Source organism: Bidens hawaiensis, unplaced genomic scaffold (assembly GCF_021521415.1).
Source record: "Bidens hawaiensis isolate Kalapana, Puna unplaced genomic scaffold, B.hawaiensis_p1.1 tig00029653_1, whole genome shotgun sequence".
Classification (NCBI taxonomy): Eukaryota; Viridiplantae; Streptophyta; class Magnoliopsida; order Asterales; family Asteraceae; genus Bidens; species Bidens hawaiensis.
In genome coordinates this window covers 67,535-139,623 of record NW_027494919.1, presented here as the reverse complement: position 1 = coordinate 139,623, position 72,089 = coordinate 67,535, and the positions used below count along the sequence as shown (strand labels likewise).

The following is a 72,089-nucleotide window of genomic DNA, read 5'->3' as shown; positions in this document are numbered from 1 at the left end:
GTGAGACCCCCGGCTCGATAGTAGTTTTGAATCAAGCCTTGGACATAAGACACATAACACTCAATCCTCGGGACACCGGCTGATTGGTGCATGTGCCCTTGTCTATCGGCTATCAACGCCACCACATGATGCCTGATTAACCTTCCGCCACTTTTAACGTTATTTTCACGTGATTAGTAAAATAACGTCAAAATTAGTGCAATTTTACTTTTGCCCACCCAAGGGTTCACACATATATACATTATATGTGCGCACCGCAAGCAGGGCGTGTGAAGTTTATCATGTGTGTGGGGTATTTGGTGTTTGCAATGAGCAGATGTTGACATCCTGTAATTGCATGACTGATTTCGAGCCGAGATCACAGAGTGATTGGAATCTGGGCGATTTCTCAGGTGGGTGTGTGAGAAAAACTATATTGAAGTGTAATGATAAGTCACAAAAATCCTTGTTCGTCTTAAGTTACTTCACAAAATACTCTGGTTCTGCAATTCCAGAAAGTGAAGAGCAATTAGATGAATCAGAATGCAGAAGTTCTTGCTCGAATTACTGCCTTTGTGTCGCATATACTTTTATCTCCAATATGTGTCAGCATTGGAAAAAAGAAACTTTGAATAACATATCACTGTTTCTTTACTCAAACGAAGAGTATCGAGACAGGATCTACATCAAAGTTTCTTCATCTGATCATCGCAAAAACAATACAAAAGTACTAGTTGCAGGGATCATTTCAGGATGTTTGGGTCTTGTATTTTTTTGCAGCATTGGTGTTATATTCAACAGAAGGATGAAAAATCGAGGTAAATGCCACAATTTTATACCTTTTAACTACATTTGTTCAGCATATATGATTCCCAGTGAGCACTTGCTATTAAAATCATATTCTCGATATTGTAGGCCGCGGGGTACTCAGTGAAGAAGATAGAAAAGGCCTTGATGTACCTTTCTTTGAATTCAAAAGAATATTATCTGCGACTGACAATTTCTCACTAGCAAATAAACTTGGACAGGGGGGATTCGGCCCTGTTTACAAGGTAATATAGCTCTAGACTTTGTGAGTGAGTTGCTTATTACAAACTGACCTGTACCCAAAACTATGTTACCTAACCCGCCCATTTCCCTCCCTTGATGTGGTGCTTTACTAATTGCATATGTTTTGAGAAGGGAACTTTCCCTGGTGGAGCAGAAATGGCAGTAAAGAGGTTGTCGAGTCAATCTAGACAAGGCTTGAAGGAATTCAAAAATGAGGTATTATTAATTGCCAAACTCCAACATCGTAATCTTGTTAGGCTCTTGGGATGCAGCATGAAGGATCGTGAAATGATACTACTCTATGAATACATGCCTAATAAAAGCTTGTACCATTTTATATTTGGTTAGCCTCTCAGTCTTTTACTTTAATTTGCACTTACTTTTATGTTAATAATCTGAAATCTGGCATCATGGTTCGTAGATAGGAAGCTTTGTATACGTCTTGATTGGGCGTTACACTTTGATATTACTATTGGAATTGCTAGAGGGCTTTTATATCTTCACCAAGATTCACGGTTGAGGATTATTCACAGAGATTTGAAAGCAAGCAATGTGTTATTAGACGAAGAAATGAATCCCAAGATCTCAGACTTCGGTTTGGCTAAGATAGTTAAAGGCCGAGATACAGAAGCTAGCACCACTAGAGTGATTGGAACCTAGTAACTACATTTCACAACTATATATATTGTTCAAATCTAGTTCTGGTTATTAGAAATTGTTTTAACAAGTTATGTGCTCTTAATCATGTAGTGGCTATATGGCTCCAGAATATGCACTAAATGGGTTCTTCTCAGTAAAATAAGATGTTTTTAGCTTTGGGGTAATCTTACTCGAGATTATTAGTGGAAAAAGAAACACAGGCTATTATCATCATCAACAAGCCTTTAGCCTTGTACCATATGTGAGTTCAAAAGAATTTAGAAACCCAAATCCTTTTTAGCTTTTCATTTAATCTTGCTTTGTTTTAGGCTTGGGGCTTGTGGAAAGATAAAAAGCCATTAGATTTACTTGATCCAGTATTAGTTGAATCTTGCAATTCGATTGAACTGTTGCGATGTATGATTATCGGGCTACTGTGCGTACAAGAAGACCCTCAAGATCGGCCTACCATGACAAATGTGCTTCTTATGTTGTGGATGGACATTGAGAGCCTTCCAGATCCTAAAGAACCTGCTTTTATTTCTAAAGCACGAACTCATAGTTCTCCATCACATATGACTGAACCAGAGATCAATCAGTTGACTATTACCGACGAAGAAGGACGATAGAAGACAAAGGTAAGCTAGGTCATATCCAAGACGCGCATATATTTTCTGGATGAAATCTCCGTATATTATTCGTTCATCTTAGCGTTTATGTCAACCTTTGAGATCGTTGTTAAACCCTTTATGTAGTACTACTAATAACCTTCAATTACAAGTAAGTTATTCACTTGTATGTTTGTGATAATCGTTAACTTAAAAGAAAGAATAATTGTTTTAATTAAGTGGAAAGTTGGACGAAGTTGTAAGCATGAAGTCTTGAGGGGCTTATTGTGATAAGTTATAAAAGATGATCATATGATTTTGAAATAATTAATGACATTTATACATTCAAATGGCATTTACCACAACATGTACGGCGTTGCTAAATATACCCTCTTTCCGTCGTTAAATGACATTTACTCAATCATACAAGTGTGTACTTAGTAAACGTACCCCACTTCCCCTCATTAAATGACTTTTACGGTAATTGTACAAGGGTTTTGCTAAAACACTTTTTAAAGGTTTTTTTTTGTTTATCACAAGATGTAACTCCAATAAATCTCTAACCGAGAAGGCATAAACCGGAGGCGCCTTACACCAATGGCCCATAAAGTCCCAAACCCTCAACGCCACAAGGAACCCTGAGAAAATATGCTCAACCGACTCGACTTCCGAATCACAAAGACCACAAAGTCGAAAAGGAACTTGAATATTCCTTTTTCTTAGGGCTTCCTGAGTGGGGATTCTATCCATCCCCGCCCTCCAAACATGGACATTACACTTAATTGGCACCCAATTACACCATTCCAAAACAAAGTTATTTGAATTATCTCTACTTTGAACAAAAAGGTTTTTAACCGATGTAACCGAGAAAGATCCAGACGGGTCGGGTCACCGAGCCACTCCCACGAGTCCTTACCTGAATTCCACTTAGCTGAAATTAAGTCTTTAAAACAACTTTCCCATTCAATTCTTTGTACCACAGAACTTGGATTTTGGGTCAAGTCCCACCTCCAAACTATGAGGCTCCCATTCCAATTGATACGATCTCTAACTTTGCAATTTTTGTGTTTTTCCAATCTATAAATGTTGGGAAATAACGACCTTAGGCTAGAATTCTGGGTCCAAATGTCTGACCATAAGTTAATTTCCTTGCCATCTCTGAGATTCCCTTTAATCAACTCTTGGTTATTCCTTCCAGCCAAGTTCAGTTTGTTAACAACATTGGCAATATTTTGCCAGACCCGTGTAACTTTTATTGACTGGAATCGACTTCCATTCCGATCGCTGCCGATGAATAGCTTCAATCACTTGCTTCCAAAGACCCTCTGTTTCTGTCTTAAATCTCCAAGCCCATTTAGCTAACAGAATTTGCAAAACCCAAGCCCGCCCCTATCTTTTAGTAAGGCCACCCAAAACCAAGCTGTTAAAATGCATTGCCCACGTGACAATTTGAAGACCAAGTATGCAGTGCATGAAGTTTCCTATTATTATTATTATTTATTTGAATAAGTCTTTAGATAGTGGGGTATTGGTTGTTACTTAGTTTCCTGGTCATACTCCTTTATTTTAGTAGTCATTGTGAACGTTGAGGTTTGTTCACGTTCATCTTTATATATTTCCAGTTTATAGTTGCAGAAATATTATTCAGAAAAGCTCCAAGCCTTTTATGAGCATACCTCTTTGTTTTCTCTACATTATTCTTTCACTTTTGTATTGTATCTGTTTTGATTTCCACTTAACAAGTGGTATCAGAGCGAGGTTCTCAATTGCAGATCTTCAAGTAGTCGGTGGTGTAAAGAAACTCAATAACCAGAATTACAACTCTTGGTCAACATGCATAAGTTCGTACTTGCAAGGCCAAGATCTTTGGGAAGTTGAAAATGGGTCGGAGACAATACAACCAGCAAATGAATACACCAACGGGAGTATGTGAAAGTGGAAAATCAAGGCAGGCAAGGCCATGTTCGTTCTAAAAACCACGGTGGAAGATGAGTTGTTAGATCACATAAGCGAGTTCATAACTCCAAAAGAAGCGTGGGATGCTTTGGCAAATTTGTTCTCGAAAAAGAATGATGCCAAACTCCAACTTTTGGAAAATGAATTGTTGTGTGTGAATCAAAGAGAAATGACAATTTCTCAATACTTCCACAAGGTGAAGTCTCTGTGTAGAGAAATTGGAGAACTTGACCCAGAATCAAAAATTGGTGAACCGCGGTTGAAACGCATCATCATTCATGGGTTGAAGGCGGAGTTTAGAAGCTTTGTGGCTGCGGTTCAAGGTTGGCCAACGCAACCGTCACTCGGTGAGTTCGAGAATCTATTGGCTAGCCAAGAATCTCTAGCCAAACAAATGGGTAGTTTATCTACCGGGTTGTCTTCAAAGTCAGAGGTTGAAGCCTTGTATGCCGGTAAAGGAAAGGGACGGTTTCGATCGAGCTCTCAAGGCCAAGGTTCCAGCCGGTTTAATGACCGAACCAAGGTTCAAAATCAACATGAGAGAAAGAACCGAGAATCTGAAAAGAAAGAGAATAGTAATGATCGGAAACCTCGATCGTTTAAGAAGAAATTCCCATTTAAATGCTATAAATGCGGAATGCGTGGCCACATGGCAAAGTATTGTGATACCGAACCGGTTGAGGAAGGTAATGTAGCTACTGTACATAACGAAGAAGGCTGGGATGCCGAGGCCTTAGTCGCTCAAACAGAAGAAGTGTTTGCATTTACGGCCACCAACGAACATCGAGACAATCGTTTGGATGATTGTATCGTTGATTCGGGCTGTTCAAATCATATGACGGGAGACAGAGGAAAATTAAGTAATCCCAAAATATACGGAGGCAGCCGGGTTGTGGTTCTAGCTGATAATTCCAAACATTCTATCGACTCCATGTAAGCTTTCCTCCGGGAGATCGGAGACGGGGCCTGACTTTAAAGAACGTGTACCATGTTGATGTGATGAAGAAGAACCTGCTTTCTTTTCTGTACCTCAAATAACAGAATCAGGTCACTATGTTCTTTTCGGACCTAAAAGTGTGAAGATTTATAAGGAATTTGAGACCTCCTCTACGCCAATACTTGAGGGGCACAAGAATGATACAGTCTATGTTTTATCAGCATCGTCAGCGTATGTTGGCAGGGCAAAAGGAAATCATGGTGCAGATATGTGGCATCAACGTTTGGGCCATGTGGGCATTGACAAATTGGGCTTAATGTCTGACCGAAACCTAGTAGCTGGTTACCCAAATTGCAAGTTAATAAAGAAATTGTATGTCCAGGTTGTCAGTTCGGTAAGGCAAAGGAGCAACCGTTTCCAAAAGAATCGAAGTTTAAGGTGAATGAGGTTCTCGATTTGATTCATTCCAATGTCTTTGGCCATGTCAAACAACCTTCGATTCAAGGTATGAAGTATATGGTAACATTCATTGATGACTTTTCTCGATATGTGTGGGTTTATTTTTTAAAGGAAAAGTCAGAGGTATTTGCAAAATTCAAAGAGTTTGAAGCTGATGCAGAAACCCTAACGGGTAAGAAGGTTCAGTGTCTGAGGTCTGATAATGGGGTGAATACCTCGCCACTAATTTCAGTAATTACCTTAAAGAGAAACGAATCTTGCGACAGTTAACATGCTCAAATACTCCTCAACAGAACGGAGTGTCTGAGTACAAGAATCGACATCTGGGAGAAGTCACAAGAAGTCTAATTCATGGTAAAAATATGCCTGGAACGTTCTGGGCAGAGGCAATGCGAACGGCCGCATTTATCATAAATAGACTACCATCTGAAGGTATGAATTATACTTCGCCATATGAAAAGTTAACAGGTACAAAGCCAAATGTCAGCTATGTTAGGGTGTTCGGTTCTGCATGTTACGTGTTTGTACCAAGTCATCTCCGCCATAAGTTAGATAAAAAGGCGGTACGGTGTGTGTTCGTTGGGTATGATGCTGAAAGAAAAGGATGGCGTTGTAGCGATCCTAACACGGGAAGGATATACGTGTCTAGACATGTAATCTTTGATGAAAATTCTTCCTAGTGGTCTGACAATTGCCAAGTATTACCTGATACACTACAATTAAAAGAAGACCTAGAAGTGTCAAAAGTGCAGTTGAGGTTTGATGAAGCTGAGGAATCAGAATCTGAGTTGGTTGAGATCAATGATACATCAAACGACAACCAGAATGATGAAGAGCGTTGTCAATAAGATTTGCAGCCAAGACAGTCACAACGTGTAAGAAAACCTAACCCTCGATATGCAAATGCTAATGTTGCTATTATTGAAGACAGGTTACTTGAACCCGAAACCTTTGAAGAAGCCTTTAACAAAGAAGAATGGAAGCAAGCAATGAAAGAAGAAATGTCTGCACTTGTAAAGAATCAAACTTGGGAATTGGTGTCCAAACCCAAGGATGTAACACTGGTTTCTTGCAAGTGGGTGTACAAATTGAAGAGAAAAGCTGACGGATCTGTAGAGAGGTTTAAAGCACGCTTGGTTGCTCGGAGGTTTACTCAGCAATATGGGTTGGATTATGAAGATACGTTCAGTCTAATGGCAAAGTTAACTACTATTCGAGTATTACTAGCAATTGCAATGAGTAAGAGGTGGCGTTTGTGGCAAATGGACGTAAACAATGCGTTTTTATACGGGGATCTCGATCACGTTATTTATATGAATCAACCATTGGGGTTTGAAAGCAAAGATCACCCAACATATGTTTGTAAACTAAAGAAGGCCATTTACGGATTAAAGCAATCACCGCGGGCTTGGTTCAGTAAAATTGGTGAGTTCCTTAAGCAAAACGGCTTTAAGTTAACTAATTCGGATGCTAGTTTATTTGTCAAGCAGGTGAACGAGAAGGTTGTAGTTGTTCTCGTGTACGTGGATGATTTGATCATCATAGGTGATATTGAAGAAGAGATTGATCTGCTAAAGACAAACTTAAGCGTTCGCTTCAAGATGAAGGACCTTGGTCGGTTAAATCATTTCTTGGGGCTGCAGTTAAAATATGCAGATGATCAAATAAATCTGCATCAGACCAAGTATGCCAGTGAGTTATTGCACCGGTTCGAAATGGTTGAAAATAAGCCATCACCAACGCCGATAGATCCTAATGTCAAGATTTATGCAAAAGAGGGCAAAGAATTGGAGGATCCTTCGGTTTATAGGAAGATGGTAGGCAGTTTGATTTATCTCACATTGACTCGTCCCGATATTTCGTTCGCGGTTGGCGTGATGAGCAGGTATACGCAAAGTCCAAGAAAACCTCACCTTATGGCAGTAAGAAGAATACTAAAATATGTAAAGGGTACTGTGAATTTTGGAATAGCCTTCAAGAGGGAGGTTGATCCAAAATTGGTCGGGTATTGTGATGCGGACTATGCCGGTGACCTCAATGTTAGACACTCAACAACGGGGTATTTATTTATGTACGGTTCGGGTCCTATTTCTTGGTGTAGTAAACGACAACCCACTGTTTCGCTTTCTACAACAGAGGCGGAATATAGAGCAGCAGCCACAGCAGCTCAAGAATGTACCTGACTTGTCAGATTGTTGAAAGAACTTAATCAGAATGTGAATTACCAAGTGAAACTGAAGTGTGACAGTATTTCTACTATAAAGCTTGCTAAGAACCCGGTCTTTCATGCGAGGACCAAGCACATTGAAGTGCACTATCACTTCATTCGTGAGAAGGTATTGACAGGTGAAATCAAGATGGAGGCGGTTGATACGACTAAGCAAACAGCAGATATGCTTACAAAAGGGTTGTCTAGTCCCAAGTTGGTTCAGTTCTGTAAAGATGTTGGAATGATGCAAGTAGGCAATGAGAGGGAGTGTTAAAATGCATTGCCCACGTGACAATTTGAAGACCAAGTATGCAGTGCATGAAGTTTCCTATTATTATTATTATTATTATTATTATTATTTATTTGAATAAGTCTTTAGATAGTGGGGTATTGGTTGTTAGTTAGTTTCCTGGTCTTACTCCTTTATTTTAGTAGTCATTGTGAACGTTGAGGTTTGTTCACGTTCATCTTTATATATTTCCAGTTTATAGTTGCAGAAATATTATTCAGAAAAGCTCCAAGCCTTTTATGAGCATACCTCTTTGTTTTCTCTACATTATTCTTTCACTTTTGTATTGTATCTGTTTTGATTTCCACTTAACACAAGCAACCCAATGAACCTTCAATTGTTTGACCCTCCCCACAAAAACCTCTTCATAATACCTTCAAGCTTCTCCACAACCTTGAACGGAACTTTAAAAATGAATAAAAAGCAAATGGGGAGACTTTCAAGAACCTACTTGATCAAAGTGACCCACCCCCAATAGATAAAGAATGTGCTTTCCACAAAGACAGTCTCTTTTCAAACACTTCAACGACATTGTTCCAGTTATTGACTTTGTTCATATTAGCTCCGACCGGTATAACAAGATGAGCGAACGGCGTCGATCCAGGTTTGCAACGTACCACCTCAGCCATAACACTAACTTCCGACCCTTCAACCCCGCATCCGAAGAGGGAAGATTTATGCATGTTGATTTTAAGCCCAAAGAAAAGGTGAAAACATCTGAAGAGCCTAGCTACATTTTTTATGTTGGAAAGGGACAGATCTCCAATCAACATGGCGTCTTCCGCGTACAAAAGATGAGAAATGAGTGTCCCCCATTTTGAAGTTGCACCCGTTTTAGAATACCCGACTCACATGCTTTATTACTCATACTTGAAAAGGCTTCCATAACAATTAAAAAAATAAACGGAGAGAGGGGATCTCCTTGTCTCACCCCTTTTGAGCACTGGAACTCAAAATTCGGAGACCCATTAACCAAAACTGAAGACCGAACAGAGGCTAAAATACGACAAACCCATTTGAAACCACAAGGCCGGTAACCTCATCTGGAAAAGGATGGAGAGTAAAACTCCCCGTTAATGTTATCAAAAGCTTTTTCAAAATCAATCTTGAAGAAGAACGACTTGTAGATATTTTTGTTATCCCAAGCCATTATTTCGTTGACAATCAGAGGCCCGTCTAAAATGTTCCTCCCTTTGAGAAAAGCTGATTGGGTTTCAGAATTCACGGAATTTAACACCCTTTTCAATCGATTAGCTAAAACTTTTGAAATCACCTTACTAATAACCCCGACTAAAGTGATCGATCGGTACTCATTCAGGCTAACTAGATCCACCAACTTAGGAATGAGAGTGATAAAAGAGAAACCGCGGCTGCGGTTGATAACACCTTCTTCATAAAAAAGGCTAAGAGAGCTAAAAATCCGCTTCGAAAAGATCCCAAAAATGTTTTATGAATTGGAAATTGAAACCGTCCAGGCCCGGAGCACGGTCTCCCCCACATCCGAAAACAGCCTCCTTAATCTCCGCTCTAGAAAACTCAGAAATTAACAATTTGGCGTCTGCATCAGATAACACCTTCAAATTGGAACAATTTAGCTTCGGCCTACCCTCTAAATCTTCCTTGAACCGGTTTCTGGAAAAGCCAAAAACTTCCTTTTTAATGAGTTTAGGATTGTCGCACCAGTTACCTCCAATATACAAGTGATGGATTAGTGTTGACCGAATCTTCAGGAGATAAACGTTACAACTGATGACCAAGTAAACAGCGAGGAACGGCTCGATTTGTGAACGTTATCTGCTTTGACCTACAATAAAGGAGGACCTGATTTGCAGGAATTCTAGTTGATTTCTTTTTTTATTTAAACGCTTGAGTTGTTAGTTTATTTTATCACTTTTCAATTAACAATCAGTCGAAATTGCATCTGTAATCATTCGATTAAGTTCTGTAAGCTTTTGGCTATTGAAATAATACGATTACATTCGACTGAATTCCTTGTTTTTCTTTGATTAATTGCTGTTTGCCTGATCCAAAACCAACATTTGGTATCAGAGCTCCAAGTTTTGATCCAATTACATGCCCAGATACCTTCAATTCGAAACCATGTCTGTTGTTTCAAACCCTAATTCCCCAAAAGAAAATTCTGTTCCATTCCAGTACCCAATTCTCACAGCTACAAACTATAACACCTGGTCCATCAAGATGGAAGCTATCATGGATGCCCATGGGTTGTGGGATGCCATCGAGCCACCAACCGGAGTGGTTATGGATGAAAGAATAATCAAGAAGGCTCGAGCGTTCATCTTTCAGGCAATTCCTAATAAAATTCTTTCGCAGGCGGCGAAGAAGACTGCCAAAGAAGTTTGGGACTCGTTAAAATCCCGGTATGTGGGTGCTGAACGAGTTCAGAAAGCGCGGTTGCGGATTCTGAAAAGTGAGTTTGAAGGGCTGCAGATGAAGGATGGAGAGTCTATTGATGAATATGTGGGGAAATTACCGGGTATGGTTTCGAAATTTAATAGTGTTGGAGCAACGCTGGGAGATGAAGAATTGGTTCGAAAACTGTTTGACACAGTCCCGGAGAGATTCATTAACCTGGTGGCTTCGATTGAGCAAAGTTCATATGTCGACACTATGCCATTCGAAGAAGCTATTGCACACCTAAAAGCTTATGAAGATAGGGTGAGGCTTCGTCAGTCACAACAATCAGGTGAAAGTGGGTTGTTGTTCACCAAGTTGAAAATCAGTTGAGCTCAAAGGGGCAGAATAAACATCAGCAGTTTACCAATCAAAGATCAGGGGGACGAGGTAAAACTGACCGGGGTGGTCGAAATGGTGTCCGGGGACGTGGTCGTGGTAGGGGTAACCGTGGTGGACACGCCGGGAACCATGATCAAAGAAACGGGTCGAGGAATAGAGATAAAAGGCACATTGAATGTTTCAATTTCCACGAACTTGGGCATTACGTGTCTGAGTGTAAAGAACCAAAAGAAAAGAGGGAAGAAGCAAATATGGCTCAAGCAAATGAAGACGAGCCGACTCTTTACTTGACTGTACATGGTGAAGACACGACTTCTATGGTTCTGTTGAATGAAGATCGAGTAATTCCGAGAGCCGGTGACAACAAAGGTGTGTGGTATGTTGATAATGGTGCAAGCAACCATATGACAGGTATGCGTGAATCATTTGCTGAACTAGATTGCAACATAACGGGCCAAGTTCGGTTTGGAGACGGGTCTAATGTTCAGATAAAAGGAAAGGGCTCGTTAGTGTTTGAAAATAAAACCGGTGAACACATACTCATACCGGATGTGTATTACATTCCGGCTCTTAAAAGTAATATCCTCAGTTTGGGACAGTTAACTGAGGAAGGGTATGATGTTCATATGCACGGTAACACGCTAGATTATATGATGCTCATGAGAGGCTTGTAATGAAAATTCAAAGATCAGTGAACAGGTTGTACAAGATCATGTTGAAGGTGACTAAACCAGTGTGTTTAGATGTTCACTTGTATAATGAAGCTTGGTTGTGGCATGCACGGATGGAACATGCCAACTTTGCAATATTGGAGTCGATGGCTCGGAATGAGCTGGTGGTCGGTATGCCACGGATTGCTCACCCGACACAGGTCTGTGAAGGGTGCTTGGTGGCGAAGCAAGTAACTAAACCGGTTCCAAAAGAAGCAAAGTGGAGAGCGACTGAACCGTTGGGTTTAGTATATGCAGATTTGTGTGGACCAATCACTCCACAAACTGCAGGAAGTAATCGGTATTTTATGTTAATTGCTGATGATTTCACGCGATATATGTGGGTCTATATAATTGAAAGTAAAGACCAAGCGTTTCAGCAAGTGTTTTAAAGCCGAGGTGGAGAAAGAAAGCAAGTATAAAGTGAAGATGTTACGGACCGATCGTGGAGGTGAGTTCACCTCACGATCGTTTAATGAGTTTTGCAGGATTGAAGGCATAAAGAGGCAGTTGACGGCTCCGTATACCCCTGAACAAAACGGGGTAGTGGAGCGTCGAAACCGAACAATTGTAGAGATGACCAGGTCCTTATTGAAGTCAATGTGTGTACCGGAGACATTTTGGGGTGAAGCGGTAGTACATTCGGTGTACATTCTTAACCGACTTACGACTAAAGCCGTGAAACGAACAACACCGTACCAGTTGTGGAAAGGGCGCAAACCGAACCTCACTCATTTAAGGGTGTTCGGTTGTGTTGGTTATGAAAAGAAGATGAAAACCCATCTTGCCAAGTTAGATGATCGGGGACAGCCTATGGTGTATTTGGGTATGGAAGACGGAACGAAGGGATATCGGATGCTCAATCCGGTTAATAACAGAATTGTTGTGGCACGAACAGTGGAGTTAATCGAAAATAAAAAATGGGCTTGGGGGAGCCTAACGTGGAAAGGCCGGTGTTTGGCTAGGCTGGTGTACCGATCAATAGCCCACGTGCTACTGGTCAACCTCATATGCAATTTGGGGATGACTCAACAAACCTTGACTCAGTAGCTAACGGTGATTATAATTCCATCGAGCAAAATTGTTCCTTTTGATCATACACCCTTCCAAGGGTTTTGGTCAATTGGTGAAGTTTACCAAAACACAGAATCCATGAAAGAAGAGCATGTTAAAGAACTTTATGAAAGTAATCAAGAGCTGCTGCTAATTCATGATGAACCAACTTCTTATCAAGAAGCAGCAACTAAAAGGGAATGGATAGAAGCTATGAAAACAGAACTTGATTCGATCACTCGAAATAACACCTGGACTTTGACTCGATTGCCATCAGGTCACGGGGCAATTGGGCTGAAGTGGGTGTTTAAAGTCAAGAAAGACGCGAATGGCAAAGTCACAAAGCACAAGGCACGGGTTGTAGCTAAAGGTTATGTGCAGCAAAAGGGAATTGACTTTGAAGATGCTTTCGCACCTGTTGCTCGGCTTGAAACTATTAGACTTCTTTTGGCATTTGCAGCAAAAGGGAACTGGACTGTGCATCACTTAGATGTTAAGTCTGCGTTTCTTAACGGGGAGCTTAAAGAAGAAGTCTACGTGACACAGCCGAGTGGATTCGAGGTCAAGGGAAAAGAAAAGCTGGTGTATAGATTGCATAAGGCCCTTTACGGCTTAAGACAAGCTCCGAGGGCTTGGAACGCTCGGTTGGATCAAGTGTTTAAAGAACTCGGTTTCAGAAGGTGTGTACATGAACAAGCAGTTTATAAGGTACACGAGTCAGATTTAATTCTTATTGTTGGAGTCTATGTTGATGATTTGATTGTGACTGGGTCAAGTGAGAAAAGAATTCACGAGTTCAAAAGAAAGATGAAATCTGTTTTTGACATGAGTGACATGGGAAAATTATTATACTATCTTGGTATTGTGGTCGAACAAACCAAGACGGGAATCTCAATAAAACAGGAGGCGTACGCGAAGAAAATTCTCGATATGGCAGGTATGACTACTTGTAATTCAACAACTTTTCCCATGGCTCATAAACTGCAGCTTACAAGAGATGAAGATGGTGACGAAGTCGATCCAACAATGTATCGGAAGATAATTGGCAGCCTTCGGTTCTAATTCACACCAGACCGGACCTCAGCTACTCAGTTGGGGTTGTGAGCAGATTTAAGCAAAACCCAAAACAGAGTCACTATGCAGCGGTCAAGCAGATATTAAGGTATATTCAAGGTACAGCTACGGGGTCAAGTACAATGCTGGCGGTGATGGTAAATTACTTGGGTACTATGACAGTAGCTATGGTACTGATGTTGAAGATCGACGAGGCACGACCGGTATGGCTTTTTATTATTCAAACAATTTGATTACTTGGTGTTCACAGAAACAAAAGACAGTGGCTTTAAGTTCGTGTGAAGCCAAATTCATGGTAGCAACGTTAGCGGCATGTCAGGCGTTGTGGCTAAGAAATCTGGTTAGTGACTTAATGGGAGAAAAAGCCCAAGTAGTAAAGTTGTTAGTTGATAATGTGTCTGCTATAGCATTGATGAAAAACCCCGTGTTTCACGGGAGGAACAAACACATCGACACAAGGCACCATTTCATTCGGGAATGCGTGGAACGGGAACAAGTATGTGTGGAGCACGTGAGCGGTAATCTGCAGAAAGCGGATATATTGACAAAACCTTTGGCCCGTTTGAAGTTTGCTGAAATGAGGAGTCTTATCGGAGTGAAAGACCTGCACGAAGATGTCAACACTAAGGGGGCGAGTGATGGATTAGTGTTGACCGAATCTCCAGGAGATAAACGTTACAACTGATGACCAAGTAAACAGCGAGGAACGGCTCGATTTGTGAACGTTATCTGCTTTGACCTACAATAAAGGAGGACCTGATTTGCAGGAATTCTAGTTGATTTCTTTTGTTATTTAAACGCTTGAGTTGTTAGTTTATTTTATCACTTTTCAATTAACAATCAGTCGAAATTGCATATGGAATCATTCGATTAAGTTCTGTAAGCTTTTGGCTATTGAAATAATACGATTACATTCAACTGAATTCCTTGTTTTTCTTTGATTAATTGCTGTTTGCCTGATCCAAAACCAACAACCTCAGCAAGGATTTTTTTGTTTTTTTTTTGTTATTTATAACCCCATGAAAGTACCCGTTATTGTCGTCCCCAAAGGAAGCCCATCTAACTCTTGAGTGTTGCCTTAAGTCTTTCATCTTTAACTCAGCCAACTCAGTAAGGTCTTTCAAGCATTCAGATAGATCTAGATCTGACCCACTGTTGCTCTTCAGTAAGTTCCTTATTCTCCTAGTCCGCGTCAATTTTTTCAAGTTCAGACTTCAGATTTGTCTCCTCTTGATTTTCTTTTGATTTTCTACCACCCCACCAATCCTTAATAACATTCCTGAGAAAATGGAACTTTTTTGCTTGCCTTGTGTCGGGCCCTCCTCCCCGTGGAACCTCGCGCAAGCCGATCAAATCACTTCATCAAAATCTTTTTTGTCTAACCATGAATTGAAGAAACGAAATGGTCGATGCCCAAAATTAACCGCTTTCGTAAACAACATAATAGGCCTGATGATCGGACAGAAATTTGGGTAAAACTCTAAGACAAGCATCAGGCCACCTATTGGCAAACTCAGAACTTACCAGCATCCTGTCAATCTTGCTTAGTTTATTACCAACCAAGAACATGAATTTACCTCCCTTCATAGCATACTCAACGAGATTCTCCTCGAAAATGAAGGTGTTTAAATCTCTAGTGCTAATCGGATCAAACATTGAATTCCTTCTTTCGCTGGAAAACCTAACTGCGTTAAAATCTCCCAAGAATACCCATAACCCAGGATTATGATCTTTGGGAAGCAACAAGCGCTCCCAAAGAGCTCTCTTATCTGAAGTCCCTTGCGTGGCATACACATTTACAATAAAAATAATGTCGCCACTCCCTTTGATGACACCTTTCGATAAAAGAAAATTCCTATCTTTAACATAGCCCGTGACCGAAAACACCTTCTCGTCCCATATATTCAGTAAACCACCAGATCTGCCAGAAGCCCCGACAAAGTCCATGCCAAAATCTGGATTATCCCATAATTTAGACACTTCAGAAACCCCCAAATCAGAAGCTAAAGTCTCTTGAATGGCCAAGAAGGAGATGCCTTCTTTAATTTTGATATCTCTAACCCACTCCTCTTTGATTGCTAACCCAACCCCCTTGATGTTAATAGATAGAAAATTCATGGGATAACCGGATTAACTCCTTCTCACAAAATGGAACCCCTGACCAAGTTGTGATAATTACTTACCTCAGCATAACTCCTACTTCAATTGTAGCGGAAATCTCTTTGTCTAACTCCATTTCTCCTGCCCAGCCTCTTTGTGCGAATCCTCTAACAGTCGTGTCGATAACTCGTGCTTCTTAAAATTCTGACTCCCACCTTTCCTTCTTAAGATATGAGAGTTATGGGACTGATCGGATCCTCCTTCAGAAGTAATATCTACATTGCTAACTTCCCCTTGATTAATTAAATTCACCAGATTACGATCAGGCCCTAGAAACTCATCAAGCCCAAAGGGGTCATCACTTCTGGATCTTTTTTTTGCTTAGATTTTAAGATCTCGGGACTTGTATTCGTTTGGGCCGTTAATTGTTCTTTACTTGAAATATTGGGCATGTGCATCAAATGACCACTAGCCTTAAAGGAGAATTCATTAGGTGGTGGGTCCCTTTATTTTTTGAGAACCGAGGTGCTGCCTTTCCCCCGACTTCCTTTCATGGGATAAACCATCAGGCACAAGTCCCCAGAGAGACATCATCATTGTAAAAGTTTGTGTGAACTTTTCCGCCCGATGATGACAACTCTTCTCCCCCCCCCCCCCTCTTTTCCCGACGATCCTTTCTGACCGTCGTCTTCAATCTCCGGTGTCATCCCGCACTTCTCTCTGCTAGGTTCCGCCTCCAAATCGATTCTACCTACGCAATCCAGCTGCCATTCTCTCAATTCTTCTGAGATTCACACCCTAAAATCCTTGTTCTTCCATTTTAATTTTACCTCTTCCAAAATCCTCCTTCTGTCGCCCACAAGAACCCCATGACCATCAACTGAAATGTCACTATTATTCCAGGTGATCTGAGAACAATGAACTACTTACCCGAATTTAGCTCCCACCAGGTTAAAAACGGTCTCCTCTGTTAAGTGGAGAGGAACGCCGATGATACGTAACCATGCAATCCTTTGGAAAGGGAGTGATTGCCCTCTCCAGAAATCAAGTTTCAAGAACCAAGCCTGCCACACCTTTTTGTTCTCCAAAAAAGACTTAGCTTTTAGTTCTTCGTCAAAAGGAAAGAAGCACATGTAATCCACCTATATAGTGAATATTTAGACCAAACACTCCTGCCTCTTCAACAAACAATTTAGATTTATCAAAGAAGAGAAATATGTTGCCACCCCCAACAAGAGCCTTCCAATGTAAATGTACTAGGGCATTCACGTCCGCCGGGACTTCAACCTCCGACCCAGGAAATTCCCCGGTGGGCTTGTTAACACAAACATATTTGTACGATGTGGTCCCCGGATTGAATGCGGTACTTCGGTCTGCTTGAAATCAGTCTTCTTATGCCATCGGTTGTCCGGTTGCCTCTTTTCTTCAATTTTCTCCTGATCGACTTTCTTCTCAGCCCGAATTGACCCCTCGTTTTCACCCGAGAACAAGGCGACCTTAACGAATAACTTATTGAACCCCATCTTTAGATTTTTCAGGTTAGCTTCGAGACCAACCAAGTCCCGGATGTTTTTATAGGAAACGAACCCGAAATAGCGCTGTTTCAAAAAACAAGAGCTAATAAGACGTTTTTTTAATCAAATAAGACGATAACCTTACCGTCTTAAAAGCCACCGTAGTATTTGATCATTTACTGTCCTTTTTAGTACTAAAATCTTTTAAGACGATTACTTATAAACGTCTTATTATGCTTCATTAAAATTGTCTTATTTGACATAAAAAGACACAACACTAAAGCGTCTTATTAAAGCCTAATAAGACGGTTCTTAAATTTTTATCAAAAAGTCAAATAAGACGATTTGTTGGTGGCCTAGTAAGGCATTTAGTGGTTTCTAGTTTTTTAATATATATTTCACGTAGATCATTAACCATATATTGAATCATTTATTTATCCAGTTCAAAATCAATATAAATACAAATTATAAGAAATATACAAAGAAAATTTTATAAATAACTTAAATATCTAAAGCATCCATATTGATCAATTGGTCTAAAGTATTCATTTATAACATAAAAAACCATACGAGCATTCACTTTAACCCAAACATAAACAACGATCAAAAAACCCTCTTTGACTTCGTACGACCTCCTTTATCCACCACAAGCTCCAAAGCTAGCTAAAGTCCGTTTTGTGTTTCGCCACTGATCAATACATATAAATTGTCTATTAGTTACCATAAAATTAAGATTAAAATAAAGCACATTCCATATTTGGAATAATAGACGAAATTAAAAGGACTGAAATTAAAATGCCTAAGTCATGCCTACTAAAATCAGCATTAATAAAAAGCCCTTTCGAGTTCCTATGAACACCTAACATTATATGTGATCTATGTTGTCAAAAACCCTTTAGCGAATGTAGGCTTTGGGTCAAACAGACGGGTCAAAATGGTTGAATGGGCAAACGTGACTTAAACATACATGTAATGAACTCTAAATATAATAAATAAAATGATTTGTTTTGAGGCTCACTTAATAGTCCTGAACAATTATTTTTTTTTTTGAAAAAAATAAAGAAAACAAAAAAAAAATAACTATAAAAGATATAGTATACTCTACTTACCTTCAATCATCCTCCACATCCTCTTCATCCTCATTGTTAGCAAATAACATTGTAAACGCTTCCAAAGTGCGCTCCACAAATTTATTAATCTCATCTTGACGAACCATTTTTATTTTATTTGGCAACTAAAACATAAAGATAATACAAGTTAGATTACGTTTTAATGTACATTGTGAATATATATAAATAGAAGTGTACAAATATACTTACCGTATGTTCTTTGTCACAAACCACGAAATCATACATAGCCATCATAACACAATAACCACACTCCCATCCGTTAGGTTGTTGACGACACTAAATATTTAAATGACTTAACAGTTAGTTAACTAAATTAAAATATAAACAGAAACACCCTATAAAAACTGAAAGAGAACTTACCTTTGCCATATCCCATATTATTTTTTGCTTTGTGGCCTTCTCAAATAATTTTGTGATCTCATAATTTGAAGGATCCTTTGTAGATTTAATTGAGTCAAATATGTGACCCTTCCAAGTTTTAGAAATCGGATGACATTGAAGCAAAATCAATACCCAATGTCCCCTGCATAAGTATGAAAACGATCTGATTTAAACAGCACTTAACAAATAAAAATTACAACATAACTAAAAGAAGGTTAAGATACTAAAAAAAATTGATCCTGATATATATAATATAAAAATAAAAAATAAATTTATATATATATAATATAAATTGACACCGGATACATATAAAAAATAAATTTATACCGGATTATATGTGGTGCCATAAACCATTGTTTGTCATTATGAAAGTTTATGACTGTTTTGATGTGTTCAATCACAAATTCAGCATCATCCGAGACAAGATCAGCACCGATATAACGAGGATGAAAATATACGGTTTTATTTAAACCCTTTTGTCTCCCAGTTTCATATAAGTACCTAAAAGAAAAGTAGAAAAGAAACATGCTAAAGTTAGTAACACTTGTCTATAATGTAAGAAACAATGCAATATAATATTTAAACAAAAACAAGTAAAACATACATTGTAAACCAATGCATAAAGCAAACTTCTACGAAACCATTGACACATAATTGTAAAACCTCCTCAAACTCAACTGTCTCTTCCAAACCATCCTCATGCATCCCCGGTGGCACGGTACAAAGTACTGACAAGGATTTTTTAGATTGAATTGCCACTTGTTGTGCTAATTCATATATGCTTTGAGGTCGAGACCTGGCCTTTTCTAAAAGTTTTGATATTTTTTTTCTTTCTTTTGATACTTCTATTTTTTCTGTTAAAGGTTTAGAAGCAGCAACAACAGGCATTTTTGTTTTTTCTTTTGATACTTTTGTTTTCTCTGTTAAAGATTTAGAAGCAGCAACTAGCAATTTTGTGTTTTCTTGTGATTCCTTTGTGTTTTCAGTTAAAGGTTTAAAAGCACCAACAGGCTTGGCAGATTGACTATAACAAACGGATGCTGTAGGTTGATTAGCAACAAGCTACATTAACCAATAATGATATTATTAGTAAACATAGTAAAACACACACACACACACCCATATATATATATATATATAATTAATGTGATTACCAAGTCATTAAAAGCATCATCGTCTTGTAATGCATATGAGTATATTTGATACCGATCATCTCTTTCATCTAGAAATGTTTGATGTTGTTGAGTAGATATTGTCTCAAACTACAATGGCAAAATTAATGACATTTTATTTCAAATATTTATTCAATAATTATATATATATATATATTAAAATTACCTGTGGCCTATAAGGTGTATTCATAGAATGGTGAGACGGTTCTAGAGATTGGGAAGAATCATTGTTTAAAGTCTGTACGTTGAAAACAAAGTTAGTATATCAACAAAAGAAATTTGTATACAATTATTTAAATAAAATACAGTATACCTTTATTAATTTAAATGGCCACTGAATAAAACTTCCTTTTGCATCTTCCAAATATTCTATTTCGTCTGTACATGACTCTGGCAAAAGTTGGGTTGATTCGTAACCTTCTACAACTCTATCCACTTGCACTTTGACAAAGCCATCTATCATTGGGCATCCATGAATAATCCTCTCAAGATTAGGATGAACACAACCCATAGCCATAACCTTAAGGGCGCCTTGGAAGTCATGATGTAAAAGTTCACATTTTTTAATAGACTGAAAACAATAAATTATGGTAAATATTCTTAAAATAAAGAAATTAATAAAGTTTGACAATATATTACCAAGATTTCTGTAGATGAACAACAAGACGCGCGACTCAAGTCACATACATCAAGTGTCTCATTAACCTCAAACTCTACAGCCTCGGTCTTCTTTTTCTTTTTTTTTTGGTTCAAGTATTGCTGTCAACTTTTCTTCCGATTCTAGCTCTTCTCCAAGTTCATATAATTTTGTGATCGGATTGAAATGCGCTTTACTAACCGTCAGCTCTTTAGAACGTTCTTCTTGAATAAAATTTAAGAATGGATAGATTGAAACAAGCTGATTCCATCTACTTTCAATGTGGGGCTCTAGTCCAGCATATCCAGAGCGTCCTAAATGCGCAGGAGCAGTGTTATGTTCTACACTCTTCTGTGCTTTTTGGCTTTTTTCCTACCAAAAAATATTATAACAAGAGTAATTAAGAAATACAAATATAATAATAAAGAGAATAATGATAAACTAATAAATAATAACAAATAACCTTCCAAGCTTCATTTTTAACAGCTGAAACAAAAGATTTCCAAATTCCCTTGTCTAGATAATCATATTTGCTAAAAGGATTCTTTTCCTTATCTTGATCTTCATTTTCATCTCCATCTTTCTCTTCGTCTTCATCGAGAGATCCAACCTTATAAACATATTTTTTTCTAAGAGTGTAACGAAATTTCCTCATTATAGCTTTCCCCTTTTCTAATGTAACTTTTTTTGCGTCGTCATTCGGAATCTTCCACGTTTCCTACATATTATGATTAATAGTTAAACATGAGGAAGAACAATTAAACATGGCAGTAAAGAACTCCAAATCTTTTGCCTACTTATTTAACAAAAGCTTCACAGATATATTTTTTCAAATTATATAGGAAAAGAAGAAAACAATACCTTGGCGAATTGCCAGATATCTTCGTACTCTTTTGGGTTTATCTCTCTAGCAGTTTTATTATATGGAATCCTTCTTCTGAATTCTACACCAATCCAAGACATAAACTCCCCTCCAGTCTTACCAACTGCTCTACCAATTGCATCAAAGGCAATTGTAGTTTCATCAGGATTCAAGAGCTTCTTTTTACATTTGGAAACTCCCCTCGTTCTCTTTTTCTTGTTGGACATTTTCAAACTTGAAACCTAAAAAAATAGCTTCTGAATAAAAAAAGTTTGTCTCTAAATATGATATCAACTACTCCATTAAAACCAATCTGAATCCTACATAACACAGTATCTACATCTACATAAAAAAGAAAGCAAAACAACAAATTAAATGGTTTCACAAATCCCATCTATAACGGAGGGGTGATACCCGCGAACCCGTCCCGTGGAGCCCATTTCAAAACCCGGACCAAACCATTTGTGGATGGTCCGATTCCGGGTTTGAAAATCCCATCTAATTGGTCCGGGTCGTACCCGTTTAGGGAAGGTTTGCTGATACATGCTGCACAATTACAAGACTAGACACTAAAAAACCGTCATCTAGTTCATTCATAGACAAAGCTGGTTGATGCTGTAAATAATCTATATGCGATTGAAGTTACAATATCACTTTCAAACGATTCATCGATACAAAACAAACCTGAAGCCTGATTGTCACTACTCGAGCGCGCGCGTTTAGAGTTGCGAATTGCGAACTTAGGTCTTTGGATTAAGTTGGGAGACTTAGAATTAGCGCGGGATCTAAGAATTAAATTTACAATATGGGAAGGAAACTGTAAAGTCAATAATCTGGAGTGATACTTTATTTAACATTATAATTATTTTTTAAAAAACTGAATAAATTTGAATGGGATAAAGCGAAATTTGAATTTAGATTGATGGGATAAAGAGAAGTTACGAGAATGTGAAATAATATTAAATAAAAATAATAATTATAATCATAATAATAATAATATGATTTTAAAGAAAACTACTATAAATGTCGACATTATTAAGTTAAAGGCGTATGTAATTAACATAAAAATAAATAAACGAACCTAAATTGTATGTGATAAATCAAGACCCGTAAATCGAAGTAGAGGTGCGCAAACGGATTTAAAACTCAAAACCGGTTTGAGTGAAAATCGGTTCGATTTGGTCAACAAAAGTCAAAACTTGTTTTTGATCGGTTCCGGTTTTCAACCAAGTTTCTTACCATGTTACAATCGGTTTCGGTTCGGTTAACCGGTTTCAGTGAGGAAAAGTACAAACTGATTCTGAACCTACGGTTTCAGTCGGTTCCAAACCGGTTTCTACATAATCGGTTTCAAATGGGTTCGGTTTCCGTTCGATTTTCGGGTTGGTTCAGTTAACCGGTTTGTTTGCCCACCAATCAACAACCAACAAAGATTATACATGCATCAACAATCAATCAACAAGAAGTAAATTTTAAATTTACTAAAATTACCAAACGTCATACCCAGCAAGTAAACAAGATTTTCAAACGAGCCAAAAACCCCATAGTACTCGAAAGCTTATATAAGTTTGGCCAATAAGCCTTTTTAGAGCAGCAAACCAAACAATAATAATTGGATTCATTGTGTGTTTGAACAAGAAAAAGGAGTAACTAAGTTTTGTAAACAAATATTAAAAGATGGCTAAAACAAAAACAAAACACTTAGGATAACAACCTAAAATATAACCAAATAATCAACTTAGTCACGGTAAGATTGTAAGTGTTCATCATTGTTAACTTGTCCTGAAAAAAAAAACAAAAAGCTTTTATTAATAAAATTACTTTTATTTAATTATTTATATATAAAGAATATAAAAGCATATGATTATGTCAAACCTTTATTATTAGGTTTATGTTGATTTTTCGACATACATATAATTGGTGTTGTCTGTTCGTAAGTATGAGGTGCCAAGAGTTGTAAAGTGATTATCTGGTTGAGTACCAACGGAAAATGGTGGTAATTCGTCAAACTGGTTATATTCTTCCTCGTCGTCAACATCATCAACATCAAGAATACGTCGCTTGCCTTGCAATACTATTTGGTATCTTGGTTTGCTTGGGTCTTTGACAAAAAATACTTGTGTGGCATGAGTTGCGAGAATGAATGGTTCTGATTTATACCCATCTGTTGAAAGGTCGACGAGTGTAAAACCATGTTTGTCAACTTTAACACGGTGCGATTATTGACCCACTTACATTTAAACAAAGGTATTGTGAATGAAGAATACGATAACTCCCAAATTTCTTGTATGACACCGAAATATGATTCTTTGGCCATCATCGTTATGTCGACTGCTGTACTTGAGGCTATTTGTGTAACTCCACTATTTTGCGTTGCACTTTTATCATCTTGATTTTTAGTGTAAAATGTATAACCATTAATATCATATCCTTGGAAAGATCTTACTCTAAAATATGCCCCTTCGCCAACTTCTCCACGGTTTTATCAACGTTTGGTTCACCATAATTTTCTTCCACCTTCTTCTTCAACCAATCAGAAAACAGCTGCTTATGTTGTTTGGTATACCAGTTATCTGTCTTATGCAAATGTGTCGACCGTAATATCTTCTTGTGTTCATTAACATAAGGATCGATGCATGTCATATGTTGTAAAACAGTTGTAGCTCATCAGATAGTGGGGTGATTAATTTTTTACCAACTCCTCTCACGCCTGTAAGGCGACCTGAATGACGTGATTTAGGGACGCCAATGCTTTTGACCCCTTCCATATAACATGTAAATAAATCAAGTATTTTAATGATATTTATAATTAACGAAAATTTTATATTATAAATGTTGTGATATAAATACCTGTGCAGAACTTGGTCGCCTCTTCGGAAGTATACCCTTGAACAATGCTACCCTCTGGTCGATTACGGTTTCTCACATAACCTTTTAGCACGCCCATATATCTTTCAAAGGGGTACATGTATCGTAGGAATACAGGACCACAAGACTTTATCTCTTTTACGATATGAGATACTAGATGAACCATTATATCAAAAAAGGATGGTGGAAAGTACATCTCTAGTTCACAAAGGGTAATATAAATACCCTTCTCCAAGTTATCTAAGTCTTCGGGATCAATAACTTTTGAGTTAATCTTGTTGAAAAACAAACAAATTTCAGTGATTGTGTGACGGACTTCCTTAGGTAACAATCCACGAATTGCAATAGGAATCATATGTGTCATCAAAACATGACAATCATGAGACTTCATACCAATCAACTTACGATCTTTTATCGATACAAACCTTTTAATGTTTGCAGAATAATTAGATGGAACTTTAATATCATGCAAACATTGACAAAACTTACTTTTCTCTTCTTTTGACATGGTATGGTATGCGGGTGGAAGAAAAATACTTTTGTCTCCCTCAACAGGGGCAAGCTCTTCACGTATTCCCATCTCTTTCATGTCTTCACAAACTTTAATCCCATCTTTAGTTTTTCCAGGAATGTCTAACAATAAAGTTATCAAACTTTCACATACGTTTTTCTCGATATACATAACATCTAGGCAATGTCGAACTTCTAAACTTTTCCAATAAGGTAAATCCCAAAATTTTGACTTCTTTGTCCAGTTGTCTACTTTCTCAATTCGAGTTCTTTTCCCCATAACGGTATTCATATTTTCTATTTTCTTATATGCCTCAAAACTTTTCCTAACCCTTTCGAGCTCAACATTTCTGTCAAACTCTTTTGTAAGTGTTCGATAACGGTGATTTCGCGGAAGGAAACGTCGATGCCCCATATACACAGTTTTTTTTGCAATGTTTTAATCTCTTAGATCTTGTTTGGTCTTCACATACTGGACATGATTGTTTACCTTTCGTACTATATCCTGACAAATTAGCGTATGCTGGGAAGTCACTTATAGTGCAAAAAATCATGGCTCGCAACTTAAATTTTGCCTTTTCATAAGCATCATACACATCTACACCTAGGCTCCATAGGATTTTAAGGTCATCAATCAAAGGAGACAAGTAAACATCAATGTCATTACCAGGTTGTTTAGGACCCTGAATTAATAGTGACAACATTATGTATTTTCTTTTCATGCACAACCATGGAGGAAGGTTGTAGATGGAGAGAAGAACCGGCCAAGTACTATAACGACTACTCATGTCTTTGAAAGGATTGATACCATCTGAACTAAGGCCGAATTGTATATTTCTAACCTCGTTACCAAATTCCGGATAATCATGGTCAAAATTTCTCCACTGAGGTGAATCCACCACATGCCTCAACTTTCCATCATCTTTACGCTCATCAGAATGCCAACGCAACAACTTTGATTCTTTAGGATTAGCAGATAAACACTTTAGTCTCGGTATAATGGGGAAATACCACAATACTTTAGCTGGTGGCTTATTTTTAGCCACATCGTCATCATATTCATCATTTTCTTTTTTACGCTTGTACCTTGATTCACCACATGTAAAACACGTATGAGCCTTTTCAAACTGATTTCTATACAACATACAATCATTCGGACATGCGTGTATTCTTTCAACCTCTAATTCCATTGGGCACAATAATTTCTTAGCTTGGTATACGGATATAGGTAACTCGTTGTCTTTGGGGAGCATGTCATGCAATAACTCTAACAGACACGTAAAACTCTTATCACTCCAACTGTAGTTTGTCTTTAAGTTAATGAGTCTCAACACAACACTAAGTTTAGAATATTTTTTGCAACCAACATATAACGGCTTTTCCGCGTCAATAAATATCTGTTGTAGTTTTTCTTGTTCAGTGTTGCAAGCATTAGTTTCCAAATCATTGAACATTTCATTTAAATTATCATTCCCCTCATTTAGATTATCATTGCCCTCATTAACGTTATAACTGTCATGACTAATGTGCGGAGCATTGTTCTCGTCTATATAATTAGCATCTAAATTTTTCGAAGTTGTGCTACTACTAGCAAGTGACTCCCCGTGTTTTGACCAACAAGTATAATTAAACATAAATCCATTTCTCAACAAATGATACTCTATTTGTTTTATATCCTCGAATTTGGTAAATGTTTTGCATTCCATACAAGGACATGAAATGGTTTCCTTTCCTTTTTTCACACGATCCTCTAGAGCAGCCTTTTGGGTCAGTATATCTATTTTCATACATCCAACTATTACGATCCATCTGAAATCAATAAACAGAATCAAATATTATTTGAAATAGGATATACAATGTGGATAAATAAACCAAAATTAACCTAAAGTGTTGGATCCTTTATCTCTGTAAGTTTGCTTATAAATAGCAAGCTCGATAGAGTATATAGAAATTTGCCGGTAAATTTGTCGGTTTTTTATTATCCAATCAAATTGGTAAAACGTTTAGTATGTATATATATATATATATCTCGTAATGAGATAGAAAAATAAAAAAGCAATACATTCGGACAGGGACAATCCAAAAATTAATTGCATACGGTTGTAATTCAAAATTAATATGAACGTATGTAGATATATAGCAAATTAACAATTTAAATAAAATTAATTAAATATCCAAAAATTAATTGCATACGTAAATTAATATGAACGTAGGTATATATATATATATAGCAAATTAACAATTTAAATAAAATTAATTAAATATAATAAGACGTGTGTCCAACTTCCTAAAAATTATAATCCTAAATGTGCTCACACCCGAACCCGAACTAACCTAAGAAAAGACAAACCTGATCCCAAATCGAAGTAACTCAGGCTGTTCTTGGGTCTGATTTCCGAGTTTTGGGTCAACCCGAAGAACTTGAATAAACTTTATTTTAAAAAAAAACCTTATATTATTAGTAGGTTTGATTATGGTATATTATGTTTTGATCTAATAACAAGTCTAATTATGGTATCTTCTTCCATTTTTAATCAGTTACAACAAAATATAACATACTTAACAGCTTCTAATAGAGGTGGACAAATAAACCGGTTAACCGAACTAGCCTGAAAACCAAACCGAAACTGAACCGGTTTGAAACCGATTATGTAAAAACCGGTTTGGAACCGATTAAAATCGTCGGTTTGGAAGCGCTTTGTAATTTTCTCCACCAAAACCGGTTTCAAACCGGTTTACTGAACCGAAACCGGCCAAAACCAGGCAAAAATCGGTCAAAACTCGAACCGAAACCGATCAAAACCCAAACCGAAACTGAACCGGTTTGAAACCGATTATGTAAAAACCGGTTTGGAGCCGATTGAAATCGTTGGTTTGGAACCGGTTTGTATTTTTTCTCCACCAAAACCGGTTTCAAACCGGTTTACTGAACCGAAACCGGCAAAAACCGGGCAAAAACCGGTCAAAACTCGAACCGAAACCGATCAAAACCCAAACCGAAACCGATTACAACCTAATCAAGAAACCGGTTTCAATCATAATCGAAACCGATCTTAAACTGATTTTGAACTTTTTTTACCAAACAGAACCAGTTTCAACCTAAACCGATTATGAGTTTTAAACTGATTTATGCATCTCTAGCTTCTAATGGGTTGAACGGTTAGTTGATAAATGTGATGTTTGTATTGGCAGCCACTTTCTTAAAAAATTGACATAAAACTTTAAAGTTTCTTGAAAAAAATAATGCATTGTTCCATAAACCTATATGTGAAAAGGATTCAAAGAAATAATAAGAATGAAAAACGTACCTTGAACAGAAACTTCACTTTGATTTGCAGAATGAATGAAACCAAAATCTAGCAACATATATAATTAGAATATATATACTTTTTAAATTTTAAACTATATATCTTTGTTTAAATTTTAAATTCTAAAAGGATATATATAGATATATCATAATTATTGATATAGAAGAATACATGATGATTTTCTCTGTTTACATAATTAGAGTTTAATATCTACTAATGTAATAAAAGAAGGTTTTTTTTAGACACATGTCATTAACACAACAACCCCTCCTTTTCTTTTCACTTTCATGATATTATGATATCTGGCATCCTCTCCTTCAAGCAGTTGATGGTTACTTTCTTTGAAGAGAAGCTTTACAGTTATCGGATGTTCCCTTTTATTTATTAATTCCCCGGCATCGTGGCTGGTAACCTCTATACCTACGTTGCTTTAGTTTGAAAAACATTAATCATTCCTTTTGTTTATGTAAAAAAAATTGGAAGAGGAATGAATCAAGGTAACTAGATTGTATTAGGATTGGAGACTTGGAGTCCATCAAATTCTTCAATCCCAAATCCACAGTCAGCACCTAGCAACTGCAGTCACGAAATTTATCAGCAGATTTTAAGAGTTTCAACATGGTAGCACTCATTGCTGTGGTGTTTAAGCCCTTTGCGAGAGAGTATTCAATCTACTTCGGTGCTTTAATATATAATCTTGTAGACTGAAATTGTTCTTGTGATTGCGAACAACAACTGCTCTTTCTTTGTACATTTTTCATACATATGCTATATTGTGGTTCTAAACCATTTATACAAGTCTAAATGAAGTTTTGTTTTAGTCTCAAGCTTGTAAATGTTTCTCATATTTTTATTTTATTTTAGAATGGCTCTTTCTTTATCATTTAATGTTGAAGCTTAGTAATAGCATGGAATTATCCTTTTCTAAACCATTTGGTTAACAGATTCTCATGGCCTAAATTCATGGCAGCATTGGAGTGTCTCAAAGGGATATCAAGCCTCAAAATTTATTGGTCAGAGCTTTGTGTGTGGTAAAGCTTCCACACCATCTAATATTTTAGCTTTTGACTAATATATGCTATAGTTAGGCAAAAACAGACCATTTTGTGTTGTTTTTTATATATAGGGCTTGATATTTGTTACACTTTTAGAGTATACTGTGAATAATGGTTATGTAGTTAGTGTTTGATATTTGTTACACTTTTAGAGCATATGGAGAATAAGAGAAGAAAACAAAGTGCTAGAAATGTGTGCTCAATTCTACAGGAATTACAGAACAACAATGGTTGGTCTTCGGGTACGATGTTAATCCTAAACTTGGTTTGAATTAAAAAGTTTCATATCTTATACTAAGCCTGCTAATATTTCTATCTGTAGACTCTTGGCTATGATTTTGATCATGATGACTACCACACGTATCAAATCTTCTAATTCCCTTTTTGTACATAGCAAAATCTCAAATTCTAATATTATGAAGTTGGTGCTTTAGACTTTAGAGAGCATACACAACATCAAAGAAGCGCTGCCCGCGTGGGAATTGGTCAACAAGTCGCTGATGTCTAAAAGCTTGGGTAATTAAGGTGTTTTAATATATCACGATAGTTAAATAATCAAATTTTATACACATTTTATATTGTACTATGATGATGCAGGTCATTGATCTATAAAGGAAAGTAGGGGTGCTCAAAATGCTCGCGGCTCACTCGAAACTTGCTTGGAAAAGCTTGGCTCAAAATCGGGTCGTGAGTTTGTGACTCAGTTAAAATATATTTTTGTATATATATTAGTTTCTTTTATATAGACCTTTTCGTATATGATCAATTTCAAGCCTTGAATGCAATATTTTCAAAGCCTATTGCAAGCTATAGCAAGTTTAAAGGAGTTAACTATTCACACGTTTTTAATACATATACCATATATGCTATATTGATCTCACCGGACTTGCATACTCAATTCCATATGCAAGTTGAATATCTTTGTAGAGGAAATTAACAAGGGTGAATCAGACTACGATAATTATTTGGTGCATGTTATCAAACGGTTTTTATTTATATATCCTATCTTTTAGTAACATATCATGATGTAAAGCTCAGTTTTTGTACCCAACCCCGTGTAATACACGAGTTTATAACCTAGTTTAATATATAATTAAAAGTAAAAAAAGCCTATATGACGGTTGTTTCTTTAAATGAAAACTATCAGATTTTCGTACCATATATAAATGAGACGGTCTTATTAATTGTTTAATTAAAAAAATGGGTTTAAATATTATATGTGGCATTCCATCAAATAAGACGGTTTTAATAATACTATTTAATTTAAAAAATCAGAGTAAATATTCAAATATGACGTTTTAACTTTAGGAATCAAATAAGACGATTTCATTAAATAAGACGTTTCTAGTAAATTATTTAAATAAAAAAATTGGTTTGAATCTCAAAAGTCACGGTTTTCCTAAAAAAACATCTTAAAAAGTTTTCACAAACCGTCTAATTTAATGTTTTTTGTACTAGTGAGCATCCCCCCTTATCCTTCTTCCTGGCTATATAAACTCCTTCCACTAAACCGTACTCCCCAAAAAACTCAGCTAGTTCCTTCCGACTACACGCATACGGTAGGTTATAAACGATAAACCTAACCGCATGTTCTTTTCCTCCCTCTGTTTAGCCTTCTCCGCATTTTTCTGGTCAGTCTTTTTTCTTTTCCGGTCACCTCCTCCCATCCCTCGTCGAAGGATTCAGAGAGTCTTCGAGTTTGAGACATGCTGCAGACACCGTGTGGTTGAGAGGAAAAAAAAAACTTTTATTGAGAGGAAAAAACTTCTATTGTGAGGGAAAAAAACTATTACTGATGGTTAGAAAAGACAATTTCAACTTTATAAACAAATATTATTACTTAAAGTGAATGCATTAAATGTATTTTATTATATACATCAAAACTTAACTTGTGAAGCGTTTAAAATCAAAAACATTATATTAGCATATCCTTCTCAAATTCTTTCAGTATAGATAATGGTTGACATTTAACTCTAAAATATAAGATCAAAAGCTACTATATGTAAAATCCATTACAACAGTAATTTAATCAATCACGGCATCCCAAATTTTTCTTCTATCAAGATTCATCATCACGAAGTGTGTTTACTTCCATCAATATGTTGATATACAGTCAGTTGCCAAATTTGAACTTCACAATATTGATGTCCTTTAGCATCCTTCAGCTTAATTGTTGAGATCTCGGGATGAACTGGTTTTGTATCGTCTACTCGTGGCTATGCGTGAAGAATGATGAAATCGTATAAGTTGGTGACAACTCATATATAGTAGTTGAAAAATAAGACATCTTCAAAATCAATTTGATATTTATTTCCGTTTTTTTCACGTGTCTACTACACTCACACGAATTCGTGTCAATTTCGTTAATTAGAGTATTTGTCCCTCCTTGCTGCTACAGCCTAAAAGATCTAAGTTGATGGTGGTGATGATTAATTTTGTGATCAATGTTGGTTTAATTAGCTGTATATTCTATATTTTTAAATGGAGTTTAGAAAGAAAGCTAGGGGGAAGATAGAGCTGGACAGGTGGTCAAATACATGTATACTTATATATTATGTGAAGAGATTGACCGAGCATTATTTATTGCAAATAATAATATTTTTTTGATAGGCCTCTAAACACTCATGAAAATGACAATTAAACGGTTGAAGTTTATTTAATCGGTGTATTTTTCAAATAATGATTAATTTTGACTGGGAAACTTCAAAGGCAGGAGAGGAGGGAAGACAATTCAAAGATGCCAATTTCAACCAATTTGCCTAATAGTGAAAGGACTAAAATTATATTATCATTATCCTTTCTGGCGTGCGCCTTGACCACATGAACGACTGGCTGATACCGGCCATTGGACTAAAGGATACAAAATAAATAAAATGATTATTGCTATGGATCAAGGGTGTGTAAACGAATGTTACATGTTTTGATTATTATATTTCATATTGAGTAATGCAACTTTTTAAGTTTATCTGATTGCCATGCTTATAATTTGTGGGAATCTGCCAATTCGAACATATGCAGAAGTAAAAGCATGATTTTGATAGTTTCACAACTCTTTTTCTATTTCTTTATCATTCCTCTCTCGTATGGAACCGATACTTTAGATGTAAATCAATCTATTTCCGGAAACCAGACACTAGTCTCTCTGGACGGAAATTTTGAAATGGGCTTCTTTAAACCAGGTAAGTCACCCAACTATTACATAGGAATTTGGTACAAAAAGGTCAAAACAACAACAATAGTCTGGGTAGCAAATAGAGAAATACCAATCTCTGATAGTTTCTCTTCTAAGTTGATAATAATGGATGGTAACTTAGTGCTCTTAGATGAGTCAAACACCCAAATTTGGTCAACAAACATGAATTCTACTGCTACACCTGCATCAGTAGTTCTTCTTGACGATGGTAATTTAGTTTTAAGATATGGATCAAATTCAAGCCCACCAATTTGGCGAAGTTTTGATCATCCAACGCATACTTTCTTGCCGGGTGGTAAGCTGGGATACAACAAGCATACAAATACAAAGCAGGTCCTTACTTCATGGAAAAATATAGAAGATCCTGGGACAGGACTCTTCTCTTTAGAGCTCGACCCAAATGAGAGGCAGTATCTGATCACGTGGAATAGATCTGTAGACTATTGGACTAGTGGAAGTTGGAATGAACGAGATAAACGCTTTAGCTTGGTACCTGAAATGAGGTTGAATTATATATATAACTTCAGCTATGTTGCTAATGAAAATGAGAGTTATTTCACCTATTCTTTGAACAATCCTTCAATTATTTCAAGATTTATTATAGGCGTCTCAGGGCAGATTCAGCAACTGTCATGGTTAGAGAGCAGCGGGCAGTGGAATTTGTTTTGGTCTCAACCACGAGCTATTTGTGATGTGTATGGTGGATGTGGGCCGTTTGGTGTTTGCAACTTGCAAATGTTGCCGACCTGTAATTGCATGACTGGTTTCGAGCCTAGATCACCAAGTGATTGGATTCTGGGCAGTTTCTCTGACGGGTGCATGAGAAAAGCTGGATTGAATTGTAGTACTAAGATAGAGAATCCTGTGTTTATCTTAAATTATTTTAAGGAAGTCTCTCCTTCCTCGTTTCCTGAAAGTGAAGGCCAGCAATTAGATGAATCAGAATGCAGAAGTTCTTGCTTGGATTACTGCTTTTGTAATGCGTATACTTTTATCTCCAGTATATGTTTGCATTGGAATAGTGAAAACTTGAATAACATATCACTTGAGCTTTTGTCAAATGTAACATATCTAGACAAGATCTACATCAAAGTTTCTTTATCTGATCACCACAAAAACAATACCAAAGTGCTAATCGCAGGTGATCTTTAACTTGTTTTAATTTCTATTTTTATTATTCTTGTCCTTAATATTAAGAAACTTTCTGCTCTTCATCCCAGGAGTCACTTCAGCGTGTTTGGGCCTTGTGTTTCTTTGCAGCATTGGTGTTATAATCTACAGAAGGATGAAAAATCGAGGTTAATGCCGCAATTTAATACTTTTTATCATCATTTGCGCAGCATATACGAGTATCATTGAACATTAGATATTTATATTCTCCATATTTTAGACCGAGGGGTGCTGAGCGAAGAAGATAGAAAAGGTCTTGATGCACCTTTCTTTGAATTCAAACGAATACTATCCGCAACTGAGAATTTTTCACTTGCAAATAAACTTGGACAGGGGGGATTCGGCCCTGTTTACAAGGTAACAATAACTCTTGAGATTTGATTTTAAACAAGTTGCGTCTGATGTGGTACTTTATTGATTTCATATGTTTTGAGAAGGGAACTTTCCCTGGAGGAGCAGAAATTGCAGTGAAAAGGCTATCGAGTCAGTCTAAACAAGGTCTGAAGGAATTTAAAAACGAGGTATTATTAATTGCCAAACTTCAACATCGGAATCTTATAAGGCTCTTGGGATACAGCATGAAGAATCATGAAATGATACTGCTCTATGAATTCATGCCTAATAAAAGCTTGGACCACTTCATATTTGGTTAGCCTCTCAATCTTTTACTTTCATTTGCAATTACTTTTTATGTTAACAATCTGAAACCCATTTTGATGATTCTTTCGCAAGATAGGAAGCGTTGTATGCGCCTTGACTGGGCCCTACGCTTTGATATTATCATGGGAATTGCTCGAGGACTTCTCTATCTTCACCAAGATTCACGGTTGAAGATTATTCACAGAGATTTGAAAACAAGCAATGTGTTATTAGATGGGGATATGAATCCCAAGATATCAGACTTTGGTTTGGCAAAGATTGTTAAAGGCAGAGATACAGACGGTAGCCGCACCAGAATTGTTGGAACCTTGTACGTACATTTCACACGTTAAAATCTAGTTCTACTTTTTCACATTTAGAATCTTCTTAAGTTGCTCCTAATGCAGCGGCTATATGGCACCAGAATATGCACTAAATGGGTTCTTCTCAGTAAAATCAGATGTTTTTAGCTTTGGAGTAGTTGTACTGGAGATTATTAGTGGTAAAAGAAACACGGGTTATTATCATAATAAAGAAGCATTTAGCCTTATATCCTATGTGAGTGAGTTCCTAAAGATTACTGAAAACTAAATCTTTTGGCAGCTTTTCACTTAATCTTGATGCATTTCAGGCTTGGAGCTTGTGGAAAGACAAAAAGCCATTAGATTTACTAGATACAGTACTAGCTGAATCATGCAATTCGATTGAAGTGTTGAGATGTATGATTATCGGGCTGTTGTGCGTACAAGAAGACCCTCATGATCGGCCTACCATGACTGGCGTGCTTGGTATGTTGGGGATGGATATTGAAAGCCTCCCAGATCCTAAAGAACCAGCTTTCGTTTCTAAAACACGCGCTCAAAGCTTGCCATCATATGTGAGTGAATCAGAGATTAATCAGTTGACTATTACTGATGTAGAAGGACGATAACGAAAGGTTGGTCATGTTGTTTCTGCTGCGTGGTATAAATATGTTTTGGGTGAAATCTGCATATATTCTTCTTTCATAATTAGTTGCTAATCTGAATAATAAACTGTAATCAATTTGGCCCATATCTCTAATTTAGCAGCCCATTTGTCCGCAATTAAGTACCTAATATGCATTGTTCAATATTCCTCTACTTAACTTTCACCTAGCTAGATAAATCTCAACGATTTTGATGCATTTAAGTCTTCTATTATTAAATTCCCAATCGTTTCTTGATTTCCATATCTTTCATAGTGGCAAAAAAATTGCAACATGGAGCTTCTTCTTTTCTTTTGAGCCTCCTTGGTTGGCATCACAGTCAATCACCTTTCTAACGAATTGTAACAATGTCGAAATTAGAATTTGAACCAAACACATACTTGCCGCCCGATCAATCTCGTCCAAAAGCAATCCACCTAAACATGAGATACCAGACCGATATCACAATTTATACAACTAACATTTGAAATATTCTTACCACAGGACACTAAGGAATTATTTGTTTAAATTTTATTCATCTTGGCCCACCAAGAAATGTAGGTTACTTTGAGCGGGACCCAATTGTTCCACAGGAACTTCCAACCGAGTTGGAATGTTATTCATTCTTCGTCAGAATTTTATCATCTCAGCCCATTCATCTCGAACCGAAGCATTTTAACCATGAATTCCCCAAGCGAAACACCGTTGAGCCAGTTCCAATTATCTTCCTCATTTGAGATCTTCACTTGGTTCAACAATTGCATCAGTTGACCAAGCTCAGCCCACTCCTTTTTTAGTTGAAATTATATGAGATAGTTATAATTAATAATTTATCAATTTTGCTCCTTTTTTATTCAAGCATGTCAAGTTGGTTCAAATCAGCTCAAAAACTGATGATTTTAATATTTCATTACAAATTTCATTGATGGTTACAAAAACATATAACCAAATAGCCGGTTTATTTCAATTCGGTTTTTCGGTTTCTTGCACACCCTTAGATCCTACCCAAATGTCTGGTTGTAGTCTTCCGTTGCCACAAGGAAAGGTGTTATGTTTTAACTTTTATATGTTGCTAAACATTTGTATGTGCAAATAATGTACATCAAGAAAGTTTCTAGTAGTCTTTATGTGGCTTGTTTTGGGTCTACAAAAACATGGAGTTAGTTGAGAACTTCCATTCTAAGCCGAACAAAAAGTAAAAGACGTGTTACTTCACAAAGCCCACAACGTGCCTAAATAGAACAGTATAAATGCAATGTCGATAATGGTAGCTACACGTAAAGCTGTAAAGAAAGTTTCCAATAAATGAAATAATATACTTATGGTAGCTACACGTATAGCAGTTACTACTTGGTACGATATGTAATGTGAAACAAATAAATATACTTGGTACGTGCACTTTCATATCAAGTGGTACAATTTTATCACTCATATTTCTTATATTTAGCTATTAGCATGGTTACTTCATCATTAATTCATCATACATTTCTTTTCATAAGACAGAAGTGTATTAGGAACCGATTTGACAAAATTCGGAACCAGTTCCATCCCGAACCAAAGAGTTGACATCGGTTTGGGAACCCCACCGTAGTAATTGGTTAAAACCAAATTGAACGAGCCAAAAATCGGACCAATCCTTTTCCACTTGGGGTAGGCATGCGTCACAGTGACGGCTCAGCAACAATAGTCCATCGAGAAAACAACGACAACCACATATCAATGGCCGCCAAAATATAGGATATACTTGCAGTATGGGTTAGGACTCGAGTTGTGTTTATTGTACGGATTCAAGCGAACCTTGAGTTCGTTATGAAAGCAAGTCTAAAGGTGAGATTTATATGTCCTTTTGATGCCTTTTCATGATTTTGCAAAAAGTATGATGTGAAAGTTTTAACATGTTAATTTTATATATTTATGTGATGTATGTTAACATTTTATGAAAAGCTGTTGGTCTCGTTGGATGTCGTCAGGAAGGTTTGTCACGTAAGGGAAGGTCGTGTGGTGGTAGAGTAAAAGTTTAGTTTGATGGAAGATAACAAGATCATTGGCCTACATTGACAACTACTCATGTATACCGTAACCCAAGTTTATTGATGAGCAAACTGCAACCAAAAGTATCAATCTTTTCTAATGATGAATGAAATGAGTTATTATTAAGTCAAAAAGTTTGAGATTTTATATTTTCAAACGACAACTCGCCTTTTACTAATAGTTTTAAGCACGTATTGTGGGAATTTGTTCGTATATAAAAAGGAATAAAAACACTATAAATTTAATAACAATATAGAAATCAAATAAAGCAGTTAATTATGGTTACAAATACAACCGAAATAAACAAAAGTACAAGAAAGGAGATGAAGCATGACGAGTTTTGTCCAGAATTCATATCAAACACGGGTCTCTTGAAACAAATTTCAAGTCTCTCAAGAGAACCTGTTTGTTACCCGAGGTACAATATTGTTGGGGAAGACACAAGCATCTGAACGCTATACCTTGAAGATGAGCACTAAGAAGGAATAGAAGGTTTCTGGAGAGAATTAAGAGTATTGTTTGAAATCAGGTGTCTTTCAGTTAGGAAGCACCTAGTGTGTATAGTGAAAAGAGGTCTCGGTGGTCAGCAAAATAAAGCCGAAATGTATGCATATAACCATCCTAGGAAGCACCTAGTATTAAACGTTCACTGCTACAACATTGGACAATCGTGAAGTGCAAAGTGCATCAACAAAGCGTTCCACACGCATGCATAAAGTGTTGGTAATTTCCATCATAATAGGCTTGTCACGTGTAGATGAACGGGTTGGACCTATTGGGCTCATGGAATTCATTAATGTTGTAATGGGTTTATGGGTTGCAATTTAGCTTTATGTTTGGTAATTACTTGTTGGCCAAGTTTGGGTCACCCTATAAACGTACACATAGCCATTGTTAGGGTTATTATATTATGAGAGGGATTATTGTATTCAACTTTTGAGCTAGTTTCTTTATTATAATTATACGAGAGGTTTACCCTAAATATCGTGTGTTCGTTTATATTTCTATTATCAATTTGTTCTTGAATTGTTATCAAAACGAAGATCCAATAAAAACCATCAGTCAGAAAGACCGAGATCGGAAGACGGCGATCGTGTGAAGGATCCGCTGGAGATTGTGTGATCGGTTCTTGAGAGAATAATGGTTCCAATAAAAAAACCATTCTAGCCGTGGAGTAGGGTTAGCATATTGGAAGTTGGAACCATTATCCGCATCGTGCAAAAATTGTTAAGTATGTGGGAAATTAAAATATTGAGTTAATATTAATTTGAGTTCATGAAGTCAAAACTCTTATCATCTGTGCCGAGTTGATTAAACAAGTTGGTTGTGGCATGCTAGGTTTGGCCACCTGAAATTTGAGTAAATAAAGCTAACGGTTAGGAGGAAGATGGTTAAAGGGATGCGTGGCATTACCCATGAAAACAAGTTATGTGAATCTCGTTTGATCGGGAAGCGAACGAGACAATCCTTTCCTAATTCGGTGGCGTTTAGGGCGACTCGAGCCCTAGAACTTGTGCATGGTGATCTGTGTGGACCAATTACCCCTACATCAATAGCGGGTAACACGTACGTTTTTGTTTCAGTCGATAATTACTCACTAGTCGATAATTACTCACTATTTGTTTGGGCGTATTTGTTGAAGGCTAAAGATGAGGCGTTTGAAGCTTTCAAGAAGTTTAAGGAATTGGCTGAAAGTGAGATTGGGAAAAAGATCAAGACGTTTCTTGGCGACCGAGGTGGTGAGTTTACCTCACATGAGTTCAACCAGAAACTTCTGACATGAAAGGCATTCAAAGACATCTAACAGTACCCTATACGCCTCAACAAAACGGGGTGGTTGAAAGACGGAACCGAACCTTATCGGAGATTACACAGAGTATGTTATAAGCAATGGGTGTTCCGAACTACCTATGGGGTGAGGTAATCTGACAAGCCACGTACATCGAGAATCGGATTCCTACTTGTGCGCTAAAGGAGAAAACGACATACAAGATGTTGAAACAAAAGAAACTGAATGTTATCATCTAAAAGTATTTGATTGTGTGGCGTACGCAAAGATAGTGGGCACTCACCTGAAAAGGTTCGACGATCGCTCAAGGAGTTTAGTGCATATCGGAGTCGATGTCGGGTCCAAAAATTACAGGGTGTTCGATCTGAAGGCCCACAAGGTTGTGATAGCTCGTGATGTGGTTTTTGATGAGAAGAAAACATGGGTTTGGTCTAATTCAGGGCAAAACAATGAAGAAATAGAGCTAGCACCGGGTATATTTTGGGTTGATTGGAACGGTGTTATTGATACCGGAGTTGGGCAAGTTGTAACCAAGCCTATGGGGAGCAACAATACTAGCGACGAAAGTTCAGCTTTGTTGCCAAATTCAACGACATCTTCTTCATATTCTGTCGCTAATTCAGACAGCCTATCAGCACCTTTAGTGGAAGATTCTGATACTCAGGTCGCTAATTCTAACTACTCAGCAACCAGTTTAGCAACACCAGCAACAACTGATTTAGCGACAACAACACTTAATGAACCAGAAAATAACTTGCGAAGATCTACAAATGTTCCCATCGCACCGGTTAAGTTCAATGATTATGCCCTATGTTCGGAAGTGGAGGACACTGAACTTCTTTTGTTAGAAGAAGATGAATCAAGAATGTTGGTGAAGCAAAATCCAAATCGGAGTGGGTAAAGGCTATGAAAATGGAACTCGATTCCATTAAACGAACGACACGTGGAAGTTGACCGAGTTACCGGTGGGGCTAAAGCTATCGGATTAAAATGGATTTTTAAGGTGAAAAGAAATGCGGATGGTTCGATTAATAAATATAAAGCAAGTTTAGTGGCAAAGGGTTACGTGCAACAACGCGGAGTCCATTTTGACGAGTCTTTGCTCCGGTGGCGAGACTTGAAACTGTACGTATGCTCATTGCCATTGCAGCTACTAAGGGATGGCAATTACATCATTTGGATGCAAATTCTGCATTGTTAGTGGTGGGGCATATTAGTGGCAAGGAACAACGAGCAGACATTCTTATGAAAGCACTTGAAAGAATCAAGTTTGACGAGATGGGAAGATTGCTCGGCGTTGAAGATTTCCTAGTTTCGAGTCGGAAATTAGGGGTGATTGTTGGTAATTTCCATTATAATATGCTTGTCACGGTAGGTGATTGGGTTGGACATATTGGGCTCATGGAATTCATTAATATTGTAATGGGTTTATGTGATTGCAATTGGGCTTTATATTTGATAATTATTTGTTAGCCAAGTTTGGGTCACTCTATAAATACATAGTTATTATTATGGTAATTGTATTATTAAAGGGATTATTGCATTCAAGTTTTGAGTTAGTTTCTTGATTATAATTATATGAAAGGTTTATCCTAAATATCGTGTGCTCGTTTGTGTTTCTATTATCAATTTGCTCTTGAGAAAGCACCCTTTAGGAACAAGCACGTGTGTTCTCCTAAGAAAATCATTTGCTAAGTAATCCTCCTTATGAACCTCTCAAGGTGTTTTTCCTTCCTCCGCATATTCCATTTATTTATTTTTTGTTTTTTAATGTTATGATAGCCTTAAATAATTCAAAACCCCAACTTCAAGTATTGATATCTTATTCGTCTTAATTATGTTTTGAACTTGGCATTGCGTTCATTACGAAGCTCTCACAACATAGAAAACAAACAAAATAATGAATACTTATAGTACCCGAAGTTACAAATAAATGTTTGCGCTCAAAATTGGGAACGTTAATTGAAACTTCATGACCATAGCTTCTGGTTGGAAAGGGAAGCTCCTCGCTACATTAAACCTTCGGAAGATGTAACATAAAGTTGAAGTCTGAAGAAAAGCAACTGTGTTAGCTTGCAGGCTCAAAGTATACTACAAGTTACATACAAAATGGATGACTTGTCTGAGTAAACTAAAAAGATGACTTGACTCTTTCCTCTTATAAAAGTTTAAGCTTCCCTCCCAAGTTGCCTATAAAAGGAGATCCCCACATCTGGTATTATCATCTCATTTCAACTCTCTCACTATATTCTTATACTCTCTCTCTCTCTCTAGAATATTACTAAGAGAGATATCCCTCTCTCTAGAGGGTAATCCTCATCAACCGAGATGTTTGGTCTATGAGCTGCTAAGTGCAGAGCTGTTGAGGGATAACACCATCGGCTCAATCCAACCCCAACAACCAGTCACCGGTTAAGCATCCTGAAATCACCTCAGCTACTCTCTAACCATCGGGTCCCGACCATTATCTCCTCTTTCATTCTCTATCTCTAGTATACATATCTCACTACAAAAAAATGCCATTAATTCAGTGGCACACTTTTTTTATGGCATTTAGCTATTGTGCCACTAATTTAGGTTTTAGTGACACTTTGCGTATGCCACATTTCTTGGCACACATTTTTAGTGACATTTAGAATTTGTGCCACCAAAGTTAGGTTTTACGGGCACTTTATGTATGCCACACTTGATTCGCACACGCTTTTAGTGGCATTTAGTATTTGTATCACTATAATTTGGGGATTTAGCGGCACCTTGTGTATGCCATATTTTCTTGGAAATAATTATAGTGGCATTTTGCGTTTGTGTCAGGTAAGTTTAGGTTTTTAATGTCACTTCGTGTGTGTCATGTTTGCTTGACACACATTTTTAAAGGTTGCGTAATAGAATGAAGACAAAAAAGAAACAAAATCAATGATCGTGTTTTTTTATTTAGTTAATCGAATGATATTTATTTTTTATGTTCATTCTCTTATTAAACAAACTCAAACAAACTTCTCGTTGAATTCACGAATAGTTGGTTAACTAATATTTGGTCTGTTTACAACCAAGATAGGCTAACAACTAATTCCATATTTTAGTACTACATGGTTTGTATGTTGTGTTTTTTAATTATATTCAAAAGTTAACACTCTAATGACTAATAATTAAAGTTGCAAAAATTGGTTATTTAATATGGCATATCTAGAAGTGTGAAAACTTTAAAAAAACAAAAAAAAAGATGACCATAAATCTCTTCAACAAATGACTAACGAGTAAAGTTGCAAAATTGTTTTTTGAATATGGTCTATAAAGCGAGGAAACTAAAAGAAAAAAAAGGATGACCATAGAGCTCAAACGATGTTCAAAAGCTATTTACTATATAACATGGAGAAAACTAAATAATAACCATTTAAAAAGATGCTCCAAAGATTAGAACTGTAGGTGACGTCCCATTAATTAAGAAGTAAACAACTTAAACACTAAACAACACTCAAGAATTTATTTAGTGTAGAAAAAACAAGTCTGTAATATAGCATAAAAGAGCGAGCTGGTATATGTTTTTTTAAACAACAAAAGAAAAAAGTTTTTTTAAACAAATGAAAAAATTAAACTGGTGTCACCAAATAGATTCAACCATGTGACCTCTCATTAGAGAACAAACAACCATACCACATACCACAGTTGATATAAAACACAAAAACTGAATATGATATAGTATATAGCTGCGTGGTATGATGGTATCTGCTACACACACAGCCAAAACAATTGATAAACTGAACGTGAGACCTGGTGAGGGGGGCTATTAGGTTTCATTGAGAATTCTTCAATCGATCAATCAGCAAGTTGCAACAGATCCAACCATCCATATTGCAATCGATCATAGAATTCTTCATTCTAATCAAAAGGTACAATCCTGATTTCCAATCAATCAGCAAGTTTGTATTAAATCATCATGAAACAGTTTATTATAAACATAAGTTCTTTCAAACATTTAATCAAGCACTTGGCGTGCACTTAACAAAAATATAGTTGACAACTTTATTCATTAGTTTTTAATTGATGTTGTACTTCCTGTAATTACAAGTGATTTTGATTTAGCTATTGCTAATAAATATCAACTTATTGTAAAAATTGTATCATGCATGCATTGATGATGGAAGTTGCAACAAAATTAGCGTTTAGGAATAACCCATGATATAATACTAACAAAATGCTTTATGTTTCATTACGAATAGTCATGGACAGATCATGGATGTATCTTGCACCAAGATCAAGTCAAACTTTTGTTTGTGGGGTGAAGAACTTCTTGAATTTTGCATTTGAGAGAGCATGTGTAATTGGTGGGATGATAAAGTGTCCATGTACAAATTGTCTAAACATGGAATACCAGAGTAGACAATCTGTTTTGGATCACCTCATATGTTCAGGGTTCCGGCCTGAATACTTTAAATGGGTATATCATGGGGAAGGCACAAGGGATGTATCAATGAGCACAACCCTTAACGAGGATGAACACACATATGATCATGAGAAGCATGAAATGTTGAATGATATATTTGAAACAAAAGGTGGAAGTGGAGTTGAGATACATGAGAATGCTTCAAATAATAGTACAGAGACAAACAATAATAGATGCAAATTCGATGACCTTGTCAAGGAAGCTGAAGAATAGGTGTACCTGAATTGCAAATTCAACAAATTATCATGTGTGGTGCATTTATACCATATAAAATGTCTCAATGGATGGAGCAACAAATCTTTGTCAATGTTGTTAGAGTTTTTAAAGGAACTGTTACCCAAAGGAAATGTGTTACCTAAAACAACACAACATATGAAAAAAATCATGCTTGGGATTAGGATATGAAAAAATTCATTCTTGTCCTAATGGTTGCATGTTGTTTTGGGATGACAAGGAAAAAGATGAAGTTTGCTCTTTTTGTGGATCTTCTAGATGGAAAGTTCATGAATCTAGTCTAGAAGACGAAGTTAGTGTTCCCAAGAAGAAGGCTTCAAATATTACGGTGGTTTCCCTTAAAGCCTAGACTTCAAAGATTGTTTATGTCATCAAAGATGTCTAATCTTATGAAGTGGCATCATATAGAGCGTTTGAAAGATGGAAAATTAAGGTATCCAGCAGATGCATTAGCAGATGCATTAGTTTGGAAAAACTTTGATGAAAAATTTCCAGAACTTGCCAGTGATCCGCGTAATGTGCGGCTAGCTCTATTAAGTGATGACTTCAACCCATTTAGGACGATGAATGTGGCACACAGTATTTGGCCAGTTTTTGTTATTTCATACAACTTGCCACCTTGGTTGGTTATGAAACAGCCGAATATTATTCTTTCTTTAATTATCCCAGGTCCTAAAGGTCCTGGTAACAAGATAGATGTGTATATGCAACCTCTGATAAAATAATTGTATGAATTGTGGGAAGATGGAATTAATACATTTGATGCCTCAACTAAAAAATACTTTCAGTTAAAAGCTGCTGTTATTTCTACCATATCAGACTTTCCAGGCTATGCCAATCTATCAGGGTGGAGCACTAAAGGAGAATTTGCATGCCCAGTATGTGGTTTTGATACTGATTTCAAATGGCTAACTTATGGAAGAAAATGGTGTTACGCGTGCCTTGGCGTTCAGATATTAGATCCTTTGTTGGACACAATGAATTTAGAATTGCCCCTATTCCTCCTTCTGGAGATGAGGTTCTACAACAACTAGATAGCATGGAATTTCTTGTAGACAACGATGTTCGTGGTCCATGGAAAAAGAAAAGTATTTTTTTTATGTTGCCGTATTGGGAGCATTTGTTGTTGCGTCACAATCTAGATGTGATGCACATTGAAAAGAATGTTTGTGACAACATAGTGGGTACTATATTATGACAAGAAGGAAAGTCAAAAGATAACTATAAAACAAGGCTTGACTTACAACACATGGGTATAAGGAAGGAATTACATCCAAAGAAGCGACCTAGAACTAATACCACTTTCATGCCAAAAGCTTGCTATCAAATGACTCGGGATGAAAAGACTGAATTTTTAGAAACCCTCAAGTCAATCAAGCCTCCTGATGAATTTTCATCTAATATCTCTAGATGTGTACACTTAAATGAGCGTAAACTAATTGGGATGAAAAGTTATGATTGTCACATGCTGATGCATGAGTATTTGCCGATTGCGTTACGTGGAACTTTGCCCGACCATGTAAGCTCTGTTATAATCGAGTTATGCGATTTTTTAAGGCCATTTGCTACAAGGATTTGTCTGAAGTTGATCTACAATTTCTCGAGTCTAAAGTTTCTCTCACTTTATGCAAACTAGAGAAGATATTTCCTCCCTCATTCTTTACTGTTATGGTTCACTTGGTGAAAAGGGGCTACGTGTCACTTCTACCGACTTCAATGAGCCTGTTGAAAACCATGGTGAAGGAAATGTTGAAGACCATGATGCATATGAAACCGAGAGTCACCATACTAGTAAAATGCAAGGTGCTAATGCAAATTCTCCAAATTATTTGATTTATTGCTTGTTTTCTTCTCCTCAATGCAAATATGAGTAACCGTGGTGTGGTTTGAGAAACAGAGTAGGGTAAAAAAAAGGTTTTTTTACCATTTCAAAACAAATAATAACTGTAAAAAATATGTAAATATCGGTTTTGTCCCTGGCTTTTGTTCAGAACACGTCTTTTCTCTTGTAAGCTTACTTTTTATTTTAAAATCTGTCCCTTATCATAACTGTTTTTAGCTAACCAATATCTGTTTCCTAAATAACCCCTTCTTTTAATAACTATTAACTGTTGAATTAATGCGTCCCAAAACATTATTCAACTCGTAACCCGGTAACAGTTTCGTCTATATAGCTAACTTAACTATTCTCATTGGTTAGTTTTTGACTATAATCAAATCACCCTCTTGCAAACCGTTCACGCTCAAGTTATTCAAGCAATGCCGAATCAATCTATCGCGACCGAAGATTCAAGCTACTGGAAAACTTTGCCGCTCGTAGTATTCTATCTTATTTAATCTGATTTCTGTTTTGTATCGACTCTTAAAAAAAAGTTTGGGTTAGTGTTTTATTAAATTATTAAATTAAGATTTCCTATTTTTATGTCTATCGAGTAGAGTCTAAAAATTTTAGAAGGGTTTTATAAAATTCCCCATTTTAATAACTAAACTATAAACTTTTGTCTTAAAGATATCTCACTTGGAACCTCTTTCCATAAAGGATTTCTATTCTTAAAATTTTATTTTCAAACGTTTTGTAAATCCACATGATGGGACGAATCATGGGGACCATCCGACGATGAAAATAATTATGGTCCGGAACATAATTATCGAAGTCCTTGCATGGAAATCATGATGCGTAAGATTGTGTGTCATAATATAGAATTGAAAGTAGTTTGCATAATGGTACAAATGTAAAGATGATAAGGACATGGTGGATACGCCGTTGGTACATCCTATATATAAGTGCCCTTATGGATTTTCATTTGTAGCGTTGTTTTAACTATTCAAAGTTATGTATCATAATAAATTTTTAAATTTTATTTTAAATATTTCCTTTCTTCAAAATTTAATGGTTTTTGTTATAGTATCCTTTACTTTCGGGACGAAATTCCCTAAAGTAGGGGATACAATAACAACTCGGGTTTTCCAAGTAATGATTTTTATCCGACTCGTTTTATACTCGGGAAATTTTATCGATATTCTAGATAATATTATTTTATTAATATTTGTTTATTATTTATTTAATATATAAACAATAACTTTGAAAATATTCAATTTCCACCCCCCACACTAAACTTTAACCTCCTAGTGTCTCCATCTCTAATCTCCAAGGGCCCTTTTGCAAATCCTGTTATAATAATATTTTTAACCCTTTTACCCGATAACCCAAACCCATATTCTTGATCTGAACCCATACCCGAGACCCGTTTAGTATGCTTGAACCATAATTCTCGTCCAATTGATGAATGAATTTATGCATTTGATTCCTTATTCTATTTTCGGCCTAACCGACATAAACAATTAGGAAACAAGATCCATATGATTCATATTAACTTATTATTCAAACCACCATTTAACTCGTTTATTGTTATACAAGTAAACAATCAATATATTTCAATTATGAGTGCAGTTTGAATCCTTATTCCAGCGCATGTTAAACACCTATAACTAATTATCCAAACGTTGTTGCTTGATCGTGTTCTTCAACCAGTTTGTATCGGCCCTGTTTGTGATCAGTTAACCATTCATGGAGCATCATTAGAGGTAATCTATTATATCATTGAAATCATCATTACTCCTTTATCATTAACCCTGACCTAAATTAATAGAACATTGAGTCGTTTGATCAATTGATTATCTAGGGTTTATATCAATTTCAGTTTACATCTGGTTTGTTTAAAACGTATATGTTCCAGGTAGTAACCAAGTTACATCCTAGCCCAGTTGGCTAGGGTGGTCTTGTAATTGTTTGTACCGCTGGGGGCGCAGGTTCGACTCCACAGCCCTTATATTTTTGAATCAGTTTTATATATAATAAATCCTATTAGATCATGATTAATTTTATAATATTATAAAGTTAATAATTTGTTAGTTTTGTTTTATTTAAAGACCACCATATAAACTACTCGTTTTTTGAACTTTGTCTAAGCGCGCGCACAAACACACATATGTATATATATATATATATATATATATATATATATATATATATATATATATATATATATATATATATATATATATATATATATAGGAGATGGATCTTGTGAGAAGTGATATTACAGCTAGAAGTGCGAGAAGTGAATATATAACTCCATTAATCCCTAATTTCATTCCCTTTCATATGATGTTACATACATATATGTAGGTTGGTTGTATTTGTATCTTAATTACACATTCAAACCTACCTACAAACATATAAATGTACCGAGCCACATTCAAACATATGTACCTACACACATACAAACATACATACACATATACAAACATACGTACCTACACACATAAATATGCACCTACACAACGCAACTACACATAAGAAAAGGAGTGAAATTAGGGATTAATGGAGTTACACCTTCACTTCTCGCAGTAAAAAAACTTCTGAAATTATCCAATACCTATATGTGTGTGTGTGTGTGTGATTATATAAGTTTTTATTATAAAGGTTTTTAAAATTTAAAAAGAGTTGTAATAAAAAATATATATTTAATATTGTCTTGTTAGTTAACGTATTAAAACTATAGTTTAAGTATTTTATAAAAAAAAGACCATCTTTCATATAAATGTTATTATTTATTAATTAGTGTCTATTATTTACAATATTTATCTAAAAGGAATTCGTTAGTAATAGTAGAAATATAAATATATACATTAAATGTATTTTGGTTTAAAATAATTACTTTACTCAAATCTCTTTATAAAAACTATAAAATCTTTATAACTATTTGTTTATGTATTTTTATGTATTTTATATAATCATAATATTTATGTTATATAATTTGATAAATAATGATAATGATCCAAAATAATAAAATTAATAATAAATTAAAGTAATAAACAATTTTAGCAAGAACACACCGATCATCGACTTATCGCTTTCTTACCTATTCGTTTACCTCTTGCTTATTTACTAAGGTGAGTGCCACATTCCCCTATTTTACTTCTTTTTTCACGTTTTGGGGACATACGCGTAAATTATATTTCTCATATATACTTATACTCAAAACTGCAACTTTTTCCTACGTGTTAACAACTTATACCTTACTTGTTTATGTGCTTATTTGATTTATATGCTTCCGCATTCGGAGAGGTCTTGTATGATCATACGCCAGTCGTTAGCCTTTGTGTTTCTCGACATCTCAGTTATACTTGCTTATTTGGTTAATTTGTTATTCTCATATGACTTGTTGCAATTACTTAATTTTATATATACTATATGTACAATTAAACTGGTGTGTTGCTCACTCAGCATGTGTTGTTGACAAGACTTTATTTTATACACATATGCAGGTTTTCGTAGGAATTTAATGCAGGTTGGTGAAGACTTAGTGAAGAATTTAAGTTAGAAAATAATTAATCAAGATCATTCGTCATATAAGGTGTATTGTTGTATGATTATGGATTATGTATTTTTTGTATATGATTTAATTGAAAACATAATTTAATTAATAGATATTGTCATTTAAATAATGTTGCATGATAGTAACCTTGAGAGCTGTGACAATCAGTTTGCGCCCAAGCATTTCCACCGTAGGTTTGGGTGTGACACTCACCGGTATCAATGTCGGGAGAAGAGGACGAGGTTTTCTTTTCACCGGCCATTGGTTCGATGATAAAAGGGAAACAACGAGCAATGGTGGAAATTTGGAAAATTTAAACGGAAGTTCAAGAGGAAAATTAAGAAGGAGATAAGGAATCAAATGCGATAAAAAACTTCCAAGAAGGGATAACTACTCCTATTTATACTCATCGCAATAAATGCGATGGGATGCGAACAGTAGAGAGAGAAAGAGATGGTCCATTCAGAAAACGTCACGTCACGCGGGAAAACCAAAAAAGCGAAAAAGGTGAATAGTTGGGTACAGTAATAGCCGACATGAACGTCACGTCATATGCTCACGCGCCTGCAAGTTGTCACATCACCCCCTCTCATGGTTATCCACTCCAACACTAAAAAAAATATCTCCACCAAACTTCTACAATTCAAAAATCCCCAAAATATCTCAAGTCCAAAATTTCAACAGCATAAATACTCCACGCGGAAGAAACAATGGACTGGGGACTTATAGAGGTATGGTACCAAAAAGACCCAAATACCCTTAAGCATCACCCGCGGGTCAGAGGGGACCCCCTCGTATGCCACCTGCGAGACATATAAATCACCCACATAACCCAAAAACAAAGGAAGAACAATAATACATCCTAGAGACTATGTGTGGGAGGACCTAAACGCCCTCAGAAGTCATCCGCATGGTACTGTTCCCACCCGCAAGGATGGTCAGAAGGCAACGTCATAGGACAGCTGTATTTAACCAACTTCCTTCTAGAATATTTACCAAGATCCTTTCTTGGAGAGCACGTGACCCTTCAGCCAGTAGAAAGAAGACAGCAGGCCAGGTTGTTACAACCATGCACATGGCCAGGTTTATCTCGTCCTATCACATAAGGACACGTGTCCAGGTTGTTACAACCATGCACATGGGCCGTATAGCTCAACCTATCACATGAGGACACGTGTTTACGCGGTTTCGAAAGCATCTTCTAGAAAGGGATAGTTGGGCCAATTATATTCCCACATCATTCGGATATAAATACTCGACAATCTCCATGAGGTATGATTATCCACTCCCAACTATCTACTCTAAATACTTAAGTACTTTCTCTTCACCGGACTGGTACTTATTCTCACGCCAGAGGGTGGTTACGGGAAGACCCCTTCTTGTCCTTCCCGTAACGAGCTCACGGTTGCTGTTTTGCTGGTTTCTGTCATTGGACTTGGGAGATGGGACTTGTATCGTTGTTAGTAGTTGTTTGACCTGTATCCTATGGACTCATCGGATCTAAGACCTGTTGGGGGATTAGGTCTGTGTTTCTTCATAGATCCTTAATGTGGCTTCTTATACCTCTTGGTATACAAGGACTTTTGATAATGTCCTATTCTTTAGTATCAAGTAATCATGTAACAACCACGGCAGTGACCGTTTAAAAGCTGTGCACGCCCATCTCAAAAGCCTCACTGTCAGAACTTGATAGGAGTTTAAATTGATCCATAGAACAAATTGTGAGTTGAAATTTTGAGAGAAAGATATAAGTTTGGTGTGAAAACAAAAGAGTTAATTTTGATATTTTTAGATTATTTTAAAAATAACAGTTATCTTTTAGTTGAAACGGTCTAAAATCAAAGAGTCATTTGCCCCCTCAAGACGATCAGAAAAAGGTTTCCAGATCGGGATATAATATTGTTGGTACCCACTGGGATGTGCAGTTTTCCCTTCAGTACCGATGTGACGTGTCAACCATCCCGATGATCCCATTCCCACATCGTGTGCTTAGCCTAACACATCCCTTATGACTCTTCAAAATTTTATTTGAATTCGATATAGACAATAATTTTATACCTAGTTTGAATTTCCCTTCATGGACTCTTCAAAATTATTAAAAATTCATGTTCAAACAGATAAACATTGATTCCAGCCTTTCATGTTCGAATTAATAATACCATTCTTGTACCTCCGTTTTATTTTATTAGCCTGAGACAAAAAAATAATTACACACATGTGCCTTGCAGGAATGAGTCAAGTTTAATTATTTTTCTTCATACAAAACTTAGCACCAACTATTGACTTAGGGGGATTTTCCAAGTCGTCTGTTGACTACAAGCTTTTCACTTTTTTTTCTGATTGCTATGATCATATTTGTGGGAATCAGCCAAGTTGGGCAACATAAACTAATTAAGCATGATTTTATTAGCTCTTCATTTGTTTTTCGGTTTCTTTTTTATTCCCGTTCCCTCATCTGGAGCTGATACTTTGGCTGTAAATCAGTCTCTCTCGGGAAACCAGACACTCGTCTCTCTTGATGGAAATTTTGAAATGGGTTTCTTCAGACCAGGTAATTCTACCAACTATTATATCGGAATTTGGTACAGTAAGGCTCGAGTTACCATCGAAACAGTAGTTTGGGTAGCAAATAGAGATACACCCATCTCCAATGCATTCTCTTCAAAATTGAAAATAATAGATGGTAATATAGTGCTTTTAAATGAGTTTAACGCCCAAACTTGGTCAACAAACATTAGTTCTACTGCTACCCCTGTATCAGTAGTTCTTCTTGATAACGGTAATTTAATTTTAGGATATGGATCAAATTCAAGCACACCAATTTGGCAAAGTTTTGATCATCCGACCCATACTTTTTTGCCCGGTGGTAAGTTAGGATACGACAAGCGTACAAAACAGAAGCAGGTCCTTACATCATGGAAAAGTATAGAAGATCCTGGGGTAGGATCGTTTTCTTTGGAGATTGACCATAGTAACAAGCAGTATCTGATCAAGTGGAATAGATCTGTGACGTACTGGAGAAGTCAACCTTGGAATGAACTCGATAAACATTTAGTTAATGAAACGAGGTTAAGTTATATCTATAACTTCAGCTTTGTTGATAATGAAAATGAGAGTTATGTCATTTATTCTTTATACAATACTTCAATTATTTCAAGATTTATTATAGACGTCTCAGGGCAGATAAAACAGCTTTTATGGTTGGACAGCACCCAGAAATGGAATTTGTTTTGGGCTCAGCCACGAGCAGTTTGTGATGTTTATGGTGGGTGTGGGTCATTTGGTGTTTGCAATCAGCAGATGTACCCATCCTGTAAATGCTTGACTGATTTTGAGCCTAGATCACTAAGTGATTGGAGTCTGGGCGCTTTCCATGATGGGTGTATGAGAAAAATTGAGGTGAATTGTAGTGTTGTTGCAGAGAAACCCGCGTTCATCTCGAGTTATGTCAAAAAGGAAATTCTTTTTGCATTTCCTGAAAATCATGCTCTGCAATTAGATGAATCAGCATGCGGACGTTCTTGCTTGGAATGCTGCATGTGTCATGCCTATACGTTTATCTCCAATGAATGCCACCACTGGAATCGTGAATATACGAATAACATATCATTTGGGTTTGTTTCAAACGATTCGTATACGGACTCGTCTCAAATCCGTATCAAAGTTGCTTCAGAAAATTTTCCACGTCTTAAAAAGAATAGTCATAAAAGGCGGAAGGAGGTTAATCTGGGTGTTGTTGCCTGGTCTGTTGCTGGTGTGGTATTCGTGTTGGGTGTAACTTTGCTCATAATGCGTAGAAAACAGAGGATCTTAGTTGGAAATACGAAAAATGAAGGATCATTGGTAGCATTTACCTACAAAGATTTACAAATAGCCACCAAAAATTTCTCAGATAAACTGGGAGGAGGTGGTTTTGGGTCTGTTTTTAAGGGAATAGTGCATGATTCATCCATTGTGGCGGTAAAAAAGCTAGAAAGTGTCGGCCAAGGCGACAAAGAATTCAGGAGTGAGGTCAGCACAATTGGCAACATCCAACATGTTAATATTGTTCGCCTTTGTGGGTTCTGTGCACAAGGTAAAAGTAGATTGTTGGTGTATGATTACATGCCAAATGGTTCTCTACATTCTCATCTTTTCCATGAAAAACAAGATAACCTTCTAACATGGAATACTAGGTACCAGATTGCACTCGGAATTGCTAGAGGTCTGGTTTATCTTCATGAGAAGTGCAGAGATTGTATAATCCACTGTGACATAAAGCCAGAAAACATTCTTTTGGATGCTGATTTATGTCCAAAGATAGCAGATTTTGGTCTAGCAAAGCTTATGGGTAGAGACTTCAGTAGGGTTTTGACAACTATGAGAGGGACACGAGGGTATCTAGCACCAGAATGGTTATCGGGGTTGGCCGTCACTGCCAAAGCAGATGTGTTTAGCTACGGGATGATGCTGTTTGAATTGGTACATGGTAAGAGAAATTTCCAGCAATCTGAAGATTTGAATTTTACATTCTTCCCTAGTTTGGCGGCAAATGTTTTGATGGAGGGAGGTGATATCCTTAGCTTGTTAGACAGTAGGTTAAATAGGGAAGCTAGTGTAGAACAAGTCACCAAAATTTTAAAAGTTGCATATTGGTGTATACAAGATGAGGAAGACAACAGGCCTTCAATGAGTCAAGTGGAACATATTCTTGAAGGGGTTTTAGATGTGAACATGCCTCCAATCCCACAATCTGTCAAGTATTTTGCTAATGACACAGAGGATGTTCTTTACTACAAACAGGCTTCTCAATCGGGAATTCACAAGAGTAGATCACATTTAACGGAAGGTCATTCCTAGTCCAAGGGTGCATCATCTTGAAAATAAACCTCTTTGTCTATATATAGTCAGTTATGCGTTGTTTTTAATGAAAATTATTAATCGGCATGCTAAGAATATCAATCATCATAATATATATGTGTTTTATTATTACAATGTAGTGTCGTAGTGGGTAATGCCAAGAAGAATGTAACAAGCATATGTATTGTTTGGGATATTTTCAAATAGACAAATGAAATTTACTTTGGGTTGGAGATGATAGAGTTTTTTTGGTTAAACAGTTGTCCTGCAGCTATCCGTATGAACTGAACATGAATGCTTTCATATTTAAAACACATATAGCGATTGGCATTACCATCTTCCATACGAGAAACCTAGTCTCCTCAAACGTGGAAAGATTACAAGTAGACGTATCTGATTCCTTTTCATAACAGAACCAGCGCGTCGAGTACGTCATGTTGCAATGCCTCGTCCTCATCTTCTTTTGTATGTTATGCTATGACACTGCCTTGTCTCGTTTCTCGCCATCGTCCTCTTCAATTTCTTCTTAGAGACTGTTATGCCTCATTTCTCAGGCCAGCAGCAAAACTGGTGTCATGTTTCTTTCTGAACCACCGTATGCCAGTCAAACCGCCCAGGTTTTATAAGGACCTTATCCAGTGACTGAGGAATATTGGTTGGTGTTGCAATTCATTTGAGCGAATAATTATCTTTCATGGTATCAAGCCTCTCTAACCCTACCCGACTTTTCTTTCATTCATCTGCTTTGACCCTATCGGGCAACACAGCCCACCTACTGAGAATACATGATTGTCATACGCTTTAGAGGCTGCAACACACCACCACTGGTGTCTCCGTTTTCCAAAAACCTCACGAGCCACAGTCCATGGTCAACATTAACTAGACCTATCTCTAATGAGGATTGGAGGATGCTGTTCAACAAAAGTCAACCCAATCCAGGTTGCCAGATTTTCTTCATAAACCAGGGGCAAACTAATGGTATAGTTTTTTGCGCAATAATAGGCGGCTAAAAGAATAGTCTGTAGTGATTACACCTAAACTGAAGGCAAACGGGCAACAAACTGCGCCACTACCCCTTTTTAAATAGGCAGCAGCGGATGTTAAAAATATATCAATTTAATATCAAACACTAATGTGACGTTTATGTTCTTTTTCAAGTTTGGACTTCGGGCTTCTCTCTTTTTCAGTGGGCGATCAAGCCCTGCTTTCTGTTCAAGCTTGTCTCTCGGTCCAGTTTGCTTCAGCCCGGGTTACGCTTCTTCATCGTCGCCTCCAACGGCTCCTTCCAACTGCTAATTGATTCATCATTATCCTTCTTCAAATAAATAAAGTCATCTGAATCTATAAATTCTAATCTCTGTTGAAAAATAATTAAAATGTGTCACATGTCTTTATTATTATTTTCATATTATTGTGTTTTAATTAGTTTGTTATGCTGAGTCATGTAATGCATTCTTTAGGGATAGCTTATGATAAGTCAGTAGGTTATGGAGTCCTGGTTTAGTGGGTTGTTTAGATCATGTGAACGTTATGTGATCATGTGATCATTGTTGAGTCATGGGTCTTTGTTTGCCTACTATTTAAGCAGTGCCTTTGTTATTGAATGATTATCGAGTTTTTCTAGTATCTCTGCATATCTTTAACAGTGGTATCAGAGCTAGATTGTGAGGGACGATCAAAAGAAAAACGAGTGATTATGTCTGCTGCAAGTAACATCAATTCTCCTCAACCTCTTCTTCCTGTCTTCAAGGGAGAAGGTTATGAGTTTTGGAGTATTCGAGTCAAGACGGTGTTGAGATCACATGATCTTTGGGAGTGTGTGACATCGGTGTTTAATGCCAGAGATACAGATGAAGCCCGCCTTACAGAGAATCGAAGGAAGGATGCTCGTGCTCTTGCCCTAATTCAGCAGGCAGTGCACGACACCATTTTTTCTAGAATTGCAGTGGCTGAAACAGCGAACCAAGCATGGACGGTGCTTGAAACTGAGTACAAAGGTGATTCCAAAGTTTTAACAGTGAAACTGCAGGGGCTTCGGCATGAGTTCGAAACCCTACAGATGAAGGACGATGAGACGGTTTCAGATTTCTTATCCAGAGTGATGAGAATTGTGAATCAAAATAGGGCGTATGGTGAAGACGTTTCTGATCAGCTCGTAGTTGAGAAGGTACTACGAAGCCTACCCACCAAGTGGGATCATGTTTTAACAGCTATCGAAGAGTCGAAGGTTCTCTCTACCCAGTCTTTTGATCAACTCATGGGCTCGTTACAGTCCCATGAAGAACGTGTCAATCGAAGCGTGACAATTGTTGAAGAAGAAAGAGCCCTCCAGGCTAGAGAAGTGGTCGGGTCAGGTAATCTCAGGGGAAGAGTACGATCAGGATTTCGTGGACGTGGGGAAGAGTACGATCAGGATTTCGTGGACGTGGAAGAGGCCGAGGTGGTCGATTTAATGGTCGAGGTAAGAGTGAGGTTCAATGTTTTAATTGTAATCGGATGGGCCACGTTCGTGCAGATTGTTGGTTTGAACCCCAAGTGAATACGACTGTTGAACAAGAAGATGAAGAAGATGAGTGTCGTTTGTTTATGGCGGTTAGTGAAGATACTCCGGCTCCTAGTATTTGGTTTGTCGACAGCGGGTGCTCCAATCATATGACTGGACAACGATCATTGTTCAAACAGTTGGATGAAACGAAGAAAGTGTAGGTCAAGATGGGGACTGGTAAGAGCATTCAGGTTGAAGGAAAATGTGTGGTATGACTGATGACTGATAATGGAGAGTTTTGAGTGTTGGGCAACTCATGAACACCGGGTACTCTCTCTTGTTCGATGAAAATTCATGTGTAATCACACACAAACGCACCAATACAGTTTCCTATCGAATTGATATGTCCTCTAACAAAGTGTTTCAACTGAAGATCGACTCTAACTCATGCTCTCAAACTGGTTTTGTTGCTAATACGGATGAGTCAAATTTGTGGCATCGCCGCTATGGTCATCTAAATGAAGAAAGCCTTCAGCTTTTGAGCAATAAAGGGTTGGTACATGGGATGTCCCAGATTGGCCAAGTAACAGATTGTGAAGGGTGTGTACTTGGAAAGGCAACACGAAAATCATTCCCTCATAGCCTTTGGAGGACCTCACATCCTTTGCAGCTTGTTCATGCTGATTTAGTTGGAGCAATGCCAACTACTTCCCTGGGAGGTAACAAGTATTTTTTTCTGTTGACGGATGACTATACACGTATATTGTGGGTGTATTTTCTAAAAGAAAAATCAGAGGCCTTAGAATACTTTAAACGATTTAAAGTGAAAGTTGAGAAGGAAAGTGGAAGGCAAATTGTTAATTTGCGTACTGATCGTAGGGGAGAGTTTTTATCTAAGGAGTTTATTGATTATTGTCAAGTTCATGGAATCAATCGTGATCTAACGGCTCCCTACACACCAGAGCAAAATGGGGTAGTGGAGAGAAAGAACCGTACAATGGGGGAGATGGCTAATTGTATGTTACAGGAGAAAGGTTTATCAAAGGAGTTTTGGGGTGAAGCAATCGCTACCGCAGTGTACGTGATCACCTTAAGTCCATCGACAGCCTTAAACAATGCCACTCCTTATGAAGTGTGGTATGCTCGCAAACCATCAGTAAGTCATCTTCGTGTCTTTGGTTGTATTGCTTATGCCTTAAAACCTGCTCAGTTGAGGAAGATTTTTGATGCAAAATCTGATAAATGTATTTTTATTGGTTACTCTCCTAACTCAAAGGCTTATAGACTGTATGACCCTATTAAAAAAACGAGTTGTTATTAGTAGAGATGTTGTTTTTAACGAACAAGGCAGGTGGATGAGTGAAGACACTAATGATAATCCTCATGAAGTCTTTGTTCCTGGTCGTGTATGGTAGAATGATGGGGATTGTTTTGCTCCCTCAAGTTCAGGTCCAGGGTCCAACCAAAGTTCTAGTTGCGGGTCTGAAACAAGTTCTGGTTCCGGTTCATCTCTTAGTCCATACCCAGGTTCAAGTCCAACTACTCCATCACACTCAAGCGTACAAGTATCTTCCAACACAAGTGGTTCAAGTGTGAGCAGCGATTATGCTCATAGAGTACGCTCTCTAGATGGTATTTATGAAGTCACTTCTCCTATGTCAATTTTCTTTGTCATCCTTGGAACCGAATTCATATATTGGCGCCTTGGAAGTTGAAGAATGGAAGTTAGCTATGGAAGATGAGCTAGCATCATTAGAGAAACATCACACATAGACCTTGACCGATCTTCCTGAGAGCAAGAAGGCAATTGGTTTGAAATGGGTTTTCAAACTAAAACTGCAGGCTGATGGTCAGGTACAAAAGTGTAAGGCCCGTTTAGTTGCCAAAGGGTACTCACAAGAAAGCGGGGTTGATTATGAAGAAACGTTTTCGCCGGTGGCACGGTTTGAAACTATTCGTATTGTCCTAGCATTGGCAGCTCAAAAGGGTGGACAGCATATCAGTTTGATGTGAAATCTGCGTTTTTAAATGGGGTTCTCAAAGAAGATGTCTATGTCATGCAACCACCTGGGTTCGAAATTAAAGGAAAGGAAGACAAGGTTTTCAAGCTTCATAAGGCATTTTATGGACTGAAACAAGCTCCACGGGCTTGGTACAGTCGGATTGACGGGTATCTAGGGCAACATGGTTATAAACGGAGTCAAAATGAGCCAACTTTATATGTGAAGCGAGGTACTGGTGCTGATTTTATTATTGTATGTGTTTATGTTGCTGATATTGTGTACACTAGTTCATCAACTAAACTACTGTGTGAATTTAAAGAAAAGATGATCAAAGAATTTGAAATGACTGATATTGGGAAGCTGAGTTATTTCCTTGGGTTGGAAGTTCAGCAAGGAAAAGATGGTACTTTTTTGTCACAGAAAAAGTATGCCAAGGATTTGCTTATGAGGTTTGGGATGGCTGGTTGTAAGATTGCTACACCAATTTTTTTGTGATAATGTGTCTGCAGTGTTCCTGTCAAAGAATCAAGCTTATCATGCAAGGAGCAAGCATATTGATATCAAGTTTCACTTCATTCGAAGTCTGGTAGAAAGCCAACAGATTGAATTGAAGTCATGCTACACACAAGAACAGGTGGCTGATGTGTTCACTAAAGCGTTGGGTTTGGAACAGTTCGTTTATTTTCGAGAAAGGCTTGGAGTTGTGACACTTTGAATTATGGGGGAGTGTCGAAAAATAATTAAATTGTGTCACATGTCTTTATTATTATTTTCATATTATTGTGTTTTAATTAGTTTGTTATGCCGAGTCATGTAATGCTATTCTTTAGGGATAGCTTAGGATAAGTCAGTAGGTTATGGAGTCCTGGTTTAGTGGGTTGTTTAGATCATGTGAACGTTATGTGATCATTTGATCATTGTTGAGTCGTGGTTCTTTGTTTGCCTGGTGCCTTTGTTATTGAATGATTATCGAGTTTTTCTAGTATCTCTGCATATCTTTAACAATCTCTAGTGTAGGTCCAGGGCACACAACAATCAACGATGTACGTAGTGCTTAATCTTCTTTGTTGCTCTTAAGGGTTTCATCCCTTTTGTTTTCTTCGTCTTATAAAATTTGTATGAATAGGTTTTCGTTTGATTATTGACTTTTAAGGATGCCCTTGATTACATGTTTCTGACAGTATATGGTTGAAGTTTAAATATTTATAATTCTTTTTAAAAGAACGGTGTTGAAGAAATTTCAAAAGCGGGAGAGGAAGAACAGGTCAAAAGAAACTTCATAATTAACGATGACATGCTGACAAGTATTTGTGGCTGAAAAGTGAAAAGTATTTAGATTATTATTCTACATACGTAACTTGCACCAACCATTGACTGAGGGAAGATTTTTCCAAGTCCTCTAATGCAGAGTGCTGACCACAAGTTTTTTCACTTATTGTGAAGATCAGCCAAGTTGAATGCCATAAACTAATAAAGCATGATTTTAATAGCTTTTCGGTTGTTTTTCTGTTTCTTTTTAATTCCTGTTCACTTATCTGGAGCTGATACTTTAGCGGTAAATCAATCTCTCTCGGGAGACCAGACACTTGTCTCTCGTGATGGAAATTTTGAAATGGGCTTCTTTAAACCAGGTGAGTCTCCCAAATATTACATTGGAATTTGGTACCATAAGACACGAATAACTAGTGAAACAGTGGTCTGGGTAGCAAATAGAGATGCACCCATTTCAGATAAATTCTCTTCTGAATTGAAAATAATAGATGGTAATTTGGTGCTCTTAGATAAGTCAAAAGCCCAAATTTGGTCAACAAACACGAATTCTACTGCTACACCTGCATCAGTAGTTCTTCTTGACGATGGTAATTTAGTTTTAAGATATGGATCAAATTCAAGCCCACCAATTTGGCAAAGTTTTGATCATCCAACGCATACTTTCTTGCCGGGTGGTAAGCTGGGATACAACAAGCATACAAATACAAAGCAGGTCCTTACTTCATGGAAAAATATAGAAGATCCTGGGACAGGACTCTTCTCTTTAGAGCTCGACCCAAATGAGAGGCAGTATCTGATCACGTGGAATAGATCTGTAGACTATTGGACTAGTGGAAGTTGGAATGATCGAGATAAACGCTTTAGCTTACTACCTGAAATGAGTTTGAATAATATCTATAATTTCAGCTATGTTGATAACGAAAACGAGAGTTATTTTACTTATTCTATATCCGATTCTTCAGTTATTTTAAGATTAATTATGGACGTCTCAGGGCAGATTCAGCAACTGTCATGGTTCGAGAGCAGCGGGCAGTGGACTTTGTTTTGGTCTCAACCACGAGCTATTTGTGAAGTGTATGGTGGATGTGGGCCGTTTGGTGTTTGCAACTTGCAAATGTTGCCGACCTGTAATTGCATTACTGGTTTCGAGCCTAGATCACCAAGTGATTGGATTCTGGGCAGTTTCTCTGACGGGTGCATGAGAAAAGCTGGATTGAATTGTAGTACTAAGATAGAGAATCCTGTGTTTATCATAAATTATTTTAAGAAAGTCTCTCCTTCCCCGTTTCCTGAAAGTGAAGGCCAGCAATTAGATGAATCAGAATGCAGAAGTTCTTGCTTGGATTACTGCTTTTGTAATGCGTATACTTTTATCTCCAGTAAATGTTTGCATTGGAATAGTGAAAACTTGAATAACATATCACTTGAGCTTTTGTCAAACGTAACATATCTAGACAAGATCTACATCAAAGTTTCTTTATCTGATCACCACAAAAACAATACCAAAGTGCTAATCGCAGGTGATCTTTAACTTGTTTTAATTTCTATTTTTATTATTCTTGTCCTTAATATTAAGAAACTTTCTGCTCTTCATCCCAGGAGTCACTTCAGCGTGTTTGGGCCTTGTGTTTCTTTGCAGCATTGGTGTTATAATCTACAGAAGGATGAAAAATCGAGGTTAATGCCGCAATTTAATACTTTTTATCATCATTTGCGCAGCATATACGAGTATCATTGAACATTAGATATTTATATTCTCCATATTTTAGACCGAGGGGTGCTGAGCGAAGAAGATAGAAAAGGTCTTGATGCACCTTTCTTTGAATTCAAACGAATACTATCCGCAACTGAGAATTTTTCACTTGCAAATAAACTTGGACAGGGGGGATTCGGCCCTGTTTACAAGGTAACAATAACTCTTGAGATTTGATTTTAAACAAGTTGCGTCTGATGTGGTACTTTATTGATTTCATATGTTTTGAGAAGGGAACTTTCCCTGGAGGAGCAGAAATTGCAGTGAAAAGGCTATCGAGTCAGTCTAAACAAGGTCTGAAGGAATTTAAAAACGAGGTATTATTAATTGCCAAACTTCAACATCGGAATCTTATAAGGCTCTTGGGATACAGCATGAAGAATCATGAAATGATACTGCTCTATGAATTCATGCCTAATAAAAGCTTGGACCACTTCATATTTGGTTAGCCTCTCAATCTTTTACTTTCATTTGCAATTACTTTTTATGTTAACAATCTGAAACCCATTTTGATGATTCTTTCGCAAGATAGGAAGCGTTGTATGCGCCTTGACTGGGCCCTACGCTTTGATATTATCATGGGAATTGCTCGAGGACTTCTCTATCTTCACCAAGATTCACGGTTGAAGATTATTCACAGAGATTTGAAAACAAGCAATGTGTTATTAGATGGGGATATGAATCCCAAGATATCAGACTTTGGTTTGGCAAAGATTGTTAAAGGCAGAGATACAGACGGTAGCCGCACCAGAATTGTTGGAACCTTGTACGTACATTTCACACGTTAAAATCTAGTTCTACTTTTTCACATTTAGAATCTTCTTAAGTTGCTCCTAATGCAGCGGCTATATGGCACCAGAATATGCACTAAATGGGTTCTTCTCAGTAAAATCAGATGTTTTTAGCTTTGGAGTAGTTGTACTGGAGATTATTAGTGGTAAAAGAAACACGGGTTATTATCATAATAAAGAAGCATTTAGCCTTATATCCTATGTGAGTGAGTTCCTAAAGATTACTGAAAACTAAATCTTTTGGCAGCTTTTCACTTAATCTTGATGCATTTCAGGCTTGGAGCTTGTGGAAAGACAAAAAGCCTTTAGATTTACTAGATACAATACTAGCTGAATCATGCAATTCGATTGAAGTGTTGAGATGTATGATTATCGGGCTGTTGTGCGTACAAGAAGACCCTCATGATCGGCCTACCATGACTGGCGTGCTTGGTATGTTGGGGATGGATATTGAAAGCCTCCCAGATCCTAAAGAACCAGCTTTCGTTTCTAAAACACGCGCTCAAAGCTTGCCATCATATGTGAGTGAATCAGAGATTAATCAGTTGACTATTACTGATGTAGAAGGACGATAACAAAAGGTTGGTCATGTTGTTTCTGCTGCGTGGTATAAATATGTTTTGGGTGAAATCTGCATATATTCTTCTTTCATAATTAGTTGCTAATCTGAATAATAAACTGTAATCAATTTGGCCCATATCTCTAATTTAGCAGCCCATTTGTCTGCAATTAAGTACCTAATGTGCATTGTTCAATATTCCTCTACTTAACTTTCACCTAGCTAGATAAATCTCAACGATTTTGATGCATTTAAGTCTTCTATTATTAAATTCCCAATCGTTTCTTGATTTCCATATCTTTCATAGTGGCAAAAAAATTGCAACATGGAGCTTCTTCTTTTCTTTTGAGCCTCCTTGGTTGGCATCACAGTCAATCACCTTTCTAATGAATTGTAACAATGTCGAAATTAGAATTTGAACCAAACACATACTTGCCGCCCGATCAATCTCGTCCAAAAGCAATCCACCTAAACATGAGATACCAGACCGATATCACAATTTATACAACTAACATTTGAAATATTCTTACCACAGGACACTAAGGAATTATTTGTTTAAATTTTATTCATCTTGGCCCACCAAGAAATGTAGGTTACTTTGAGCGGGACCCAATTGTTCCACAGGAACTTCCAACCGAGTTGGAATGTTATTCATTCTTCGTCTGAATTTTATCATCTTAGCCCATTCATCTCGAACCAAAGCATTTTAACCATGAATTCCCCAAGCGAAACACCGTTGAGCCAGTTCCAATTATCTTCCTCATTTGAGATCTTCACTTGGTTCAACAATTGCATCAGTTGACCAAGCTCAGCCCACTCCTTTTTTAGTTGAAATTATATGAGATAGTTATAATTAATAATTTATCAATTTTGCTCCTTTTTTATTCAAGCATGTCAAGTTGGTTCAAATCAGCTCAAAAACTGATGATTTTAATATTTCATTACAAATTTCATTGATGGTTACAAAAACATATAACCAAATAGCCGGTTTATTTCAATTCGGTTTTTTCGGTTTCTTGCACACCCTTAGATCCTACCCAAATGTCTGGTTGTAGTCTTCCGTTGCCACAAGGAAAGGTGTTATGTTTTAACTTTTATATGTTGCTAAACATTTGTATGTGCAAATAATGTACATCAAGAAAGTTTCTAGTAGTCTTTATGTGGCTTGTTTTGGGTCTACAAAAACATGGAGTTAGTTGAGAACTTCCATTCTAAGCCGAACAAAAAGTAAAAGACGTGTTACTTCACAAAGCCCACAACGTGCCTAGATAGAACAGTATAAATGCAATGTCGATAATGGTAGCTACACGTAAAGCTGTAAAGAAAGTTTCCAATAAATGAAATAATATACTTATGGTAGCTACACGTATAGCAGTTACTACTTGGTACGATATGTAATGTGAAACAAATAAATATACTTGGTACGTGCACTTTCATATCAAGTGGTACAATTTTATCACTCATATTTCATATATTTAGCTATTAGCATGGTTACTTCATCATTAATTCATCATACATTTCTTTTCATAAGACAGAAGTGTATTAGGAACCGATTTGACAAAATTCGGAACCAGTTCCATCCCGAACCAAAGAGTTGACATCGGTTTGGGAACCCCACCGTAGTAATTGGTTAAAACCAAATTGAACGAGCCAAAAATCGGACCAATCCTTTTCCACTTGGGGTAGGCATGCGTCACAGCGACGGCTCAGCAACAATAGTCCATCGAGAAAACAACGACAACCACATATCAATGGCCGCCGAAATATAGGATATACTTGCAGTATGGGTTAGGACTCGAGTTGTGTTTATTGTAAGGATTCAAGCGAACCTTGAGTTCGTTATGAAAGCAAGTCTAAAGGTGAGATTTATATGTCCTTTTGATGCCTTTTCATGATTTTGCAAAAAGTATGATGTGAAAGTTTTAACATGTTAATTTTATATATTTATGTAATGTATGTTAACATTTTATGAAAAGCTGTTGGTCTCGTTGGATGTCGTCAGGAAGGTTTGTCACGTAAGGGAAGGTCGTGTGGTGGTAGAGTAAAAGTTTAGTTTGATGGAAGATTACAAGATCATTGGCCTACATTGACAACTAGTCATGTATACCGTAACCCAAGTTTATTGATGAGCAAACTGCAACCAAAAGTATCAATCTTTTCTAATGATGAATGAAATGAGTTATTATTAAGTCAAAAAGTTTGAGATTTTATATTTTCAAACGACAACTCGCCTTTTACTAATAGTTTTAAGCACGTATTGTGGGAATTTGTTCGTATATAAAAAGGAATAAAAACACTATAAATTTAATAAAAATATAGAAATCAAATAAAGCAGTTAATTATGGTTACAAATACAACCGAAATAAACAAAAGTACAAGAAAGGAGATGAAGCATGACGAGTTTTGTCCAGAATTCATATCAAACACGGGTCTCTTGAAACAAATTTCAAGTCTCTCAAGAGAACCTGTTTGTTACCCGAGGTACAATATTGTTGGGGAAGACACAAGCATCTGAACGCTATACCTTGAAGATGAGCACTAAGAAGGAATAGAAGGTTTCTGGAGAGAATTAAGAGTATTGTTTGAAATCAGGTGTCTTTCAGTTAGGAAGCACCTAGTGTGTATAGTGAAAAGAGGTCTCGGTGGTCAGCAAAATAAAGCCGAAATGTATGCATATAACCATCCTAGGAAGCACCTAGTATTAAACGTTCACTGCTACAACATTGGACAGTCGTGAAGTGCAAAGTGCATCAACAAAGCGTTCCACACGCATGCATAAAGTGTTGGTAATTTCATCATAATAGGCTTGTCACGTGTAGATGAACGGGTTGGACCTATTGGGCTCATGGAATACATTAATGTTGTAATGGGTTTATGGGGTTGCAATTTAGCTTTATGTTTGGTAATTACTTGTTGGCCAAGTTTGGGTCACCCTATAAACGTACACATAGCCATTGTTAGGGTTATTATATTATGAGAGGGATTATTATATTCAAGTTTTGAGCTAGTTTCTTGATTATAATTATACGAGAGGTTTACCCTAAATATCGTGTGCTCGTTTATATTTCTATTATCAATTTGTTCTTGAATTGTTATCAAAACGAAGATCCAATAAAAACCATCAGTCAGAAAGACCGAGATCGGAAGACAGCGATCGTGTGAAGGATCCGCTGGAGATTGTGTGATCGGTTCTTGAGAGAATAATGGTTCCAATAAAAAAACCATTCTAGCCGTGGAGTAGGGTTAGCATATCGGAAGTTGGAACCATTATCCGCATCGTGCAAAAATTGTTAAGTATGTGGGAAATTAAAATATTGAGTTAATATTAATTTGAGTTCATGAAGTCAAAACTCTTATCATATGTGCCGAGTTGATTAAACAAGTTGGTTGTGGCATGCTAGGTTTGACCACCTGAAATTTGAGTAAATAAAGCTAACGGTTAGGAGGAAGATGGTTAAAGGGATGCGTGGCATTACCCATGAAAACAAGTTATGTGAATCTCGTTTGATCGGGAAGCAAACGAGACAATCCTTTCCTAATTCGGTGGCGTTTAGGGCGACTCGAGCCCTAGAACTTGTGCATGGTGTAGGTTCCCAGCCGGATCTACACGGAATATCTCGTTCTACGTAGGTGCGGAATCCCTACGTAAGACGATACGAGCGTAGAAGACGATACACGTTAACACGATCAAACACACATTACAATAAACAAAGACACGTTGTATTGCAACTGGAAACACGTGATTCACTGATCACCGATTACACAAACTTGTAAACTCGTAAACTAAAACTCGTACAATAATAATGAACTCAGCCTTAACCTAACAGTTTATAAAGCACGACAACTTCGCCTAGCATGTTTAGGCGAAGTTGTCCCTAACTTCGCTTATTCCACAAGTTCGCCTATATAAGCGAACTTGTGAGAACTTCGCTTACATACAAAACACAAATCCAACTAACACGATTACAGACACTAGACACTGAACTACTGACATCATGTACCAACAGACTCCCCCTTGGCAGTAGCTTCATATCTTTATCTTCAAACACGTGTCTTGTAATCTTCAACAATCTTGTATCTTTCATCTTCAAGCATGAACGCCTTCTCGTACACAAACCGAAACAACTCTTTGATATTTTCTCGCTTCTTCTTTCCAAGCAGGAATATAAAATATCTTTTTCTCATTCAGCACCTGCAGATCAGCTTGAGACAAATTCACCAAGTGCATTGGATCATACACTCTCAGCAGCTCTTGTTCATCTTCATCCTCCATTACTGCTTCAACTGTTTCACAATCAACATACCACCACTTCAAATCTTTGAGCACATCCTTGGGCATTTGTTTCATCGGCACTTCTTTTAGACACCGGATCGGCTTATACTTCATGATCATCCAAGGCTTGCCATCTGCTCTCATTCCTCTATCTTTGTCTTCAATAAGCTTTCCTTTCTGTGGTTTCAACAGCTCTAACTTCTTCTCCTTTATACTTTCCTTCCATACTATCTTCCCAATGACCCTAGCCATATTATCATCACTCCTGTTTATCAACCCCAATCTGGCTAAGTCCTTCACTTCACATTCTGGCAATGTATTCAACGATCTCAACAGCCTTTTGAAGTACTGAACACCATCATACCTTTTAATCACAAAGAGCCTCAACTGCTCATCATATATCCAACATATAATCCCCTTCTTCGATTCAGCATAACCCCTGATGTTGTAACTTTTCGTGAACATAGTAGGGACCGCCGGTTTCTTCGTTTTTACGAACCACTAAGCGTAGCCTTCTTTCCATCTTGGCTGCTCTTCGCATTCCGTCTCATCGCTTCCCATATCTTGACTCATATCTGCCTTATCAACTTCTAGAATCTCATGCTCAACATTTTCTTCTACAATCTCTCCCTCTTCAATATCATTATCAATAACAATCTCTGCCCCAATCTTCTCTATCTCTTCAACTGGTAACACATCATCATCACCCATCATCTCCTTATCCACGACCACCACATCATCACCTGTACCGCCAGCCGCACTTGTTGAGTCCCCCTGAGATGTGGAAGTCCCAAGAGCTTGTTCAGTTCTTGGCAACTCTCCACCTGCACCTTTCGATGCATTGGGATCATTACGCTTCTTAGTCCTCAGCTCATCACCCTTACAGCTCGTCTCCCCCTGAGATGCCAAGAACTGCTTCAAAGCATCAATGATTTTGCCATGTTCTATCAGCAGGGACGACTGTATCTGATTCTCTGCAATGAGGCGCTGAATAGCATGGGTCTGGATAAGATTTACCCTTGATTGCTCTGCTACGACCCGTTCAAGCGCTGCTATTCGTTCCGTGTCGGATAAGGTTGCATCGAAATCAAACCTCATATGTGATATATCTTGAGTGTACTGAGGAGGGATTTCCAATGTAACCGGCACCTCAGAAGTAGGCGTAAACGTAACCGCAGGTGGTATCGTAACCGACAACCCTGCAGTAGCTACAACCGTCGACTCAATAAATCTTGCCACGACCTCCGTTGGAGTAAGAGTTGGAGGTGGCAAAGATACAATCTCCGGAGCCGATAGCTGGAATGTAGTGGGTGGGAGGCCGAATGAGGATGAGGTAGCCACCACGGGAACATCCATGGCGCTTGGCCTTGTAACAGGCAATGATGAAGGAACCATGGTCATACCGGACAGTGTGGGTGGAGTGAAACGAACCACCCTTGAGCTCTCACTAGCTCCCGAACTTGCACCTGTCCTGTCCCTTCTTGATCTGCGGACCAACTGATGTACTTCTTCCTCAAAATCTGACTCACTGTCATCATCGGCTCTCTTCCTTTTCCCATTAATCCGTTCTTGAGTTACCAAAATTCGTCTCGCTTCAGCCACATCATCATCCGAAGAATCTGAATCAGCCACCGTCGTAGCTGCCCTAGCAACATTCACACTAGTAACCTGGGCTACCGAGACCTGTACATTCTCCTCAGGATCAACCCGCTCCATATCAAAAATCCTTGACCGCCAAACTCTGCATCAAGGTCTACATTTTTCTCCGGTGACACAACAGGAGCAGCAGGTATAGCTTGAGGTGCTCCAGCCTGTTGTGGTGCCGGATCCCGAAACTTGTCCCCACGAGCTGGAACATACTCTGGGTTGATCAAGTACCCAAATAGTGGAGTATGTCGAGGACGGAGCTCAGGTTTACTTCTTGCACTGGATGATCTGCACTGAGCGAAGATCCTCTTGCTTACACTTTCCACGTATCTAATTAGGTGACGCTGAGGTAACGTGGGAGCAACATGATTCAAGATCATTTGTAGAAATCTTGGATACATAAGAAATCTCTCACGCGCCACTGCTCTTCTTTGACGATCTATCTCATAAAATACCATCTGACTAAAGTTGTAACGCTTATTGTAAGTCAGTGCAGTCATCGCCGACTGCATGGTCGCGCCCATACCATCTGTACCAGCCTTTCTCCCTGACATACACACAATCATCACGTGCATGATAAAGCGCCACTGGTCTAGCAAGAACCCCTTGCGTCTCTGAGTATCCCCCAAAGGACCAGAATATCCCATTCTCAAAAACGCACCATCTCTGAATGGAGCCACAAAATCGGTAGGATCGTCTCTTGTTTCATCCCCAAACTGTAACGCCACCCTGATCTGTTCAGACGAGAACTGAACAATCTGATTATTAACCGTTGCACGCATAACCGGGGGCTCGACTCGACAGTCATATTCCACTGTCTGCCAGAAATCTTCAATGTTTGGCAAAGATATCGGCAGTGTTGTGGTAATCGCGTGGAATATACGCGAGCGTAGTAGAAACGTGATGATCTCGCGGAAATCATCAACACCGTTCGCATCCGGGTCCAATGTGATGTACATGTTATGCCCCGGGAAAAACTGTCGGTTGTTGTCTCCACCTTCATCACCACCTGCACCACCTGCTCCAGCTACAGCTGCCATTTCTGCAACAAACAGTCTAAGTTAGAGAATCGTCGAGGCAAATCACAAGTTCGCCGGTTACCATGAGCGAAGTTATGATTTATTCTGTATAGGCGAAGTTAGAGGTGGGGCGAAGTTGGGAACAACTTCGCCTCAACTTGAACTTCGCCTGTTAACAGTTAAGTAAAAAGGGCCAGGCGAAGTTAATGATAACTTCGCCTAACCACAACTTCGCCTCATATACTGTTACATAATTAATTATCAGGCGAAGTTAAACCTCAGGCGAAGTTAAGAATAACTTCGCCTCAACTGTAAGTTCGCCTGAATATGAATCGGCAACAGTTAGACTTTCGAACGAGGTGAATTGGGTCAATTTGGAGATTGCGGACTCCGTAAAACATGATTTTATGACGATCTAGACGATTAAGTTGATTACGACCACGTAATAACAAGTTTGAAAATCGGGTGGTGAGGTTTCGAAAGACCGAGGTCACGAAACGGGTTGAAACGACCTTTGATTAACATCAATGACAGTGATTATACGATACTACAACCCTACACACCTTTAAACGGAATAGTAATCGAGAAAATCAACACAGATTGGATTCGAGGCTATAAGTTCGCTTAGGGTTAACAGTGAGTAAGTTCGCCGGGTTTGAAAATAATAAAGAGTCTGACCTAAAATTTCCTTTATATAGGGTCAAAGTTATTAAAGGCGAAGTTATGGATAACTTCGCCTATTGCAGGCGAAGTTATGGATAAGTTCGCCGGTATTAAACTTTACAAAACAAACCCCTATAATTTGAACAATTTTCAATTAAGTTTGAAAACATCCTTTAAAGAGTTAAATGATACGATCAAGACCAAGTAACCTGGTATAAAATAATACAACTACATAAGTAGAAAAAAATTTTAAAAATAAAGTACACGGGATCAAATTTCAGTCTCGACAGGGACTACCATGTTTTAGAAAAGATCCGAACAGGAATCATACTAATTACGTGACTGTCACATAGATCCATGTTCAGCTGTAGTATGACATGAAGAAACAGGTTGTAAGCAGGTAAATAACTTAAATTGGTTTTCATCGTTTCTGTGATACGAGTTAGGTTCAATTAAGCTCAAAACTTAAATGGGCAACAACTCAGAGATTATGATGCCTCCTATCTATTCTCAAAGCGTATTTGGCTTTCCCCAAGTCACCCCGAGTTAACCTCGACCCGTAGTGTCTGATTAAATAGTAAGTACTCTTCGATCTGTAGACTCTTCTTCCCGTTCTCTTTCTTACATCTCGATTGAGAAGTATTAACATTATGAACACACATTTTTTTTTAAGTATTTACACAACTTTAGAGTAGTAAACAACTGCAAGTCCCGAATCTGCATCACTGCAGTTTCTTGACACGCTATCTTCACGGGAATCAGAACACTCACGGGCTCATGTATGACTGGGTAATCGCTTTTCTGCCTATCATTCGGAAAGATATATATGAAGACATGCACAACTCTTAAGGAGTTTCCACGTAAAATCGATTAGATTTAGTTAGTATCACTTCTACTTTTACGCACCATAAAAAGCTACCATGACATACAATGACTGTTCTAAAGTCTTTTAGACCTAATAACTTCACTAGTTAAGCACACAGAATCAGTATATCTATCACTTTCCAAGGTTGGATCAATTTTCTGTTAAACATAGTAAAGGAACTTCTTACGAAGTAGTAGACTTGAAAAATATTTCATCTCCCAAAAAAAATTTTAAATTCAGTCGCCCCGATCAAATCGAAGTTTTCAGGTAAACGGCTATCCTGAAGATCCAATGGATCAGCTGGACCGACCACATACGAGTATGTGTCCTTCTAACTAAGTATGAATGACTAATTTTCAGCGAAAGAATAAAAACACATCATAAACCGCCCCGGTCACCTTCAGTCATCTAGTTAATGGCTATCCTCATATTCTACAAGTAGAAATGAGGCCAAACATATCCGAAGATATGTCCTTCAAACTGAGGCAACCGACATAATTCTAAGCGATAGTGACGTTTTTTTTTTTTTTTTTTAAAACAAAAACGAAAAACACGGTTACTCGGGATTGATCATCCCATTCAGCTCAACAAGGTTTTGAAAACGAGTTTTGTCAAACGCTTTAGTAAACAAGTCAGTGAAATTATCTAACGTATCAACCTTTTCGAGCACAATCAATTTCTTCTCAGCACAATCCCGTATAAAATGATGACGGATGTCAATGTGTTTAGTTTTGCTATGCTTTACGGGATTGTTAGTTACTGAGATAGTAGCAGTGTTATCAATACAAATAGGAGTATGAGTGAAATACAGACCATAATCGCGCAACTGCTGTTGTATC

General features: G+C 37.4%; 5 protein-coding genes and 2 pseudogenes across 6 annotated transcripts in view; 5 read left to right on the top strand and 2 right to left on the bottom strand.

The window, feature by feature from the left end:
* LOC143579309 (G-type lectin S-receptor-like serine/threonine-protein kinase At4g03230) overlaps positions 1-2,305 on the top strand; it is a 3,462-nt pseudogene extending 1,157 nt beyond the window's left edge. Inside the window, exons 3-8 of the transcript XR_013143435.1 lie at positions 276-797; positions 895-1,031; positions 1,162-1,372; positions 1,451-1,688; positions 1,780-1,930; positions 1,998-2,305. The product of XR_013143435.1 is annotated as a G-type lectin S-receptor-like serine/threonine-protein kinase At4g03230 (transcript). The remainder of the gene's footprint in view (positions 1-275; positions 798-894; positions 1,032-1,161; positions 1,373-1,450; positions 1,689-1,779; positions 1,931-1,997) is intronic.
* Positions 2,306-15,139: 12,834 nt separating this feature from the next.
* Positions 15,140-15,838, bottom strand: LOC143579301 (uncharacterized). Its single transcript, XM_077062649.1, has one exon. The coding sequence runs from the start codon at positions 15,836-15,838 to the stop codon at positions 15,140-15,142; it is 699 nt and encodes a 232-aa protein (XP_076918764.1).
* Positions 15,839-25,247: 9,409 nt separating this feature from the next.
* LOC143579300 (uncharacterized) lies at positions 25,248-26,681 on the bottom strand. Its single transcript, XM_077062648.1, has one exon. It carries the CDS (start codon positions 26,679-26,681, stop codon positions 25,248-25,250), a length of 1,434 nt encoding a protein of 477 aa, XP_076918763.1.
* Positions 26,682-32,285: 5,604 nt separating this feature from the next.
* Positions 32,286-35,461, top strand: LOC143579308 (G-type lectin S-receptor-like serine/threonine-protein kinase At4g27290). Its single transcript, XM_077062653.1, has 7 exons — positions 32,286-33,591; positions 33,671-33,748; positions 33,817-33,977; positions 34,058-34,268; positions 34,353-34,590; positions 34,667-34,817; positions 34,891-35,461. Exons 1-7 carry the CDS (start codon positions 32,286-32,288, stop codon positions 35,188-35,190), a joined length of 2,445 nt encoding a protein of 814 aa, XP_076918768.1. The 3' UTR covers positions 35,191-35,461.
* Positions 35,462-51,253: 15,792 nt separating this feature from the next.
* LOC143579307 (G-type lectin S-receptor-like serine/threonine-protein kinase At2g19130 pseudogene) lies at positions 51,254-54,007 on the top strand (annotated as a pseudogene).
* Positions 54,008-55,616: 1,609 nt separating this feature from the next.
* LOC143579299 (uncharacterized) lies at positions 55,617-56,459 on the top strand. Its single transcript, XM_077062647.1, has one exon. The coding sequence runs from the start codon at positions 55,617-55,619 to the stop codon at positions 56,457-56,459; it is 843 nt and encodes a 280-aa protein (XP_076918762.1).
* A 3,255-nt stretch (positions 56,460-59,714) lies between these two features.
* LOC143579306 (G-type lectin S-receptor-like serine/threonine-protein kinase At4g03230) lies at positions 59,715-62,857 on the top strand. The gene is made up of 7 exons (XM_077062652.1): positions 59,715-61,200; positions 61,280-61,357; positions 61,450-61,586; positions 61,667-61,877; positions 61,962-62,199; positions 62,276-62,426; positions 62,500-62,857. The coding sequence occupies exons 1-7, from the start codon at positions 59,886-59,888 to the stop codon at positions 62,797-62,799; spliced, it is 2,430 nt and encodes an 809-aa protein (XP_076918767.1). The 5' UTR covers positions 59,715-59,885; the 3' UTR covers positions 62,800-62,857.
* Positions 62,858-72,089: the final 9,232 nt, after the last annotated feature.

Excerpts from the sequence above, each read along its gene's own strand:
- LOC143579301 (XM_077062649.1), bottom strand. The coding sequence starts at position 15,838 with ATGAATTTTCTATCTATTAACATCAAGGGGGTTGGGTTAGCAATCAAA.
- LOC143579300 (XM_077062648.1), bottom strand. The coding sequence starts at position 26,681 with ATGAAAATAGATATACTGACCCAAAAGGCTGCTCTAGAGGATCGTGTG.
- LOC143579308 (XM_077062653.1), top strand. The coding sequence starts at position 32,286 with ATGATTTTGATAGTTTCACAACTCTTTTTCTATTTCTTTATCATTCCT. Across the intron at positions 33,592-33,670 it reads TACCAAAGTGCTAATCGCAG|GAGTCACTTCAGCGTGTTTG; the intron begins GTGATCTTTAAC and ends TCTTCATCCCAG. Across the intron at positions 34,818-34,890 it reads CATTTAGCCTTATATCCTAT|GCTTGGAGCTTGTGGAAAGA; the intron begins GTGAGTGAGTTC and ends GATGCATTTCAG.
- LOC143579299 (XM_077062647.1), top strand. The coding sequence starts at position 55,617 with ATGTCTGCTGCAAGTAACATCAATTCTCCTCAACCTCTTCTTCCTGTC.
- LOC143579306 (XM_077062652.1), top strand. The coding sequence starts at position 59,886 with ATGATTTTAATAGCTTTTCGGTTGTTTTTCTGTTTCTTTTTAATTCCT. Across the intron at positions 61,201-61,279 it reads TACCAAAGTGCTAATCGCAG|GAGTCACTTCAGCGTGTTTG; the intron begins GTGATCTTTAAC and ends TCTTCATCCCAG. Across the intron at positions 61,878-61,961 it reads CTTGGACCACTTCATATTTG|ATAGGAAGCGTTGTATGCGC; the intron begins GTTAGCCTCTCA and ends TTCTTTCGCAAG.